This window comes from Ailuropoda melanoleuca, chromosome 16 (genome assembly GCF_002007445.2).
Source record: "Ailuropoda melanoleuca isolate Jingjing chromosome 16, ASM200744v2, whole genome shotgun sequence".
Lineage (NCBI taxonomy): Eukaryota > Metazoa > Chordata > Mammalia > Carnivora > Ursidae > Ailuropoda > Ailuropoda melanoleuca.
In genome coordinates this window covers 76,787,766-76,842,543 of record NC_048233.1, presented here as the reverse complement: position 1 = coordinate 76,842,543, position 54,778 = coordinate 76,787,766, and the positions used below count along the sequence as shown (strand labels likewise).

At 37.3% G+C, this 54,778-nt stretch overlaps 2 protein-coding genes and 2 non-coding genes across 4 annotated transcripts; 1 reads left to right on the top strand and 3 right to left on the bottom strand.

The window, feature by feature from the left end:
- The first annotated feature begins 19,900 nt into the window (after positions 1-19,900).
- LOC100479031 lies at positions 19,901-20,834 on the top strand. The gene has a single exon (XR_004621140.1). It is a non-coding gene; the product is annotated as an olfactory receptor 4C11 (transcript).
- A 9,999-nt stretch (positions 20,835-30,833) lies between these two features.
- LOC100479287 (olfactory receptor 4P4) lies at positions 30,834-31,761 on the bottom strand. The gene is given in 2 exon segments (XM_002929987.4): positions 30,834-31,277; positions 31,279-31,761. Coding segments are annotated over 2 exon segments (927 nt in total).
- Positions 31,762-42,236: 10,475 nt separating this feature from the next.
- Positions 42,237-42,361, bottom strand: LOC117796852. Its single transcript, XR_004621557.1, has one exon. It is a non-coding gene; the product is annotated as a small nucleolar RNA SNORA18 (small nucleolar RNA).
- A 2,371-nt stretch (positions 42,362-44,732) lies between these two features.
- LOC100477014 (olfactory receptor 4C16) lies at positions 44,733-45,365 on the bottom strand. The gene has a single exon (XM_002929980.2). The coding sequence runs from the start codon at positions 45,363-45,365 to the stop codon at positions 44,733-44,735; it is 633 nt and encodes a 210-aa protein (XP_002930026.2).
- Between the last annotated feature and the right edge of the window lie 9,413 nt (positions 45,366-54,778).

Here is a 54,778-nt window from a genome sequence, read left to right as displayed (position 1 = left end):
TATATATATATATATATATATATATATATATATATATATATGTCAATATATAACAGAATATTATTAATCAACAAGAATGAGAAATGAGATCTTACCATTTGCAATAACAAGGATGGAGCCAGAGAGTATTATGCTAAGTGAAACAAGTCAGTTAGAGAAAGACAAATACCATATAATTTCACTCATGTGAATGTAAAAATGAAGGTGGGGGGGAGCAGAAGGGAAGATGAACCATGAGAGACTATGGACACTGGGAAACAAACTGAGGGCTTCAGAGGGGAGGGGCGGGGGGCTAGCCTAGTGATGGGTATTAAGGAGGGCACATATGGCATGGAGCACCGGATGTTATACACAAACAATGAATCATGGAACATTACATCAAAAACTAATGATGTACTGTATGCTGACTAACATAACATAAAAAAAAAAAAAAACACAAAAAAACAACTTCACAGCCAAGGGGGAGTAGAAGAAAGAAAATTTAAAAAACAAAACAAAACAAATGAGTGTAGGGAAAAACAGAGAAGGGGGGCAAATCAAGAAACAGATTCTTAACTATAGAACAACCTGATGGTTACCAAAGGGCAGGTGGGTAGGACCACGGGTTAAATACATGATGGGGATATAGGAGTACACGTGTTGTGATGAGCACTGGATATGGTATGTGTTGAATGACTCAATTGTACAGCGGGAATTTCTATGACAATGTATGTTAACTAACAAGAACTTATATAAAAAACTAATAAATAAATAAATAAATATAATCATTGATATCAGTGTACCAAGTGTACCACATCCTTAGTAACTGTGACAAGATTCCATTTCATTTTTAATTCTGTTTTCCATTATTTACCTGGAAAACCTTTTCAATACCAATAGTTTCCTCCAGTTAAGTATTATTTTAAAATAAATACATTAAAATATCATGTTTTCAGTGTTCTCACTACTTTTTGCTTTTGGGGACATTGTGAAGCTTAGTGACTGCACCAGTGTCCCAAAGTTGGCATGTTGATGTACAAAAATTATGTACATATATTTCAGTTGTACAACTTGATTTTTTGATATACATATACTGTGAAAAGATCACCACAATCTAACACATCTATATTTTCTATAGTTATCATTGTGTGTGTGTGTATGTGTTTGTAAGAAGTTTTAATTTAGATCTGTTCTTTTTCCAAGTTTAAGTATAGGTTATGATATTGTTAAGTATAGTGACCCTGTTATATATTAGAACTCTGGAACTTAATCATGCTACGTAACTGAAACCATGCACTCTTGGGCCAACACCTCTCCATTTCCTCCAGTTCCTGAGCCCTGGTAACCACCATTCTACTTCTGTGAATTGAACTATATCATTTCCACATATAAGTGAGATCATGCAATATTTCTCTATGTCCTGCTTGTTCCACTTAACATCAAGTCCTCCAGCTCCATTCATGTTCTTACAAATGGCAGAATCTTCCTCTTTTTAAAATCTGAATAATATATACCTCACATTTTCTCTATTAATTCATCAGTTAGGGATGAAGTTGTATCCACTCCTTGGCTACTAGAAATATGATGCAGTGAAGCTGGGAATTCAGACAGCACTACGCAATCATGATTTCAGATCCTTTGGATAAATACCCAGCAGTAAGATTGATGGATGGTAATAATATTTTAAATTTTTTGAGGAACCTCTATACTCTTCACCATAATGACTGTGCCAATTTATATACCCATCAATAGTATACATGGGACCTCTTTTTTCCACAACCTCACCAACATTTCTTATCACTTGTCTTCTCAATAATAGTCATTCTAACAGAGGTGAATTGATATCTCATTATGATTTTGATTTTCATTTCCCGCATGATGAGTGATGTTGAACATCTTTTGATGTACCTATTAGCCATTTGTATGTCTTTGAAATGTCTATTCCATCCCTCTGCCTATTTGTTAATCAGAAGAGATGAAGGAAATCTCCACAGCTTCTGTTCAACTTTCCTCTGAACCTTAAATTGCTCAAGAAATAGAATCTATTATTTAAAAAGATGTTAAGAAGAAGAGAAAATTGAATAATAGACAAAAGAAATCTACTCCATTAGAACAAAAGTATATAGAGTATATATATATATATAACAAAGTGGACAGAAATACTAAACTATAATAAGATGAACTTATTCCCCAAAATTTAACCCTTATATTAAAGGCAAATACACTCACTTCAAAGGCACAAGTTGGGAGGAGAGACAGAATAATCTTCAGCTAAGAAAAGTAATGGATGAATGATACACACATCAGTATGATAAATCCCAGAACAAAGAGACCATGCACTATGAGGAAATACTGTGATTCAATTTACATGAAGTTAAAGAATAGACAACACTAAAACAGAGTGATACAAATCAGGACAATAGCTGCATCTGAGGGAATTAACTGAAAAGGGGCATGACAAATCTTTCTGGGTTAATGAAAGTATTCTAGATCTTGAATTTGTTAATGGCTGTGTGAGTATATATATTTACCCAAACTCATCAAACCATACACTTAAAAGGTTGAATTTGATTATATGTAAAATTTATCTCGGAAAAAGAATTGTATTGCCAAAACACACCTTACTGATATATCTAAGCCCCCCTCCAAAAAAAATCCCTTTCAATTCTAGTGATCATTTCCATAGAAAAAAAGCACAACAGGGACTGTCATTAAGAATTTTAATCCCATGAGTGGAAGATATACAAATATATTATTGGAAGTGAGTACATCATAGTGACTTAGAATAGCTGTCTTAGACTTCACCAAATGAAAAACTTTGTACTGAAAATTGCATCATCCCAAAGTGAAAAGCCAACCCACAGACTGGGAAAAAATACTTGCAAATTATGTATCTGATAAAAAACTTGTTCTCAGGCTCCATAAAGAAGTCCTACCACTTAATAATAAAAAGGCAATAATCCAACTAAAAAATGACAAAATATCTGAATAAAGATATTTCCACAAAAATAGACAAATGGCCAAAAGAACATGAAAAGATGTTTAACACTTTTAGGTAGTAGTAAATGCAAACCTCAGCCATAATGAGATAGCCCTTTCCACACACTAGGATGTCAAGAATAAACAAAGACAGACAGTAACCAGTTTTAGTGAGGTGGTGGAGAAATTGGAGTTCTCATAAACTGCTGGTAGTAATGTAATATCATACAAACACTTTGGAAAACAATGTGGCAGCTCCTCAAAAGATTAATCATATGATAACAATAATCCAGCAATTCTAATCTTAGGCATCTACCCAAGGGAAATTAAATATATATTCACACAAACTTGTACACCACTGTTATTAGCAGCATTATTCATAATAGCTGAAATGGTGAAACAATCTACATGTCGATCAACTGATGAATGGTTAACTTATATATTCATAAAATGGAATTTTATTCATCAACAAGAAGGAAAGAAATACCGATACTTGCCACAACATGGATGAAACTTATGCTAAGAACATTATGCTAAATGAAAGAAACAGGTTAAAAAAGAAAACATACTATATAATTCCTTTTATATGAAATGTCTGAGAAAACTAATCTATAGTGAAAGAAAGTAGATTTGGGTCCCCTGGTTAGCTCAGTCATTTCAGCCTCTGACTCTAGATTTCAGCTCAGGTCATGATCTCAAGGTCATGGGATCAAGACCCATTGGGCTCTGCAGTCAGCTTGGAGTCTTCTTAAGAGTCTCTCTTTCTCCTCCTGCCCCTCCCCACTGCTCCCAAATGAAAGCTCTCTCACTCAAAAAAAAAAAAAAAATTAGTATTTGACTAGGACTACTGGTGATGGTGCTGGATAGAAACAAGAAGTGACCTAAGTGACCTGAGTGGTTATGAAGTTTCTTTTTAGAGTGACAAAGATGTAAAATTAGATATTACTGATTTTTTTCCCAGCCTCTATACTAAAAAACATTAAATTATATACTTTACTTTTATTATTTTATATTATTATGTTTATTAGCCAGCATATAGTATATCATTAGTTTTTGATGTAGTGTTCAACAATTCATTAGTTGCATATAACACCCAGTGCTCATCACCACACATGCCCTCCTTAATACCCATCACTCAGCTACCCCCCAACCCTCCACCCCCCTCAGTTCTGTAACCCTCAGTTTGGTACCCAGTTCAGAGTCTCTCATGGTTGGTTTTTCTCTCATTTCTTCCCCTTCGGTTTTCCCTCCCTTCCCCTGTGGTCCTCCGTACTATTCCTTATGTTCCACATATGAGTGAAACCATATGATAATCGTCTTTCTCTGCTTGACTTATTTCACTTAGCATAATCCCCTGTAGCCCCATTCATGTCGATTCAAATGGTGGGTATTCCTTGTTTCTGATGGCTGAGTAATATTCCATTGTATATATGGACCACATCTTTATCCATTCATCTGTTGAAGGGCATCTTGATTCCTTCCACAGTTTGGCTATTGTGGATATTGCTGCTATAAACATTGGAGTGCGTGCCCCTTCTTTTCACTACATCTGTATCTTTGGGGTAAATCTAGTAGTGCAATTGCTGGGTCATACGGTAGCTCTATTTTTAATGTCTTGAGGAACCTCCATACTGTTTCCCAGAGTGGCTGCACCAGCTTGAATTCCCACCAACATTGTATGAGAGTTCTGCTTTCTCCACATCCTTGCCAACACTTTTTGCTTCCTGTCTTGTTAATTTTAGCCATTCTAACTGGTATAATGTGATATCTCATTGTGGTTTTGATTTGTATTTCCCTGGTAGTAAGCGAAGTGGAACATTTTTTTCGTTTGTCTGTTAGACATTTGTATGTCTTCTCTGGAGAAATATCTCTTCATGTCTTCTGCCCATTTCTTGACTGGATTATTTATTTTTGAGAAGTTCTTTATAGATCTTGAATACCAGCCCTTTATCTATAATGTCATTTACAAATATCTTTTCTCATTCTGTGGGTTGCCTCTTAGTTTTGTTGACTGTTTCCTTTGGTTTGCAGAAGGTTTTTATCTTGATGAAGTCCCAGAAGTTCATTTTTGCTTTTGTTTCCCTTGCCTTTGGAGATGTGTCTTGAAAGAAATTTTTATGGCCAGTGTTAAAGAGGTTACTGCCTATGTTCTCCTCATAGTTCTCCCATTATCCTTCTGTGGCCCTAACACCATGGATCACTTTATGTGTGATCTTAATCCTTTGCTCAATCTTGCCTGCACTGACACCCATACTCTAGGGCTCCTCGTTGTTGCCAATAGTGGTTTCATCTGTGTCTTAAACTTCCTCCTCTTTATGGTCTCCTATGTGGTCATTCTGCATTCCCTAAGGAACCACAGCTTGGAGGCAAGGCGCAAAGCCCTTTCCACCTGTGTCACCCATATCAAGTGGTCTCCCTATGCTTTGTGTCCTGTATATTTGTGTACATGAGACCCGCAGTTGCTTTATCTATTGACAAAGCAGTTGCATTGTTCTGTACTATCACAACACCTGTGTTAAATCCTTTAATACATACTTGGAGAAATGACCAGATGAAAAATGCCATTAGGAAATTGTGTAGTAAGAAAGCTATTTTAGGTGACAAATAAATGTGCCTGGACCTCCATATTGATTCAACTCAAGCAAAGAGAATCCACTGAGAATGGATACTTCAGCAGACTGAAACTCAGACACATTACAGCCCAAAAAAACTACATGAGTTTTCTAATTTATAAAGACAGAATAATCATGGAAGAAACATAAAATTTAATCAAGCCAAATTTCTTGGTATAGGTTCACTAAGAAGAGATTCTTCATTTAATGTTGTAGCTGGGGAACTGAGAAAAAGCTAAAAGTTTGTGCACTTGGTGGCTAAAGCATGAGCCAAAAGGTGGCCCACAGTAATCAGCTTAGAAATGCAAAACCTCTGTGGTTTAATGGAAAGGGAGAGATTTAAAGGCATGGGGAGATTGGAATGTTAGAATGGATTTGTCATTTAAGAGCTACATAACCACCCTTGGAGGATCCGGAAGACATACCTTTCATATGACCCTGAGAAATAAATTTGTCAGCCTAGTCCCAGTATCCTTGAAAACTTCTGTGATCACTGTTTTCTGTAGATCAGAACTTTAGTATCCCTAAACTACGAAATCTCAAAGCAGTGGGAGGTATTTGATCCCAGATAATAGTGGCCAAGTGGTAGCACTCAACAAACTTCCAGGCAATGTGGGCGTGCTTCCCATAAAGGACAGAGGATTCAAAACAGCAATCAGAATAATCAAAACAAGCAGAATTAGAATGTTGGCTAGTTTATGACAATTTCCTAGAATTCAAATAGAGATGAAGTCTATTCAAGTCTTAGTTATCTGGGTTTGTAAAAAAAAAAATCTAGGTTAAATAAAAGAAGTCTAACTTAATCATAAAAGCAGAGATTCATGGCCTCGCAATCAATTCCCAGACTCGAACCAGTTTATAGACTCCAAATTCCTTGATTTGGAAGGAACTCCTGAGGAAGGACCCTGGGACCTTGCTAAAAAAAAAAAAAAACAAAAACAAACAAAAAAACAAAAAACAAAAAACAAAAAACAAAACAAAACAAAACAAAACAAAAAACAACTTAAAATAATCTTTCCATCAGCTTTCCCCAAAAGAGGCCTATGGCCTTTTATCAGTCAAATTGTGCATTGGAGGAAAGAAAATAAGCAGACCTTTCAGGAACTCCTGGACACTGGCATTGACCTGAAATTGATTCCAGAAAACCCAAAACAACACGGTGATCCACCAGTCAGAGCAGCAGTTTACAGATGACAAGTTGTCACTGGAATCTTAGCTCAGGCCTATTTTGCATTAGGGCCAACGGGTCACAGAACTCATCCTATGGTTACTTCCCCAGTTCCAAAATGCATAATCTGAATACACATACTTTGCACCAAGCAGAATCCCCACATTGGTTCCCCAGCATGTGGACTGAGGGGTATTATGGTGAAAAGCCAAGTGGAAGCCCCTAGACCTGCTTCTACTTATGGAAAAAGTAAACCAAAAACAACACAGCATTCCTGGAGGAATTACAGAGATTGGAGCCACCATCAAGGGCTTGGAAGATGCAGAGGTGGTGATTCCCACAACATACACAGTTGCCTCACTTATTTGGCCTGTGCAGGAGTTAGATGGATTTTGAAGAATGACTGGATACTTACAAGCTTAACCAGGTGGAGACCCCACTAAATTACACCTGCTCTACCAGATGGGGTTTCCTTGCTTGAACAAATTAAAAGATCACGTGAGACTGGTATGCAGCAAGTGATTTCACAACTGCTTCTTATCTCCCTGTCAGTTAGGACCATCAGAGGCAGTTTAATTTCAGCTTACAAGGCCAGCAATATGCCTTCCCAGCCCTACCTCACGGTGTGTCAACTCTACAGCACAATGTCATAATGTAGTTCTTAGGGACCTCGACTGCCTTGCATTCTACAGGATGTCTGTACTGGTCCAACCGATTGATGACATTATGCTGGCTGGATCTAGCGATCTAGGCGTAACTACTCTAGATTTTTTGGTAAGACATTTCTGCATCAGAGGATGGAAAATAAATATCATTAATATTCAGCGGACTGAAACTCAGTGAATTTTCCAGTGGCCCGGAGTATAGACCACATCAAGATATCCCTTTTGAAGGAAAAATACAGTAGGATAAAAACAGAGAGGCAGACAAACCATAAGACACACCTAACTGTAGAGAACAGACTGAGGGTTGCTGAAAGGGAGGTAGGTAGGGTGATGGGGTAACTGGGTGATGGATGTTAAGGAGGACACTTGATGTAATGAGCACTGAATGTTATACGCAACTGATGAACCACTAAATTCTACCCCAAAATTAATAATACACTATATGTGAACTAACTTGAAATGAAATAAAACAAAACAAAAGATATCCCTTTTAAGGCAAAGGATATCTTGGTCCATCTAGTCCCTCCAGCACCAAAAAGATACACGATACCCAGCAGCCCCTTTGGGTTGGGGAAGCAATGTGTTCTTCCTTTGGGTGTTTTACTCTGGCCTATTTACCAAGTAACCCAAAAAGCTGCTAGTTTGGTGGATCTCAGGGGAAAAAAAAGAGGCTCTGCCACAGGTCCAGGCTGAGGTACAAGCTTCTATTTCACAAGGGTGTTATGATTTGACACGTCCTATGGTGCTTCATGTACCAGTGGAAGAAACGGGTGCTGCTGGAGTCTTTGGCGGTCCTCTATATATGAACTGCAGTGCAGGCCCTCAAGATTTTGGAGCAAAGTCCTACATCCTCTACAGATAACTACTCTCCTTTTGAGAAATGGCTCTTGGCTTACAATTGGGTCTTAGTAGAGACTAAACATTAAACCATGGGCCACCAATTTTTGTGAACCAGAGCTGCTCATCACGAACTTGGTGTTTTCTGACCCATAGAGCCATTAAGTTGCGTGTGCAAAGCCACACTCCATTATCAAGTAGAAATGTCATCTGTTATAGACAGTTTTGCTTTCCATGGTTTCGTTTACCTGAAGTTCAGAAGCAGATGATCCTCCTTCTGACATATTATGAGAAGGTCAGTGGTAGCCTAGTGCTACAACACAATGTCTGTGCCATTCACATCATGTCATCTCATCACGACAGCATCTTATCATCTCACATCATGACAGGAGAAGGATGAGTACAGTACACTCAGGTATTTTGAGAGAGAGAGAGAACATATTCAGATAACTTCTGTTACACTTTATTGTTGTAATTTTTCTATTTTATTATAACTGTCATTAATTTCTTACTGTGACTATTTTATAAACTAACCTTGATCATAGGTATGTATGTATAGAAGAAACATAGTATATATAGGGGTTTAGTACTATCTATAGTTTCAGACAGCAAGGAGGTCATGAAACACATCACTCTCCCCACATAAGGAGGGAATCTCTGTACAGGAGATCTGACCCAAGCAGGAACTGAACATTTAGTTAAATGAAGAAGTACCCAAATGCTCATGGTCCCCACTTTCGCTACCATGCCTTCTCTCCCCCAACCTGCACCCAAGGCCTTGTGGGGGGTTCACTATGATCAATTGACAGAAGAAGAAAAGTTTTGGGCCTGCTATACAGAAAATTCTGCAGTGATGTGTGGATACAGGTCAATGTGAATAGATGTAGCACTACAGCCCCATTCTGGAAAATCCTTGAAGTTCAGTGTTGAAGGGAAATTCCTTCAATGGGTAATACTTTATGCAATGCACCTGGTGTTCATTTTCTTGGATGAAGAAATGGCCGGGTGTACAATGTATACTAATTCATGGGTTTTGACCAATGGTTTGGCTGCACAAAGATATATTTGCCCCTTATGAATGCTCACCAAGGAGTGACCAACAGAGGAAAACTTTAATAATCAAATATATAGGATGACATATTTTGTCCATAAAGTTTGCCTTATTCCTAGACACTCCTATCTCACTTGATGGGCTCATGAGCTGCCATCATCCATGGACTTGGAGAATTTTTTGTCCACCATTAAAGTATTGCATACAGCATTGCCTCTAATCAATGATTTCACTTCACAGCAAATGAAGTGCCACAATGAGTCCATGCTCATGGAATTCACTGGTCTTACCCTGTTTCACACTATCATGAAGCAATTGGCCTGACAAAATGTTGGAATGACTTTTGCAGAATTAGTTATAGTACATGCTAAGTAGCAATACCTTCCAGGATTGGAGTAAGTCTTCAGTTCTCTGGAAGGCCATATACGCTCTGAATCAGCATCCGTTACATGTTGCTGTCCCTCCCATAGTCAGGTCCTATCATCAAAGGATGGAAATGGGAGAGGCACCACTCATATTGTCCTTCCTTAATGAACCCTAGCAAAACATTTCCTTCCTGGGTTCCCATTAACTTATGCTCTTCTTGCTTCTAAGTATTCCTTCCAAAGGTAGAAATTCTTCCAGAACATGACACAACAAGATTCTACTAAACAGGGCTATGACTGCTGCCTGACCACTTTGGGCAGCTCATGTCTTTGAATCAATAGGCAAATAAATAAGTTTTTGTGCTGGCTGGGGTGATTGATCCTGCCAACCAAGGAGAAATTGGACTACTACTCCACAATGGTGATAAGGAAGAGTGTATCTAGAATACAGGAGATCCCATAGGACCACCGTTAGTATCACCATGCTGTGTGATTAAGGTTAATGAAAAACTACAACAACCCGATCCAGGCAGAACTACTAACGTCCCAGACCGTTTAGTAATGAAACTCTGTGTCACCCCACCAGTTCAAGAACCATGACCAACATTAGTGCTTGCTGAAGCACATTGAATACAGAATGAGGAACAGAAGAAAATAATTATAAATTATTACTGTTACAAAAATGAAGACTGTAATGATTGTATTTACTCCTTATATTATGAATATGTTTGTGTGTAAATATATGTAAAACAAATATCTTTGTTTTGTTCCCTTTCTTATTACCTTATCATGTAACAGAAGATATATTGGCTTTCTGTCATAGCATGCTAGTATTTTTATTTTCCATCATAGTATTTAACTAACTGAATATCAAGGAAAAAGTAAAAATCACCCTCCAAAATTGCCTTCCCTTCTTGTAGAGGTTTTAGTGCATTTTCAGTTGTATGCAGGATAGTTGTATGATGTTAGGTGCAATTATGACCTTCTGTTGTCTTTGTTTTTCTTTAAAGATTTTATTTATTTATTTGACAGAGGGATAGAAAGCACAGTATGCAGAGAGGCAGGCAGAGGGAGAGGGAGAAGCAGGCGCCCCACTGAGCAGAGAGCCCAAGGCAGGTCTCAATCCCAGGACACTGGGATCATGACCCGAGCCAAAGTCAGACACTTAACTGACCGAGCCACACAGGCTCCCCATGATGTCTTTCCTTGGAGATTAAGTATGGTTTAAGGAGATGTGTATAGATGATAGGTGGATAAATAATGAACTTGTACTGATTAATTTTCTGTGTTAACTTGCCTAGACCACAGGGTGCTCATATATTGGTTTGACTATTGCTTTGGGTTGTGATTCTGAGATTTTTCCAGATGATGGTAATTTTTGAATTGATAGCCTGATAAAGTAGTTTGCTCTCACTAAAGTGGGGTCCTCATCCAACCCATTAAAGGCCTGAAAATTACAAAAGCCTAAGCTCCCCTCAGTAAGAGGGAAATCTCCTGCCTGAGAGCCTTTAAATTGAACTATTAGGTCTTCTTGTCTCATGGCTTGCACACGGACACATGAGCTCTTCCTGACGCTACAGCAGCCTCCTCCCGACGGACCTGAACTGAGACATCAAGTCTTACTGGTTTATAGCAGTTTCTGGTCTTTAGACTCAAAGTGGGACATAGACTGTGCAGATTTTGTGGTATGCATACAATGGAATATTTTTCAGCATTGAAAAAGAAGGAACGCTGCTGACCCATGCTACAAGACAGATAAACTTTGATGGCATATTAAAGTAAATAAGCTGTTACTTCTATTAAATTTTATATTTTATAACAGGTTTACATTTACAGGGAAACTGTGGAAATGATACAGTGTTCCAATATGCTCTGCACTCAGTTTCCCCTGTTACCATCTTCCATAGTATGGTACAACTGTCACAACTAATTCACTTCACGTGAACTTTCAGATAACTTTGATTTTAACTAATGCCATTTTTCTTCTCCAGAATCTCATCCAGTTGTCACGTCTTCTTCAGCACCTCCAGACAGTGACAGTTTCTCTGAATGTTCTTTTATTTATTTATTTCAACTTTGATTAACATACAAGATTAGATTAGTTTCATGTGGCTAAAATAATGATTCAACAATTCTAAGGATGCCTGGGGTGGCTCAATAGGTTAAGTGTCTGCCTTCAGCCCAGCTCATGGTCCCAGGGTCCTGGAATGAGCCTGGCAAGGGGCTCTCTGCTCAGCGGGGAGCCTGCTTCTCCCTCTGCCTCTGCTCCACCTACCTGCTGTGCTCTCTCTATATCTCTCCCTCTGTCTCTCTCTCTGGCAAATAAATAAATAAATAAAATCAAAAAAAATTTTATAATGCAATTCTATAGTATACTCAGTGCCCATCATGATAAGTGTACTCTTAACTTTTCTTGTCTGTTTGTTTTTTAAGTAATTTATTTATTTGAGAGAGAGAGATTGCAAGCTGGAGGAGGATAGAGGGAGAGAGAGGCAGAGAAGCAGACTCCCTGCTGAGTGTGGAGCGCCATGAAGGGCTCAATCCCAGGACCCTGAGATCATGACCTGACCCTAAAACAAGAGTCGGAGGCTTAATCAACTGAACAAAGCAGGCACCCCTGAAATTTTGTTGTTTTTGATGAACTTGACAGTTGAGCAGAACTAGACATTTTATATAAAAACCTTCATTTAGGGTTTGTCTGATTATTTTACTCAGATTAGACTGGGGTCATGTGTTATTGGGAGAAAGGTCACAGAGGCAAAGTGCCATTTGCATCACATCATGCCAGGGGGTACGTACTTTCAATGTGACTTATCAACATTGATGTTAACCTTGATCACCCGGTTGAGGTACTTTTTGCAACATTTCTCCTCTGTAAATTTACTTCCTCTGCCCCATTTCACAGTGAGACTTTTGGAAGGAACTCACTTGTGTACAGGCCACAAATAAGAGATAGAGTGTTATCCTATAACCTTTGAGAACAGAGTACCTAAAAAATCATTATGAATTCTTTTTTTACAGGAGATTTATCTATTATTCCCTATTTCTTATTTGTTTATATCATTATGAACTTGTGGAATTTTTATACCATGAGTTCTATTTTAATTCAGTGTCATTTGTTTTGTCGCTCAAATCTTTTCCAAATTTTAGCCCTGGAGGCTCTTTCCGTTGGCTCTTGTGTCCCTTTGGCATATTCTCATCACAGTTAGAGTGTATTTGTGTGTGTGTGTGTGTGTGTGTGTGTGTGTGTCTATTAACACTTCTTTACCTTCTAGAATTACAGTATGTTCCAGTTCATCTCCTACATTCCCTGCCACAGACCTAAAATCAGCCATTTCTTTAAGAAATCCTAATTCATTTTCTTTGATAATGATATCAGGAACCACGTCCTGGCCACTAGATAACTAGATAATCACAGGCTTTTTAATTATTATTCTAGTCAAAATACATGATTTATGGCCCAAATAAACCCCTTGCAAGAACTGATCACCTTTTTCCCCATAATCTAATAATACATATTAAAGATTAAGTTCTTTCTCAAATCTAGCTAATGCTTCTTCATTAAAAGTGAAGGGACACTTTAGGGAATGACCTTCCCCAGACTCCTGTATTTGCATCATCCATGTTTAAATACTCCTGCAGGGAAGGCAAAAGAGAAACATTTCTCAGTCAATGTTCTATGAGAGGGTGGGTTTCAGAAAGTGTGGGATGAATCCGGGACAAACTTTGTATCCTGGCCTGCAGACGGGAACCTGAGCTTCAGGGACATCAAAAGAGATCACACAGAATGTTAGAAACACAATTTTTTTTTAATTCTCATTTGAGTAAAGTGTGGCTAAATTACCTTGAGACGAAAACAGGACTACTGAACATCCTATCCTTTGCAAAAGCTCTTATCTAAACTGGTAAGATTTGTGTTGGGGATTAACATAACTGTATTTAATACTCCGAGAAAATTTATCTGATCAATGCCACAGTGTGCATCCAACCTAAAAGACATCTGAGGAAAGATAGAAATTTTAGGTAATTTTCTAGAAGAGCTTTGCAATCAAAACTGGGAAGACGGAATAAGAGAAATGCACAGCAGTTCCAGGTGGAGAGAGGAGCAAATTGAAATAATATCTAAGAAGCAGGCTCCCCGCTGAGTAGGGAACCTGATACGGGGCTTGATCCTAGGACCCTGGGTTCATGACCTGAGCCAAAGGCAGATGCTTATCCAGCTGAGCCCCCCAGGCACCCAAGGCATGTATATTTTGGTTAACTTTTTAAAAACTCAGCTTAGTCTCATTATTCTTTTCTATTGTCTTTTTAGGGTCTATTTATTTCTGCTCTGATCTTTGTTATTTCCTTCTTTGTACTAACTTTGGGCATAGCTGATTCTTCTTTTTCTAGTTCCTTGAGGTGTGAAGTTAGGTTGTTTATTTCTGGTTTCACAGTTCAAAGTTGTCTCTTCTGGTGTTGTATATAGGTAGATGCAGTTTCTTTAATATACTGTGGCTCGTGTGTCTGGGTGGGGGTGTGTATGTGTGTATGTTTGTTCTGGATCCCTATAGTTCTTCAGGGTAACACATTTTAGTAGGGCCATTATCAACAGCTTCTCCCTTCCTTCCTTTGTTGTCAGATTCTCTCTCCAAGCGATTCCACAGTCTTGCTCTCTCCCAAACTCAATGCCTGCTCAGTACTGCCACTTCAAGTAAGGAGTACTTTCCAAATCTTTTCTATTTGATTCTGCTATTTGCAGCCCTCAGACCCTCCTGGTCTCAGATTGGATCTCTATAGTTCCCACTTCTAGTGCTGCCCTCTACTTTTGGGAATGGAACCTTTCTGTTTTTCTCTTGGGTCTCTTTCCCCCAGGACCCTTTCACCTCTCTGGTTTTCCATGAAGTTTCTGCCAAATGTGCTGGTCTTACATGTGTATTTCCCCCATTCATTCCTACAGTGATGTTTATGTTCTTCTCTGTATTATAGTTATGCTATGGGGGGGTTGTGAGTGTTTTTATTTGCTCTCCTTTCTGTTCCAAATGGTTTAGAGGAGAACATGTGGTGAAAATGACTCTGCATGGCTGTCACTAATTGCTTACTAGCCCTCCATTGAACAGACATATCATAATTTTTATAAATTTCTATACGATCTATTGATAGACTTTTAGGAAGTTTGTAGTGCTGCTATTATAAACAGTTCTGAAAAAAATATATCCAACACTAGGGCTATTGTTGTGTAATTTGTTTTCTAAACCAATAAATTTGAAAATTAAAGAAGATGCTAAGACAACAGGGCTGTCTTGTTGAACCTGGCTGTCCTGGGCAAAATGGACTCTCTACCTTGCACAGTCCATAAATTCCTAACAATAGAAGGAAAGTATTGAATGTTATGTGCCTATACAATTTACTGCCAAATTGCCCTCCAATAAATTTCACCAATTTACAATTGCAGAAATGGTTTGTGATAGTGTCTTTTTTTTTTTAAGATTTTATTTATTTATTTGACACAGAGAGAGACAGCCAGTGAGAGAGGGAACACAAGCAGGGGGAGTGGGAGAGGAAGAAGCAGGCTCCCAGCGGAGGAGCCTGATGTGGGGCTCGATCCCAGAACGCTGGGATCACGCCCTGAGCCAAAGGCAGACGCTTAACCACTGTGCCACCCAGGCGCCCCTTTGATGGTGTCTTTAGCCCACATACTCACCAATGCTGAGTAACATACAAACTTTAGAAAATTTTAATAAATATGATAAAAAGTTTTCATTATCTAAAAGAATGTATATTTAAATGTGAGTCACATTGCTATTAGGTTTATTTGCCATTTACACTTTCCTTGCTCTGAATTATTTTATATTTTTTGAGCATTCCTATTATGTTTTTCTGTTTCTTTATTGATTTATAGGAGCTTTTTGTAGAAGAAGGAAATTAGTTTTTTATGTGTTAGGTATTGCTAAATCTTCTAGTTTGTCATTTTGTTGTTGTTGTTATTACTGAGAAAATGCTGTTATGTTTATCGAACCCCATTGCCTTTTTTCTCCTGAGCACACATTTGAACCACATTTTTTGGCCTCCTCTGATGTTAGATCGGGCCATGGAATATGGGTAGAAGTGAAATACACTACTTCCAGGCTTGGCTTTCAACCTTCTTGCCTAATTCTTCACATTCTTTTTCTCATCTATGGCCAGATACAAAAGAAACTAATGGAGGATTCTGAGGCTGTGGGTTGGTGAAGGTACCAAATAAAAGGAACTGGGTTCATGATGTCCAAGATGTTGAAAAAGCAATAACAGGCCCCAANGTAACAGGCCCCCAATGGAGTCACTAGTGCTAAGCCCCATGTCAGCAAACCAAGACTTAATACCCCTAACCTAATTCAGCTTCAACCTCTTCCAGGATGTAACCTCTAACCAGTGAGCCTGGAATTACCCATTCAGCACTAGTGAGATAATCTACCCAGTAGACCCCCCTCCCATTCCCCTTAGGAGGCTGACCTTGCCTGAAACAATGCATTCTTTGCTAATAATTTCCTTTTTCTGCCCCTTTCCACCTTTTTTTAAGATTTAATATATTNAAGATTTAATATATTTATTTCAGAGGGAGAGCGAGAGAGCATGAGTGGGCTGACGGGCAGAGGGAGACTGAGAAGCAGACTCCCTGCTGAGCAGGGAGCCTGACGTGGGGCTTGATCCCAGGACCTGGGGATCATGATTAACCAGCTGAGCCATCCAGGTGCCCCTGCCCCTTTCCACCTTCGAAAACCTTTCCTTTCCTACAGCTCAGCAGAGCTCTTTCCTATTGCTAGATGGGATGCTTCACAATTCATGAATCATTGAATAAAGCCGATTTGATCTTTAAATTTACTCAGGTGGATTTTTGTTTTTTAATAATGGTGAACAGCACATACCTTTCTACCTGCACCATATGGTGATTTGAGCAAGACATGAACACTGATGATCCACTGATGGATATTCACTTTCCCTTAGTTAATGGTATTTTTTTGTCTTGGAGATGTTTTGCATTTCATAAATCAAATTATTAGTCTCTCTTCCTTCCTGGTTTCTGCATCAGACTTGAAAAGGCTCTCTGAAAGTCCTATTGTCAGATTGTCAGTTTCCATTTCCACCAATAATATACAGTAGTGCTAACTCCCTATAGCCTTACCGGAATTAGGCCTCTTTAATTTTTTCAGTTGTTAAAAAAAAAAAAAAGAAATCTCATTCATTTGATTACCAGTGAGTCTGNGAAATCTCATTTATTTGATTACCAGTGAGTCTGGGATTCTTTATATATGTTTAAGGGTCATTGTATTTCTGCCATAAATTGCTTGTTAATATCTTCTCTCTCTCACCTGATTGATTTTACTGATCTTTTCATTGATATAAAATCTTTATATAAATTAAAGATTATACCAGTTATCTATTGTTATATAATAAACTATTCCACAATTTAGTGGAATATCTTTTCCTGAAAAATTTTTTTTTTGGTTTTTTCAATGTTTTCAGTGTTGTGTTTTTTTTTTGTTACACAGATATGTTAAATTTTTATGTAATAAAATATGTTGGTTTTTATGTTTCAAAAAAAAAAATATCTAACTGTTCCAGGAAATGCTCCAAGGAGATAATGATTTTACTTTGAATGAAGTAGGCTTCCCTTTTCAGTGGTAACTGCATATTGAACAGGACCGAATACTATTGGATTGTATCAATAGGAAATTCTCTTAATTCTTTCATTCACTTTATGAATACTTATTAAATATGTACTTTTTTCTAGATGTTAAATTCAGCAGTGACCAGAAAAAAATTACCTTCCTTATGTTGCTTCATTTGAACGTATGCCACTTTTATATCTATTATTATGTGAACTATACAAGTATCTGTCTATATTTCTATCAGGTAGATAGATAGATGATAGATAGATTGACAGATGGATCGATCAATACATAGATTGATATCTTTTTATTATACTTCACTGTTAAAAACCACAGACAAGTTTTCATTCCTGTTTGCTGAGGATTTGGATAAAGAGCATATCTGGCAAACTCCTAAGAGTGCAGGGGAACCTGTGTGATTGACAGTGTGGTTGGGGCATGATGTGGTAAAGAACCTTGAGTCCAGAACTGCCTCTACAGTTACTCACCCTTTTACCCAGACATTTAAATCTTACTCTGGCTCTGGGAATCCTGCTGTCCCTGAAGCCTATGTCAGAAGACAGCTGTTATGAACCAGTAATATGCCAAAGTGATTAATCAACCATCTACTAAGAGAAGGTTTTTATTTATTTATTTTTAAAGATTTTATTTATTTGTTTGACAGGGAGAGAGACAGCCAGAGAGAGAGGGAACGCAGGCAGGGGGAGTGGGAGAGGAAGAAGCAGGCTCCCAGCAGAGGAGCCTGATGTGGGGCTCGATCCCAGGACTCTGGGATCACACCCTGAGCCGAAGGCAGATGCTTAACACTGAGCCACCCAGGCACCCCAAGAGAAGTTTTTTAAAACTTTTATTTTTAATGCAGCGTGATTATGAGATATTTTCAACTACCAAAAGGAATATTTTAAAAGGCAGGTCATCCTCCTAACTTTGATTCCAAGAAAGCAATTTCTCCACCCTGAGGCCACAAATATGTGATTTTGGTACTAACTTAAATACAATTAGTTGATATGAGTCCACGTGTGTGTGTGTGTGATATTTTATTCTGCTGTTAATGAATATATCACCATCCTCTGCACTGAGTGCTGAACTCTATCACTTTTCAACATAATTTAGAAACCATTGCCTATATACCCACTTCCTTTTTATTGATGATTGCATAAAATACCATCCCTGATTCATTTAGTTTCCTTCCAATGGCATTGAAGTGATTTCTTACCTTTTGCCAACATGGAAAGGACTGCTGTGATTGTCTTTGTGCCTGTGAGTGAGATTACTTATAGCAAATGGAAACATTAGACCTGAGTCTAAGTGCCATTGAAATATCATCAATGCTTAAAATCACTCCCTGAGAAATTGCACCCCCTTAAACTCCTACCAAAAATGTGTGGGATCAACCATTTCCCACATCATTTTCAGCAGTTTGTTAAGATACATTTATCAATGGGGCACCTGGGTGGTTCAGTAGGTTCCGTATCTTCCTTTGGCTCAGGTCATGATCCAGGCTTAAAATAACATGAAATTTGAAAAAATATTTTGCTTTATGTCAAATGTTCTCTATTTATGTTTATTTAGTCTGAGTATCTTCTTGTGTTTTAAAAAATACACTGAAAGACCCATTAAAACAAGGCAAAGAACACTTTCAAAAGTACAAAGTTTTATAGAAAACGAATTTAAAACTACAAACAAGGGGCGCCTGGTGGCGCAGTTGTTGGGCGTCTGCCTTCGGCTCAGGGCGTGATCCTGGCGTTTCAGGATCAAGCCCCACATCAGGCTCGTCCACTGGGAGCCTGCTTTTTCCTCTCCCACTCCCCCTGCTTGTGTTCCCTCTTTCTCTGGCTGTCTCTGTCTAATAAATAAATAAATAAATCTTTTAAAAAATAAAAAAATAAAACTACAAACAAGTAGAAACTATTGAGAGTTAAAGTAACAGTAATTAAAGAGTCAAACTAACAGATTAAAATAAATTTCACGATAGGCTGAACCAACTGAATGAATGCTCACTGCGAAAATATTGTTTGTTTCTCCCTTCTCTCTCTCTCACTCTCTCTCTCTCCCAAGTTACATTAAGGGAAACACTATCGGAAGTCTCTACACCATTCCTTAAATGTTCAGAATAGTTACAAGATGATACTTTATAACTGAATTACCAGGTTCAAATAGTGTGATAGGGCATTATGTAAATCATGCATGAATTTCTCTATTTGGCAAAATTCTATCTAATTGGTCCTTGCTGTAAACTAAAGAAAGACATTCAGCTCAGAAAGATACCCTCTTTTTTTTTTTAATTTTATTTTATTATATTGTGTTAATCACCATACCCTCTTATCAAATTCCCTAAATTAATGTTTTTTATGCCTGAAGAATTGGGTACTATTTCATTATCAATATATTTCATTGTTTCCTTAAGCAATCAGGTAAAGAAACTGTGAACAAATATTATTTCCACTTTATTCGCAAGAAAACAACATGGAAGGTAAGGAATAACACACAGGTACGTGGAGCTTCCATGATCAAGCATATGGATTTGACCTCCAAATGGAATATTCATTTCATAATATTTCTTTCTTTGCAGATTAATTATTTCTAACCTGCGCTTTCTCCACTTTGCCTGAAATAATGCAGCAAAATCACAGCGTAACTGAGTTCATACTGCTAGGATTGACCCAAGATCCTATGAAAAAGAAAATGATATTTATAATCTTCTTCATTTTATATATGGGAACCATGGTGGGGAATTTGCTTATTATTGTGACCATCAAGTCCAGCCGGACACTTGGGGGGCCCCATGTACTTTTTCCTATTTTATTTGTCCCTTGCTGATTCCTGCTTCTCAACATCCACAGCCCCCAGACTAATTGTGGATTCACTCTCTGCGCAAAGAATCATAACTTACAATGAGTGCATGACTCAAGTCTTCGCACTACATTTCTTTGGCTGCATGGAGGTCTTTGTGCTCATCCTCATGGCCGTGGATCGCTATGTGGCCATCTGTAAGCCGTTACATTACCCAACCATCATGAGAAGGCAGGTCTGCACCATCCTGATTGTGCTCGCATGGATAGGGTCTTTTATCCATTCTATAGTCGAGGTTGCCCAGGCCTTGAAATTGCCTTTCTGTGGACCCAATCTGATTGATCATTACTGCTGTGATTTGCAGCCCTTACTGAAACTTGCTTGCATGGACACCTATCTGATCAACCTAGAATGGGCGACTAACAGTGGGGCAATCTGCACAAGCAGTTTTGTGATTCTGATGATCTCATACATTGTCATCTTGCATTCCCTGCGAAACCACAGTGCAGAAGGGAGGAAAAAAGCTCTCTCTACTTGCACTTCTCACATCATCGTAGTAGTCTTATTCTTTGGTCCATGCATGTTCATATATACACGCCCCCCAACCACTTTCCCCATGGACAAGATGGTGACGGTGTTTTATACTATTGGGACCCCTTTTCTCAACCCACTCATCTACACACTGAGGAATGCAGAAGTGAAAAATGCCATGAGGAAGCTATGGTGTATCAAAATTACCTTAGAAAGCAAAAGATGAAATGAGGGCTTTGGCTGATTCCTTAATCTGTACAGATATCAAATATGATAGTGTACATCCTGACTTGTCCCATGCACTCTAATATAATGCAGCTGATTTCCTTACTTTTTCTGTACTTCTGTCCTGAAACTAGTAGCTTCTCTCATAATGCCAGTCTGGTTCTTTCTTTTCCTGAGAGCTCAATTCTGACATTGAGGATTATGAAATGATCCACACATGTCAGTCTACCCTCTGGTTTGATAAGGAGAACGATATTCATACATTCATAACTGTTTAGTAAGCATCCATAAATAAAGAATAGCGTGTTCTCTAAGACTTGTAATTCTCTCTACAGCACATTTCAAATAAGGTACCCTGCTTTCTCTTGAACCCATTGACAGCAAATGAACTAACTTTGTGTGTCAAGAAATTCTTTTCATTATATCATTAGTTTATCTTGAAAAAATGTCCATGGTAGTAAACTAAAGGCCAAAAGGTTGTATATATAAATATATGTAATTTTTTTCCTTAAATAATTTTTCTTATGTTTCCTTTGACTATTCAGATAACTGTGGCATTATGTATAGGATTTGTTAAATGTAGTATTACAAAGCACTCATGATACTCAGCTAATTTCTATGATTGGGATATGGGAACTGCAACAAGAGACTTCTACAACTGTACGAGGGAAAGAGGTAAAATAATGTATGGGGTCAAGACTGAAGAAAAATTTAAATACACCATAGGAATGCCTGGGTGGCTCAGTCAGTTGTGTCAGCCTTTGGCTTAACTCAGGATCCCAGGGTCCTGGGATCGAGTACCGCATCGGGCTTTTTGCTCAGCGGGGAGTCTGCTTCTCCCTCTGCCTGCTCTGCCTGCCACTTCCCCTGCTTGTGCTCTCTCTCTCTGTGACAAATAAATAAATAAAATCTTAAAAAATAAATAAATATGCCATAGATTCAATATTTTCTGAGATTGAAGTACATAAAGTAGAATCTTGTTTGAAAGGGAAAAATGTGTATTATTTCATTTACAGTTGGGTTGTATCGATAGAATAAGAGAAAGTATCAGAGGCATTCAGAAATACTCAGGATTTTTGTCTCTAGTAATGGAGTTAGAGAGTACCTACTTTTGCATCAGGAAGCCGCTTTCTTCCTGTTTGTTCTTTCCTAGAGGAGTACTGTGTGTCCACAAGTTAGAATTGCCAGTATAATTCTGAAGGTGATACTGAGCAGAGAAGATTAGCAGCCATGCCTTCAACATGTGCATCCCACGGGTTATATCATGAAATTATGAAATTCATTGATTTCAGAGAGTACAAAAATACTTATTCAAAGGGATACATGTCCCCTAATGTTTATCAGCATGACCTACACTAGCCAAACTGTGGAAACAGCTCAAGTGTCCATTGAATGATGAATGGATAAAGATGTGGTGTACATATATCTATAATGTGCTAATACTCAGCCATCAAAGGAGTGAGATCTTGCCATTTGCAGTGAAAGGATGGAGCTAGAGTGTAATATGCTGCGCAAAAGTAGTAAGTCAGAGAAAGAAAACTACCATATGATTTCACTCACGTAGAATTTAAGAAACAAAAAAATGATTATAGGGGGGCGCCTGGGTGGCACAGCGGTTGAGCGTCTGCCTTCGGCTCAGGGCGTGATTCCGGCGTTATGGGATCGAGCCCCACATCAGGCTCTTCTGCTATGAGCCTGCTTCTTCCTCTCCCACTCCCCCTGCTTGTGTTCCCTCTCTCGCTGGCTGTCTCTATCTCTGTCAAATAAATAAATAAAAATTAAAAAAAAATGATTATAGGGACAAAATGGGGGGGGCACACCAAGAAAGAGACCCTTAACCATAGAGAACACACTAATGGTTACCAGAGGGGAGGGGAGTAGGAGGATGGGTTAATTAGGTGATGAGGATGTAAGAGTGATGAGCACTGGCTATGGTATGTAAGTGCTGAATCACTAAATTATACACCTAGAACTCCTAGTACACTGTACGTGAAGTAACTGGAATTTAAACAGAAACTTTAAAAAAATAAATGATTTCAGTGTATTCAATTGTACCACATCCTTAGTACCTGTGACAAGATTGCATTTCATTTTTCATGCTGTTCCGTTATTTACCTAGAAAACCTTTTCAATACCAATAGTTTCTTCCTGTCAAAGATTATTTTAAAATAAATTCATTAAAATATCATGTTTTCAGTGTTCTTACTACTTTTTGCTTTTGAGGATATTATGATGATAGTGAATGCACTAGTGTCCCAAAGTTGGCCTGTTGACATACAAAAATTAGATAGATGATGATAGATAGATATCGATATATATTTCAGTTGTGTAAATTGATTTTTTGACATACATATAATGTGAAAATTTCACCACAATCTAACTAATTAGCACATTACTATTGTGTGTGTGTTTGTGTGTGTGCGTGTGTGTGTGTGTGCTTGCAAGAAGACTTCATTTAAGATCTATCCTTTTTGCAATTTCAAGTATACATTATGGTGTTGCTAGCTATAGTGGCCATGCTATATATTAGATCTCTAGAACTTATTCATTCTACGTAACAGACACCTTGCAGTCATGGACAAACAGCTCCCTATTTCCCTCAATCCCTGGCCCCTGGTAACCACCTTCTACTCTCTGCTTCTGTGAATTGAACTATACCATTTCCATATATAAGTGAAATCGTGCAATATTTCTCTTTGTGTCTTGCTTGTTCCACTTAACATCAAGTCCTCCAGCTCCATCCATGTTATTGCAAATGGCAGGATTTTCCTCTTTTTAAAGTCTGAATAGTATATGTCTCACGTTTCCTGTATTGATTCATCAGTCAGGGATGAGGTTGTATCCACACCTTGGTTACTGTGAATACTGATGCGATGAACCTAGGAATGAGATAGCCCTTCACAATCATGATTTCCTATCCTTTGGATATATGCCCAACAGTAGGATTGATGAATGGTACTTCTACTTTTCATTTTTTGAGGAACCTCTATACTCTTCTCCATAATAACTGTACCAATTTACACACCCATCAACAATATACATGGGATCACTTTATTCCACATCCTCACCAACATTTCTTATCTCCTGTCTTCTCAATAATAGTCATTCTAACAGACGTGAAGTGATATCTCTCTATGATTTTGGTTTGTATTTCCCTGATGATGAGTGCTGTTGAGTACCCTTTAATGTACCTGTTGGCCATTTGTGTGTCTTTGGAAAATGTCTGTTCAGTCCCTCTGCTTATTTTGTAATCAGAGGAGATGATGGAAATCTCCATAGCTTCTGCTCCAGTTTCCTGTGAACCTGAATCTGCTCTAGAAAATAGAGTCTATTGGGGCACTGGGTGGCACAGCGGTTGAGCCTCTGCCTTCGGCTCAGGGTGTGATCCCGGCATTATGGGATCGAGCTCCACATCAGGCTCCTCTGCTATGAGCCTGCTTCTTCCTCTCCCACTCCCCCTGCTTGTGTTCCCTCTCTCGCTGGCTGTCTCTATCTCTGTCAAATAAAGAAATAAAATCTTAAAAAAAAAAAGAAAATAGAGTCTATTATTTAAAAAGATGTTAAGAAGAAGAGAAAATTGAATAATAGACAAGACCGTCTACCATTTTAGCTCAAGAGAATATAGAAAAGAAGTAAAATAAGTTACAAGGAGGCCAAAAAATAAACTATAATAAGAAAAATTTATTCCCAAAAATTGAACAATCACATTAAAAGCAAATACACTGCACTTGAAAAGCCCAAGTTGGCAGGAGAGACAGAATAATCTTCAGCAAAGAAAAGTAACAGACTAATGATACACACATCAATATGATAAATCCCGGAACAAAGAGACCATGCACTATGCGTAAATGCTGTGACTCAATTTGGATGAAGTTATACAATAGACAACACTAAAGCAGAGTGATAGAAATCAGGACAATAATTTCATCTGATGGAATTAACCGAAGAGGAGCATGACAGAACTTTCGGGATTAATGAACGTATTCTAGATCTTGAATTTGTTAATGGCTATGTGAGCATATACATTTATCAAAACTCATCAAACCATATACTTAAAAGGTCTGCCGTTCATTGTATGTAAAATTTATCTTGGAAAATAATTGTATTACTGAGGAAACACCTTCCCAATATCTCTAACCCCCCCAAAAAAATGCCTATTAAAGTTAGTGATCATTTCCAGAGAAAAAAAGCAGAACAGTGACTGTCATTAAGAATTTCAATCCCATGAGTGGGAGATGTACGATATTTTATTTGCAATGAGTATATCATAGTGACTTTGAATAGCTGTCTTAGACTTCACCAAAATGAAAATCTTTTGTACTGAAAATTATGTCATCAACAAAGTGAAAAGCCAACCCACAGGTTGGGAGAAAATACTTGCAAATCATGTATCTGAAAAAGGAACTTGACTTCAGAGCCTATAAAGAATGCCTACCACTTAATAATAAAAAGACAATAGCCCAACTTAAAATATGACAAAATATCTGAATAAACATATATCCACAAAAATACACAAATGCTCAAAAGAACAGTAAAAGATGTTCGACACCTTTAGATAATAGGAAATGCAAACCTCACCCATAATGAGATATTGCTTTACACCAACTAGGACGTCTAGAATCAAAAAAGACACGCAATAACAAGTTTTAGTGAGGAGGTGGAGAAATAGGAGTTCTCATAAATTTCTGGGGGTAATGTAGAATGGTGCAACGACTTCTTAAAAATCTTTTATTTATTTGTCAGAGAGAGAGCACAAGTAGGGGAAGCAGCAGGCAGAGGGAGAAGCAGGCTCCCCACCGAGCAAGGAGCCTGATGTGGTACTCGATTCCAGGACCCTGGGATCACGACCTGAACTGAAGGCAGATGCTCAACTTACTGAGGTACCCAGGTGTCCCTGGTGCAATGAATTTGGAAAACAATGTGGCAGCTCCTCAAATGGTTAAACATATAATACCAATGACCCAGCAATTCTAATCTTAAGCTCTACCCAAGGGAATGTAAACACATACTCTCACAAAAACTTGTACACCAATGTTCATAGCATCATTATTCATAATAGTTGAAATGGGGGAACAAGCTACATGTCAATAAACTGATGAATGGGTAACATATATTCATAAAATGGAATTTTATTCATCAACATAAAGAAATACTGATACTTGCCACAATGTGGATGAAACATGCAAGAACATTATGCTAAATGAAAGCTACAAGTTACAAAATATAACATGCTGTATAATTCCTTTTCTACTGTGAAAGAAACTAGATTATGGGGTGCCTGGATGGCTCAGTTGGTTAAGCATGCAACTCTTGATTTCTGCTCTGGTCATTATCTCAGGGACATGGTATCAGGCCCTGTGTGTGGCTCTGTGCTCAGCATGGAGTTGGCTTGAGATTCCTTCTTGCCCTCTATACCCTTCCCTCCATTCTACACAACCCCATCCCATCCCTTCCCTCCTGGCTCTATGCATATACACACTCTCTCTCAAAAAAAACAAAACAAAAAAAAAAAAAACAAAAAAAAAAAAACGGAGATTAACATTTGCCTATGACTGCTAGTGAGGATGATGAAGAGATATAAGTGACTGCAAATGGGTATGGAAATTCTTTTTAAGGTGGCAAAATGTTTAAAATTAGATAGTCTTGATTGTTTCACAATGTTCCATACTAAAAATCATTACATTGTATACTTTAAATAAATGAATTTTTTAGTACGTGTATTATATACACAATAAAGCTCTTAAAAACAGATAAATGTTAAATCTTGTGATGATTTGTACAGAATAAAAGTCCATAGAACAACTATAGTTGAAAATTGATTTCCCATGAATAAAAGATTTGTAAATATGTATTAAAATCAGTGCATAACAGTGACTTTGGATCTCTATTTTGATTAAAATACAACATAGTGTCTATAGTTAATAACACTATAATCCTTATTTGAAAATTAATGTTATATGCTAATTATATGTCAGTAAAAAAAAAAACAAAAACAAAAACAAAAAAACAGTGGACTCTATCTCTCCATGCTTTTATCTGGGCTAAACTTGTGACACATCTCACATGTAACCTTTAACCACATGAACAGAAGGTGGTAAAAGTGATGTTGTATAATCCCTAAAGGTTGGCTTGAGAGGCCTTGAAGCTTTTGTTTTTGAGAAATCACCACTGCCCTGAAACAACTGTGGTGGGGTACGGCCCAGTCTACACTCCTGAATAATGAACAAGAGCAAATAAATATTATCCATTTGTGACTTTCCTCCACAATACTTTTTCTTGTATTTCTTTGCACTTAAATCTTGACTACCAAGAGATGTTAGTTCTACTGAAGTTCTGACATCCCTGAGAAGGTAAAAGCTGACAGGATTTATTATTCTCAAAGACCAAGAAGCAGGATATCTGAAATATATTCATATTTCTACCAATGACTATACATTTATTCCTGTTCACAAAAGGTCGTCAGGGTCAATCCCAATCAGAGGAGCTCAGAGAGTCTACTCTTGGTTCCCTGGAAAGAGATCATTTCTTTCATTAGAACCTAGACTTTCCCCAGTTTCATTAAGGGTGAGTCTGGTTTATACCTTTTATTTCATGGACATATGATCACAGGACTGGGGGCCAAGCTCTGGAGTTTTATAGTTTTTGTAGTTTTACAACCTTTCTGTTACAAGATGACAGGTAGGACTTTGATTAGAGCCCTCACTGATGAAAACAAATGGCAACCTTCTCATTTTCCAGATGGATAAACTAGTTTCTTTCACAGTGGAAAACAATAAAAATGTGTCTCCCTCTGTCTTCCAACCAGTGGTTATACTTCTGTCCCTGGGAGAAGCAGGGACATTTTTAAACGTGTTCTCTTGCACTGCTCACTTTAATATGTGAATAGTTTTCATGTTCCTCCATATGTCATCCCCTTTTTCATTCAAACATATCCAGGAGAAAAACATTTGTCACATGTCAGAGTCTCTAGAATTTTGCCATGTTTATAACAACTCAGTGGGAAAGCCTCATTTGACAGTGTTTCAATATATCCATAGCTTTCATAATGACCATTTTTTTGAGGTATAATGCACCTTCATCACTTTATTCAAATCTTCAAAATAGCCTTTATTTTACATTTTAGTATTAAAAAATTGACCAGCGAAGAGCCCCAGAGTATAGAGAGAGAGAGACAATGCCGAACTTTCATAACTGTCAATGGTAATGTCAAACATCACTTGTCCAGGACATAAACTTTCAATTTCAGCAAAGACTAAGATACCATTTCTGTTTTATGCCTGAGGAAAAGAGAGCGGCCTGAAGTATACCGGATCCTTCCCTGGATCAGCTGAAATCCACCTTTCGCAAAGACAAACGAGCAAAAATGAAATGCTTTTTTGTATAAGCTACAAATATTGCAGTGGCTTGTTACACAGCATAATTGAGCTGACTGATCCAAGAACAGCATGGCCAAACTCTAAAAGTGGATACTGAGGCATACTCATGATTTAATAAAACCTCCAGTATGTTAGTGTAAGGTACCTTGAAAGGAGCCTTGCTCCCTTGCTGAGCAAGAGAGAATGGGCATGAGCGATGGCACATAACCTTGCTTATATACATAAAGGACAAATTCCAAATACCTAAGGATGCAGTCAACCTCCATGTTCACTATTTCATCCATAGATAACACACAGGAAAAGAAGGACATATTTATTATTCTTGGTAGGTTCCTTTGCACCCCTCCTTAGTTGATAAATTGGAAGAAGAATGTTCACAAAAATACGTAAGAGCCAGGTTCACATGAACTTCTTTCTGAAAGGCCTGACTTCTTTGGGGAAACGCTAAACAGCAAATTTTTTACAATAAGCAAATTAAATTCATTTCCAGAGAATGTAGCCTATATATGCATCAATAACAGGCTTATTAAAAATTAACAGCAGAATTAGGCACCAGCCCATACAACTGTAGACATTTCTGTTCGCCTTCAGCTTTCTGAATTGGAGAATCCCACCAGGACATAATCTCCAGCACATCAACATCAAAACAAAATCCTGACTTTCTCTGCTACTGTCTTTCTTACCTACTTTTCAATGCACTTCATTTTTTTTCTGCCTCCCCTTACTTTCTAAGTTCCCTAATTTTCAGGCAGTACACATGTCAGGGTCTTTTGGGGAGAGAAAAACTATGGCTGAAATCATCAACAAACATGGCTAATTTCTGTAAATGAACTCCTCACTGCAAAGCCCAGATTGCTGCAGACCAGTAAATACAGAGAACAAACCAGTGGGAAGGTGGGGTGGGGGGGTGAGATTGGGCGCAATGGGTGAAGGGAAGTGGAAGATACAGGCTTCCATTTACATTTACAGAATGAATAAGTCATGGGAATAAAAGACATAGCGTAGTGAATATCGTCTACAGTATTATGATAGCAGTGCCTGGGGACAGATGGTAGCTACGCTTGTGGTGAGCACAGCAAAATGCAGAGATCTGTGGAATCACTGCCTGAAACTAATGCAACATTGTGTATAGACCGAGTATACTCCAAATCAAAACAAAACAAAACAAAACCCAGATTTCTGTTGCACAAAGGACAATAATACTTCAAGTAAATACAATGCAATATCTTTGTGGGGACTGTGGTGAAGAGGATGGAGCACCAGAAAATAAGTCTGTGCCTCTCATATTTGAAAACTTGGTGATTCCATCCTCTGGAACTCAGTTCCTCATGTCATGCTAGTGGATGACCCTGGATGATGTCACAGGCCCCTTCCAATTCACAAAGTTTGAGTATTCTTGTATAAACTAAGGAAACACCTCAATGCACCAAAGTTGTCCTTGGTCTATGCCCCAGTTTTCAGTTGGATACATATGCTTCTCAGTCTAACCTTCCTTGTTTCTCACTAGTATAAGCATCTGCCTGAGTAGAACTGAGACAGTTTCAGGCAGCATGAATGGTGGGGGAAAAAAATGTCACAATATGCTGTTTGCATAAAGAGCAGTGAGGCTTAATAAAATGCACCCCCTGAATTTATGTCCATCTATTCAGCTATATGGTACTTTTTTTTTTTTTCTTGTAAGATGTGATTTATTTATTTTAGAGAGAGAAAGAGAAAGAGAGAACAGGAGCATGGAGGGGGGAAAGGGAGAGGAAGAGGGACAAGTAGACTCCCACTAAGTGGGGAGTAGGTCACAGGCTCAATACCAGGACCTTGAGATCAGGACCTGAGCCAAAGACAGATGCTTAATCCATTAACCAATGAGCCACCCAGGCACCCTTAGCTATGTGGCTCCTTAAAGACAGGATCCTTTACAGAATGAGAGATTTTCCACATTGCACATTTACAAAAAGCATCAATTTGTATGCTCATGAGGGATTTTTAACAAGGTTATAAATATGCCATGGAATTACATTTAAAGGATTGAGAAGTGATGTTTGTTATCTAATTTGAAACTTATAATTTCTGGAATACACCATCAACAGGGTACTAAGAATGAATTATAATAACATCCATAAGGAACTGTGAATAGTGTAATTACATTGCATTACATTATTTTAGAAGCATTGTGTATGTAAAAGGAGTTAAAATATACAACAACACTTGTAAATTTTTAGGCATTGCTTCCTTATTTTATTGCACCTCTGTGAGAGGTGTCTTAATCAAGAATCTGTTTCCTAGAGCAGGGCAGAACAGTCAAACCATGCAATCTTTACAGTGTGTCCTGATAAAAGTGCTGTAATGTCCACTATGTCTAAGATCATGAAGGACGGAATGTTCCAGAATACCAAACATAAGTTCCACAATGTCAAAGCTGGATAGGACCTGGAGGTCATGTGATTTGTTCCCCTTCTACAGAGCCAGAAAACTAAAGTAACAGAAAGAGGGTAGCTGAGGGGACTTCTCTCTTCGAGTTTCACAACTTTTGATGACAGCACACCACCTCTCTGTACTTGCTGTACTTGTTGACATTAGGATTCTGTGGATAGAAGGAGATCCAACCAAGGGTTTGAACTCCAGAGACTTCATTTCCCTTCAAACCGTGTGTCCCGGCACCACATTTTCCTCAAGGCATTCTTCATGTCTGTGTTTCTCAACGTGTAGATGAGAGGGTTGAACATGGGGGCAATCATGGTGTAAAATAGGGCAAAAACTTTGTCATTATTGATGGAATCAGCCGTGGGGACATACGTGAAGATGAGTGGCAGGAAGAACATGAACACGACAGTGATGTGTGAGCCGCAGGTGGAGAGGGCTTTGCGGCAGCCCTGGGATGACCGGGTCCTCAGGGTGGACAGGATGATGATGTAAGAAATCACCAAGGCAACAAAGGTCAAAATGGACAGCACTCCGGTGGTGGTAATAATCGCAATAACCAACAAGCTAGTGTCCATGCAGGCCAGCTTCAGCAAGGGGAAAATATCACAGAAATAGTGATCTATCTGATTGGGGCCACAGAAGGGAAGTTCCAATGATAATCAATACCTGAAGGATTGAATGGATAAATGCTCCCAGAATCGAGGCCATCAGAAGGACATAGCACACCTGTCTGCTCATGATGAACATATAGTGAAGGGGTCTGCAGATGGCTGCGTAACGGTCATAGGCCATGGACACCAAGATGAAGATCTCAGTGGCACCAAAGAAGTGGGCAAAGAACATCTGGGCTATGCAGCTGTTGTAGGAGATGGTCTTCTGCTGGGCCAGTAGGTCTGTGATCAGTTTGGGGGCCACCGTGGAAGTGAAGCAGACATCCATGAAAGACAGGTAGCTCAGGAAAAAGTACCTGGGCTGTTCACGGAGGCAGCTGCCCCTTATGGTGAGGAGGATGAGAAGGTTTCCGAAGAGAATCGCAATGTAGCAAAGTGAGAACACCACAAAGCAGGCAACCTTTTCATCCTCATCACTGAAGAGTCCCAGGAGGATAAACTCTGTGATGTTTTCATGTCCCATTCCTTTTGTGGATTTGATCATGTAGCAGAGAAAGTTAATGGGCTGGAAACACTCAACTTTTAAAACTATTGTTTTATTTTAAAAGTCATTCATTTACTCAATAATACATATTGATTGTTAATTATGATACAATCACCATAATTAGTTCTAAGGGTACAGACAGCAGTGTACAAAATACATACATTCTCTACCCACAAGTAGATACAGTTCATAAAGGCAGACATATAATAACAATAATAGCACAAATAATTAATTGAAAATATCACAAATCCCAAAGTTTCACACTTACTATGAACAACAGGATGACTAATTTAGAAGATGAAATGTTCTTTTTTAGGTCAATTTTGAGATGCAATTTCAGTAGTACACCTTACGAGTGATTTTTGAATCTCTGGTATGTACAAACAGCACTGAGGTTATCCATTCTTCAAGGGCAGTGTTATCATTCACAGTCCTTCCCAGTGACTAAATCTGTGCTGAATCCTGAAAGTTCAGTAATGTCTTTAGACATCAGTGAGCTCATAACTTTAAATAGTACCTCTCTAGGTGACAATTTCAGAAAGTGTTTTTAGCACCTTTCCATGAACATTGAGCAATGATCAGATCTTAGGGAAAATGGGTTGCTCTACTGTATGCAATTGTAGTACATTTGTGGCTTCCTGTAATTGAACGCATTTCCCAGTTCACGTTCCAGCCTACCAGGAGTTTGCTGGCACTTCCCAGTAGGACAGCATCCTTGGAGGGGCAAATTGCACCAGAGATTCTTTTTCACTAGATCTGTTTTACCACCTGGTATTTCTTTGAATTGAGCCACTTTCTTTCCCTAACAGGCTCACTACAGGCTCATGGGTCCCAGTCCTGAAATATTTTAATTAAAAAGGACATATTGCTTTGGTGCAAAATATTAAACTATATCTCTTACTTCATTTTGGCAAAAAAATGCATCACAAAACTGCTAAACTCAGTGCCCAGTTGTACAAACATTAACTGGACACACTGATAACATGTGTCAGCCTATTTTGAAGGATTATAACAGCAACTGAACAATGCTTTTTACTTTTACTCTTATAATGTGAGTTCCTATGAGATTATTGTAGAAAAATGCACATTGGGCATACAAAGAGATTTTTTAATAGGATTGTAGGGAGTTTTTGGGTTGAATTCCATCCATGAATCCCAAATTAACATCTTGTGGCCTAATTTCTTGCAAAAATCTCTGAAAATAGCACTGTCACACAAGCAAAATCATAGTAATGATTCTCTGTTATTGTGTGATTTGTTTAAAATAAATGGTTCAAGATTATTTTATCTACGAGTTATCTATTTGTCCTTAAAAATAGAATCCCGGGGCGCCTGGGTGGCAGAGCAGTTAAGCGTCTGCCTTAGGCTCAGGGCGTGATCCCGGCGTTGTGGGATCAAGCCCCACATCAGGCTCTTCCATGTGAGCCTGCTTCTTCCTCTCTCACTCCCCCTGGTTGTGTTCCCTCTCTCGCTGGCTGTCTCTATCTCTGTCGAATAAATAAATAAAATCTTTAAAAAAAAATAAAAATAAAAATAGAATTCCCTCATGGAATATAGAATCATATTAAAAGATATGAAAAGATTGTATCAAGTTAAAAGATTATACCATGTTTATGGTTAAGGAGGATCAATAGATAAGAAAGATGTTAATTATTCCCAAATTAATCAATACATTCAATAATTAAAACAAAAATTCTGACAAACTTGTTCATGGAAAGCTGATTTCAAAATTCAGAAAGAATTAAAATGCAGAGTAGTTAAGCTAACTTTTTCAAAGGAGGAACAAAGAGAATAGATGTATCTTCCAGAATTCAAGTATGGTATCAAGCTATGGTAATTAAAAAGTTGTAGGTAGGGGTGTCTCGGTGGCTCAGTAGGTTAAGCGTCCGACTCTTGGTTTTGGCTCATGTCATGATCTCAGGATTGCGAGATCAAGCCCAGTGTTGGGCTCCAAGCTCAGCCCAGACTCGTCTTGAGATTCTCTCTCCCTCTCCCTCAGCCCCTCTTGATTTTGCTCTCACTCTTTCTCTCTCTCTCAAAAATAAATCTTTATAAACAAAGTCGTAGGTAAAGACAGATTGCTGGATTTGAAGACAGTCAAAAAATACATACACATATATTGGAATTTATTCCATATTTAAGTTGAAATTTCATTATTGATATGAACTCCAGTTAATTCAAATTGATGTGAATTTTATTTAATAACTTATGTTAAGACTTTGAATCTCTCGCTGAAAACAATATACCTTACAAGGCCCCCAAAATTATAATCCGGATGGGAGAAGGATAGAAATGTATTGAACAAAAGCAAAAAAAAAAAAAAAAAGAGAGAGTTTTGAGACATAATTAGAATGGGTTTCTATCTTACGTAGGAACATTTTTTAAACAAAGTACAAAAACCAAATTCATAAAAAAATATAAAATCTCTTTTAAAACTTCCTATATGACAAAATTTCATATAAACCAAATGTTTTTAGAAGTAGCAAATGGGAGTAAATATTTATAAATCCTATGAATCAATCGCATAAATGTAAATAGTCCAATTTTCTAAAAAAAGTGAAATATTTGACAAGGCAATACGCAGAAAGGAAATCACAACTGTCAAAAACTGTACATCGAAATATTCAAGCTCATTAGAATCAGGGAAATGCAGATTCAACAAGAATGAGATACTATATTTGCACCTATCAACTTCATAAAAATAAAATTTAAAAGGCTGTCCATTAAAATTTTGATGAGTGACCCAGCAAAACTACCCTAGAAAGCATACAAAAGGATATTCTGCATAAGCTCATTCAAATTTGGAAATTAGAAGTGATCTAAAGCTTGACAATAGAATGGAAATAAGGTGTGGTATGTTCTCATTATGGAAAACTAGACAATTTTAAATGTTCAAGCCCTAGGAGACATCTACCATGATAGAAATCACTAAGACATACTTTGTGTGAATAACATAAGTTCATAATAATAATCGCAGTATGATAATGTGCATGTTAAAAAAAATCACAGCCACAGAATACCATGTAGTTTCTGTGAGAACTTCTTTGTTTATAAATTAATATAAAAAAGTGTGGAAGAAAGATTTACTTCTCAGAAATAAAGGAGGTGATGGCCAAAGGGAATTTTGGTGTAATACAATGTTTTAATTTCTTTATTAAAGTGATTATATTTCATTATTACTTTTGTAATTAAAGTTAATTTTAAAACTCATCATTTTATAGTATTGGTTTCAGAAGAAGACAATACATAAGAAATGAAATGAAGCAGAATAAAGAGTGAACTTTTCCTGGACTTCAGTAAACTTAAATAGCTGTTTATCACTAATTAGTAAAGCAGTGATAATAGTACCCATCACACAAGCTTCTTGTGGGAATCGAATTAAAATATTCATATAAAATATTTAGCTACAGATGTGTGCATATATTACATTCTTAGAATTAACTAACTATGAACTCTAATTATTAGTTTAAAAATGACTAATATTCTATAAATGCTTCAGAGTTCAGAGGACAAAGGGAGCTCTGGGAATAAATGTTCTCAATGAGTTTAACGTGCCATTGAGTACAGGTTTCTACAGAAGTTATAAAAGTATTTTGACAACTAACCACTACTAAAAATCCCAAACCAATGACCACGACTTGGGGTAGGTCACAGGATTTCCCATTTCACAGACGGAAGAACTGAAATCCAAGTAAAAATTTATTCATGAAGACCTTCAATACCCTGCAAAAGATACTCTCTCTCTAATTATTTAGAATAAGTGAGTCAAACGCTTCAAGAAAATAATTATTTTATCCTTCTATCTTACTTAGGACATTTTCTAGTTCCCTGCAGGTTTTTTAAATTTTATTATAAATCTGATCTATCTTTGTTAAAGAAATAGTCATCAATTATACAATTTGAGCTTCTCTAACTGTGGTCACTGAAATTGTATTCCATACTGGCTCTATTCATGTCAAATATCAGGGGTTCTTGCTCAGTATGACAGACCTACAGCACAGTGAGGCAAGAAATGGAGGGTCTTGTCCTGATCTGCCACTCCCTGATTATGGGATTTAGGAAGTTCCTCAAATTCTTTGGGTATCTATTTTGTCTTAAGAAAGTAAGGAATTGTGGTTTTCATGGATCCTTCCAGCTGCAAAGAACTATTTTTTTAATCAAGTGATTTACTAACTCACTGCCAGTTTATCAAAATTATCAATTAATTTTCCATCATTTTCTTACTATCTTTATTCTCTTTATTGCTTATCTTATTCAATTGTTTATTTTTGTCCAAATTTTTATTGTTTTTTTATCATTGCTTTTCCATCCAAAGAAGAGTACACAGCATTCCACAATTTCTCTTAGCCTCCTGACCTGGCAGCTAAGCAGTCCCAAGTTTGAAACCAGGATTTCAAAACACCATTCCCATTTTTCACTTTTTATTACAACAGACCTTTTAAAGATGTTTTGTAAACTATTAAAATGCCAAATTGTTACATGAGTTAGAAGCCTAAAAAGTTATAAAAGAAATCATTACCAAGAAGATTTCTTTCTAGAATATTATTCATGCAAAAAAAGGGTTACCTTAGAAAACAAGTGAATGAGGGCAGATGATTCTACAGGTACTCGAAGAGATGACAAAGGTTCAGGCATGCAAAAATAGAAAAGGTGAGAATAAAGAAAAGATGGAAAAGGAAAAGATATGTATATATAAGAACTCACATATTGTATCAGCCAATTCCAATTAATATGTAGAGAGGTACCCCTGTCTTCTTGAACTCATGGCAACAGATGAAAAAAAGATCTTCAAAATCAAAAGGTAGGTAGATCTCTTAGGACAAAAAAAGTAATGAAAAAAGTCTCATACTTTGTAGGTAGTTTTCAAATTCTATTTAAATGTAATGAATTCTACCCCTGAAACTATTACACTATATGTTAACTAACTGGGATATAAATAAAAACTTGAAACTACAAAAAATAATAAAATAATAAAATAATATATTTTAAAAACTAACTATGAATACTCAGAACAGGAATGAGAAGTATATCATACAATTGGAAGGAAAATCTCAACTGCATCTGGGCCTTTCTCTCTTGTCTTTTTCCCCCTTTGGTGCAAGAAGGAGCTTCAAGGTCTACTTCCCTAAATGCACCGGGCTGGGGACTCTTGGAGAAGCTGCCGGGGAGCAGGCAGGGAGAGTATTTAAAGGCACTGGATGCACGTGGGTGCAGTGTCAATGGCAATCCCAATGGGAATTCTTGAACAAAGCTGGTAAAAATAAACTCTGGTAATTTTAATTTGCTATTGCTTTGGTTTTTCAGATGTGCTTTTTAAAATAGATTTTTTTTTTTTAAGATTGCTTCAAATACATGATGTTAAACATCAAATGTAGGCTGTATGGCCAGTGATCAAAAGTTTTTAAAGTGGTTTTATTCCTTTCTACACAAGGAATAAACTCAAATGCATCCATTATATTCATTAAGGGTCCTCCACTGCTTCTATTATCGAGAATAATTATTTATTAATATTGAATGTATTCAACTTTTTCTTAAAATAATTAAGGTCAAACTTAAATGTCCCCATTCCCACAAACCTTATCCTCATTATAACCCCTTTCTGAAACCGAATTCCAAGCCCCAAGTCATCCCGTTACACTCCCAATACCTAATTTCACCAGATCATTTGACTCCATTTTCATAGGTAGTTGAAGGTTTTCACATTTTGTTTGGGGGGCTTTGTGTGTATTCTTTAAATATTGGGTGTTCTTCTCTCATCTCCTCAATAGACTATTAACTCAATGAAAATAGGGTCTATTCTTCCTCAAACTGTATTTAATAATTTAAATTTTGATGATGGCAAGTGTAATAGCAGTAACTGAAAACTCATTACAATGTGCTAGTAATTATGCTAAGGATGTTAAAAGGAGTTTTAAAATTTAATGCACTTAATGAACCTATGAGATGACATTATTAATATTCCCCGGAGGCACAAAGAGATCATCGACAAGACTAGGCAGCTAGTAACTGGTATAATAGAGTTTGGTCTTGCTAAGATACTTTACTGACCCTACAATCACTGTGACCAGCAGTTCCACACTTTACACACAGTAAGCACTTAATAAGTGTATCTGAATTTTTATTAAAATAATAAAATAATGTACATATTTAAAAATTACACTGAGATTTTAAATTGTGTACTTAGGATACATACTTTCACTTTCCATCTGATACAGTCCACTGTTAGTAGAACCTCAATTACACCAACAAAATAAATAAGATAATTTTTATACTTTTGAATTGATGATGGCAAAGTAACATAAAATTTAAAGGATTTATTTTTCATGTTTTATTGAAATACACTTATAATTCTGTTTCACTGCCTAGCCAATTAAATTTTTGTGCTTTTGATGTCAGAAACACTGCAAGGAGGACTGATTATTTCCCTGTGTGCGCATGCGTGTGTGTGCATGTGAAAGGACACAGGACGATGGCTGAAGGACACACCATGGCCACAGCGTCAAACCTAATTAGATCTGCGTCTTCAGTATTGAAAAGAAGAGGCAATTTTATGTGCGATGCATTTGCCAGATGTCCAGGACGATCAGAAGGGTTGAAGCCAGAGGGTTTGAGTTTGAATTCCAGGTGTACCTTTCGTGGGCTATGTGACTTTGGGTTAGACACTTAACTCACTGGAATTTAGATTCTTCCCCTATAGTACAATTATTTCATCGTACATCAGTAATACATAGTCACTATTATTATTGTAATTAGTAATATTGCTATTATTCACTATTATTATTAGAAATTTTCTGACACAATTTACAAAGAAACTTGGCAATATCTCCAGGACAAAGCATTCAGATCACAATCTTTAGACTGAAGTCATTGATACTCAAGGACAAAGTAAGACAACAGCTCACAGCACAAAACTCTGTGACACTGAAATATAAGTTCCACACTTCGGACTGTCATCCATGGCATTGACGTGTTCATGCACGTAGACAACTTGTTACAGCTGAACTGATTGTGTGAGAGACTTGCTGAAGATCATATATTAAGTTGGATTCAGGGATTAAGTTAATATAAAATGTTACTTATATTTCCTCCAAGACTCGATTCTGGCCTAAGGGAATGTCCTATTTTCCACCCACATGCATAACATGTGGAAGAGGATGCAAAAGGGGCATAGTTAATAGAGATAGAACTGTCCTCATTTTAGAAATGCTTAGTTGTGCATTCTCCAGTTCTTGGGTTAAAGCTATGATTTTTCAAAACTCCTTTTACACTGTGGTAGACATAGTTCCAAAATGTCCCTCAGGATTTCCTGCCCTAGCCCCGGGGACTGGAGATATGATAATATAGCACATGTTAAATGTTAAATGTAGAATTACATGTCTAAAGATTTTCAACAAAGTAATGAAGGTTACTGGTATGTTGACTTTGATTTATATGTTTCAATTCTATCTAAACCCACAAGCTCTTTAAAAAAAGAGAATGTTTACTGACTGGTAACAGAAGAGTAAGTAGGAGAGATTCAAGGTACAACTAGAATAAAATGCCACCATCCCTGGCTTTGAAGACAGAGGGGCCACATGCAAAGCCCTCTGAGAGCTGAGAGCCGACTCTCCCCCCCGCCAACTTCCAGCTAGGAAATTTCTGGAGACAAGAGACCCTGTCCTGAAGCTCCATTTTCCTTTCTAATGAATGAACTCTTGACCTGGCTAGAGCACTAATCATTTTTACAAGCAATTGCTGATAAAATCCAACAAAACAACTGTTGTTAGGACCATAAAACTCTTGATAACTTTATGAGGACAGAAAAGTTAACTACTGCCTACCAGGAATAGTGTTGTTTGAGGGCATCAGTAGAATAATCAATTAGGTAGTGATTAAAGGCAGGGTGCCTGGGTGGCTCTGTGGGTTAGGTGTCAGACTCTTGATTTCAGTTTGGGTCATGATCTCAGGGTTGTGAGATCCAGCCCTATGTTGGGTGTGGAGCCTGTTTGGGACTCTCTCTTTCCCTCTTTCTCTGATCCTCCCTAACCCCCTGCACTCTCTCTCTCAAAGGAAAAAAAAAAAAAAACAGAGAGAGAGAGAGAAAGAAAGATAGTAAAAAAGAAAAAGATAGTAATCAAAACCAGCTCCATCTGTCAGTACCAAATGAAGTGTTTTGTTTTATTTGTTTTTCTCTCTTCTTCTTTATCTAAATCATGTGATTACTCCTTTCTTTTTCTCAAAAACCTCTTGCTTACCCCACTTGAGCAGGACACTTTTCCTGGTTCCACCAAAATCTGTGCTCCCCAAATTGCAATTCTGAGACCCCAAATAGTGGCCTGTGTTCTTTTTCCATTTCTCCTCCTTTTCTCAGTTGATTCAATGAGGGGACTTTGAAAAAACAAGGTCTATTACTCACAAATCACAGAGGGTACATCACAGGCCTGGGGCCACAGTTTGGTTACAAGTACACAGTAACAGGGAGAGACAGAAAGAGCTCACCAATCAAAGGTTCTATCTTTATTGGGGTTAAGAGAAGGGTACCCAGGATTTGGGGGTTCACTCTTGATGAATTTAAAATACAAAATACAGGAAGAAAAACACAGAGTCACGCAAAGTCAGTTAGGGGTCACCCAGGGCTTTCCAAAAGCGGGACTTTACTGGTGGGGCAGCCTGGCCCCTAGCCTGATTGTGTAGTTGGCATTGTATTCATTACACAGGAGATGTCTTTGAAATTGATGACCCAGCCAGCAAAGCTTAATGTTGGTACTTTAAATTATAATTAAAAAAAGCCAGGACTCATAGGTTGTCTCACTTGGTAAAGTGTCTTCCTTTGGCTCAGGTCATGTGGGATCAGTCCTGTAGCAGGATCCTTGCTCAGTAGGGAACCTGCTTCTCCCTCTGCCTGCCACTCCTCTGCTTGTGCTCTCTCTTTCTCTCTCTCAAATAAATAAAATCTTAAAAAAAAAAAAGTCAATTGTCAGGTGATGTAGGAAAGAAATTAGGATTCGAAGCTGTTGGCCAAGAAAGAATTCTTGAGACATCTTTTGTGCAAAAAGATGATTTTATTAAAGCACAAGGACAGTAACTGTGGGCAGAAATAGCTGTGCTGGGGTCATGAGGGTGATCCATTATATACTTTCAAGTTGGGAGGGGGTTAGGGATAGCACACATCTCTAAGGAATTTTGGAAGCAAGATTTTCAGTATCTTGAGGGGGCTAGCTATTGTTGGGAAAATGTCATTTATTACTGTCTAATACAACCTTAGTCATGAGACCCTTCAGATGTATATTGGTGGACCATATGATTAGGGGGTTTAGAGATAAAGGAAGTTTCCAAAGGAATTTTTATATGTTAAGGTAGACTTACAGGATTCTGGGGGGTGAGGGGGGTTCTGATTAGGATTGCCTTTTGTCCTAGCAAAGTATTAACATGGAGGCAGTTGAGTCCCTAGACGAATGTCATTCTGCCTGTTTCAAGGACTTGTCAATGGGCTGTAGGTAGTAAGAAAATTTAATAATTCTTCTGCCTTTGCTTCTCACATCATCAGGCACTTGTGCTATGCCTAAATAGGTCACATTCTGAAGTACTGGGGATTAAGACTGCAACATATTCTTTTCTTGGGGGACATAATTCAACACCTAACATCAAATTTCAAGCCATAGGTAAGTGCTTCATGTCAAAAGATTCTATGTTTAGACATACACATTTTTTTAACTATAAAGGTGTTTTTTTTTTAATTATTATGTGCAACAGTAGGCATAATTATTTCGGGTCAGTAATTTTTATTTAAGGAATCTATAATTATTGTTTTTCACTCTCAACCAAGGTTGCCTTAGTTCCTTCCAATTTTGAATCAAAATATATCTTCAAGATAGCCCTTTTATAAAGAACATCTACTTTTTAAAAAATTGAAATATCTTGTGTAAATTTATGGTGTACAACATGCTGATTTGCTACATTAATATATTTTAGGATGATTACTATTAAAAAAAAATAAGAACTTGCAAGCTGGATTGAGAACAGTGTAGTATCAGTAAATAGATGTTATACCATCCTGCAATGCACCTGGAGAAGTGTTTAAGAGCCCCTGTAATAAAGATGTTTCTAACAATGCTAAAAAGCATGAAAATAAAAATAACGCATACATACATACACACACATATACATATATACACTATGTTCAATCCTCAGTTTTCATATCAAGCTGTGATTCTTTTACTTGGGCTTATTTATCCAAATATTTTATGTGAATACAGACACACTGATGACTTTCCGATGGGATACTTTTCTACCTAGAAAGCTTGGGATCTAATCTCTTCAAGCAATTTACTTTAGGGTCCTCTGAATGTGAACAGAGTTTAAAGCATATTCACTCCTATACTAGCACTCCCAAGAATAATACAGACTTTGAGGATATGCTGATACCTAAGATTAAAAAAAAAAAAGGATTATCGGGTCTTTCATACTTTTGGCAGCTCTCTCTTACACTTCTTTCCACAGACCTAACAAATAGTTCTGTGAGTAAAACAAACAACATATTCGATGAAGCATCTCCAATGATGTGGGTCTGCAGAACAAGCCAATCAGGATAGACCTCAACTCCAAACTTCTATTTTGCCACACTGTGAAACACCCGCATCATTAAGTGCTCCCCTAAGTCACACTTGTACATAGTGACCATAGAATCCTTCAGTTCTCTCATGTATGACACATCGTCCTAGAGCAAGACTGGACTCTCTTGCTTGGCCTTCCCTGTGACTTGAACCTGGTTAGATGTTTGGAAGCAATGAAGGGTTTGAGAGGAATCTCAGGAGGAAACCAAATACCACTGTCTGACAACTTGCTCAAATGAGGTAATCACAAGTGTCTAGGCAAGGGAAGACTGTTGCTGCCCTCTTTCAAGGGAGAGGGAGCTACTTATGACAACCAAAAGGATGCAAGATCATCTCTGAGGTCATAGCTCTCCCTCTTCACCACACAAATGTGTCTACTTTAGATGTCAGAGTCCTACTCTTTCCCTATCAAAACAATGATATCAAAAAAAAAAAAAAACCTGGTGAGGTTGCACATTCCATCACCTTTGCAGTTCCACTGCCTTTATCACAAAATACTGAACCGCAATTAGATCATGATCTCTGTTGGCAAGAGACATGGTAACAGCAGCCATGGGAACTCCATATCAGAAGCATGTCCAGAAGACATTTTGAATACAGTCTCGGGACAGTACCTAATTTAGATCCAATGTGCTCCCCTTTTCATATATGCCTTGTCTTGAAATAGAAGAGGACTTCAACTAAAACTCTGCCAACTAAGATCTACTAAAGTGTGACCCTTGCAAAAAGAAAATCAGCAGCTATGATCAATGATAAACTGCTTGAGATGGATAAATTCTGAATCTGAAAAAAAAATTGATGTACATATGTCACTAGTGTTCACTGTGGAAGTCATGGGATTCCACTCCCACACAGAGAAAGAGATGATTTTTTTCAAGCTAAGAAGTTCTTTTTTTCCTCTCTCTCTCTTTTTTTAAATTTATTTTTATTTTTTTATTTTTAATGATTTTTTTTTATTATATTATGTTGGTCACCATACAGTACATCCCCGGGTTCCCATGCAAAGTTCGATGCTTCATTAGTTGTGCATAACACCCAGTGCACCGTGCAATACGTGCCCTCCTTACTACCCATCACCAGTCTATCCCATTCCCCCACCACCTTCCTCTCTGAAGTCTTCAGTTTGTTTCTCATAGTCCATAGTCTCTCATGCTTCATTCCCCCTTCTGATTACCCCCCCTTTCTTTATCCCTTTCTTCCCCTACCGATCATCCTAGTTCTTATGTTCCACAGATGAGAGAAATCATATGATAATTGTCTTTCTCTGCTTGACTTATTTCACTTAGCATTATCTCCTTCAGTGCCGTCCATGTTGCAGCAAATGTTGAGAATTCTTTTTTTTTTAATTTTATTTTAATTAGGCTCCACACCCAACAATGGGTTTAAATTCAGGGCCTGAGATCAAGAGTCACATGCTCTACTGACTGAGTCAGCCAGGAGCCCCTCAAGCTAAGAAGTTCTAATATTCTGGGTACAATAAAGTTAATACAAACTTAGTAATTTTAATATAATTTAGTAATTTATAAATGAAAATATGTTCAAAATTAAAAAAATACTTATCTTAAATTTTCTATATGGATAAAAATAAACATAAGAAAACAGGTTGAAATCAGAAAGATTCTTAGTGATCATGTAACTCAATACTGCAATGTTGATGGATGGTGCCAAAAAGGTGCTATCCCTCTCCACTGCATAATACAGTTTTTATCCAAATATCTCAGTCTCTTCTAAATTACCATCTTTTCTAGATTATATTAAAACTCACTAAGATAATTCATATCTGTGATGTAACTATTTCTGTTTCAAAGCCTGAAAGTACTTCTCTGAGTTTTGACGTTCCTTATCACTTATCACATTCAAATTTCCTGTTTCAACCCTTGGCTGCTTGTATGGTTAGCTTGTACCCCTCGTGAATATATCTACTAATTTGGGTCTTCTATGTTACAATCATAATAACCCCTACTATTATTATAACTTGTATGACCCAAGAAAAACTTAATGGTTCCCCCAAATTAGAAGTGATCATTTTAGAAGCAAAAAGTAGTTTTTAACAAAAGAATAATATGAGCACAACCCCAACTATCAGAACATTCCTAAGGTAAAAAGATTCCTTTGGAAAGGTGAATATTCACACACTATGTTCTGCCACTGTTCTAGAAGGATCTAAATAAATTTGAGAAGAATTTGAAGGATAACACCAAGAAATAGAAAGGAGGTTACCTAACTTAGGAATTGTCATCTGAGATCAACTTCCTTCTCCATAATTTCCTCATGGCAGTTTTCACCTCTGCATTCCTCAGTGTGTAAATCAGAGGATTGATCAAAGGTGTTCCAAGTGTATAAAACACAGCTATCATCTTATCCATGGGGAAGGTGGTTGCAGGGCGTTGTGTATATAAATATGCAAGGACCAAAGAACAAGATGACCACAGTGATGTGGGAGATGCAGGTGGAGAGGGCTTTTCTCCTCCCTTCAGCACTGTGGTTTCTCAGAGAATACAAGATGATAACATAGGAGCATATCAGCATGACAAAACTCACTGTACAAATGGCCCCACTATTGGACACCAACAGTAGATTGATCACATAGGTGTCTGCACAGGCAAGTTTCAACAAGGGCTGCAAGTCACAAAAATAGTGATCAATCACATTGGGACCACAGAAGGGTAAACTCAAGGCAAGAAAAATCTGAGCTAAAGAGTGCACACAGGACCCCACCCAGGCCACAGCCACGAGCACAGCACAGACCCGTCGACTCATGATGGTTGTGTAGTGCAGGGGCTTACAGATGGCCACATAGCGGTCAGCAGCCATGAGGATAAGGATGAAGATCCCCAGGCACCCAAAGAAATGGAACGAAAAGACTTGTATCATGCACTCACTGAAAGAGATAGTGGTCTTCTTCAAAAGGGCATCCACAATCATTCTAGGGGCTATGGAAGTACAGAAGCAGGTGTCCGATAAGGATAGGTGGAAAAGGAAGAAGTACATTGGGCTCCCGAGTGTCNAAAAGGAAGAAGTACATTGGACTCCCGAGTGTCTGGCTGGTCTTGATTGTAGTAATAATCAGAAAGTTAGCCAGCAATGTGGCCAAATAAAAAAGCAAGAAAGTGACAAACACTATTTTCTTCCTAACAGGATCCTGGGTCAAGCCAAGCAGAATGAACTCAGTTACATTATTATTTAGCTGCATGATTTCATGAATGAGGAGAAGCCTGAGTGTGAAATTGTTGATCTGCAAAAAATAAAGGAATTAATTCATGGTGTGATGTGTGATTTTATGGAATATTTTAAGAAAAACAAATATTCCTCATCCTAAACATTTTAGGGGTTTCCTACAAGTCATTTCCACATTTTGTTCCACCATTTGTAATGACCACTTCATAGGGTCATTATGAGTCTTAACAACCTTGAGAAGTTTCTATCTTCCTGGAGCACTCTTCAAATAAAATCTTTAGCATTTAAATGATTCTGATTAATTTTGCCAATTCAATGAATACAAAGTTAAAAGATATAGCTCCATTTTATCGTTAATGTCATTATATTTTCAGGTTTAATAAATCTTTGGGCCCATTTTTCATGGTGTATCACTTGGCATTTCATGGTGTATCACTTGGCATTTTGATATAAATATAAAATCAAACCTCATTTTTACTCTCTAAAGAATATCTACTTTGTGCATATATTTACCACCATATATTTGTTTTACATATTTATAGAGAATTTTTGTATATTTTTATATTATACATATATAAAAGATACATATATTTTTATAAATATATAATATGCCCTCCTTCACTAAACATTTGCTCCCTGATATTACAGCTCGAAAGGAGAAACAGGAAATACTTATAGCTTCTAAATAATATGCTATGACCTTGAAACAGATTTATGATATTTATTATTTGACATACACTAATGCAGAAAAGGGAATGAATGCTCCTTGGTAGTTGATAAGGAGGCCTTTAGTAATTACTTTGTGATAAAAGAAATTCTCACTTCTGTTCTCTTCGACATCCTTTATAGCTTTTCTTAGAACATTACATATCATGTTTAAATTCAATTGCATGAGTGCTTTCTTAAGCTTCTCTTTGGAATAAGAATCTTTGAAAACCATTTATTCTCAGGATTTTATTCTCCATAGTTTCAACCCCAATGCCTTGTACTATGTAGGCACTTCGTATTTTTTTAATTAAATTTTCTCAAGTACCTCTTCAAATATAATCTTTATCTGATGGTTTTAGTAATACTCTGGTTACAAAACACATGCACATCATTAATCCCCTGTAGCCCTCTACTACTATGTGTGGCAGACGGTCAAACATTCTCCCAATTTATAAATCCAGGAAGTAAGCTGACATCAATTTTAAACAATGTAGTAAACATGGAGTAGAAGGTGGTGTATTCTGAAGAACATCACACACCCGTGTAAGAATATGGGACTTTGACACCCATAAAAATAATCATCTTAAACATTAGTGTTTTTGCATGAATCTTTAACCCATAAAGAATGCAAGGAGTGCCCTGACAGTTTTCATATCTTCCTGCAACTTTAGCATGTTTTGGTCCATGTCTTTGTCCATTTTTTCCAAAGACATGTTAACACCTTTCATCTGGTTCTCCAAGGAATATGACATAAAAATGAGTTGCAATGATCTGGAGACAGATAACACTAGTAAAATAGCATGTCTTCTAATAAGTATTGTACTTACCTCGACTTTTTCAACAAGTTTAGCTAACTTTGGAATGGCTATATTTGTCAGCACAGTAATGAACAAACTATGTGTTGGATTTGGAGGTAACAAAGAAGAGCTGAAAGAAAAGCACGCAGGAAAAAAAAAAAACGTGGAGAATAGATGAGTGTCCAGTGGAACATTCTATCCTATAAATCTGTTTTACTGCAGTGGCCACAGGGAAAACCACTGTTTTCCTAAAGGGTTTCTTCAACTACCCAACCCTCCCTGATTTGGTTACACTAGACTTTTATCTTTGGGAGAATCCCTACACTCATTTCTATGCAAAATCCACCACTGTCTGTGGCGGTTAACAGCCTGTCCCTAGATTCTTTATCCCCAAATTGAAGAAGGATTAAAAAAGAAATATTCATATATATATATATATATATATATATATATATATATATAAGTGCATTACCTTTCATTTACATTGTCGTGTTGCCTCCACATTGCCATGTTTCCTCCAAACGTTCCATGAGAAGTAGTTATTCAGCTCTCAGACTAAATCTCAGATATGTCAACAGCAAATCAAATCCATACAATATTATTTTGGAAACATGTAAAGAATAATAATTCCATATTCTGATGCACAACTTTCTATTTATTTTTTTAGATTATTTATTTTAGAGAGACAGAAAGCAGGAGGGGGAGGGGCAGAGGGAGAGAAAGAGAGAATCTCAAACAAACGCCCCACTGAGTGTACATCTGAATGTGGCACTCAATCCCAGGACCCCAAGATCATGACCAGAGCTAAAATCAAGAGTCAGCTGCTCAACAGGTGGAGGCACCCAGGCACCCCACAACTTTCTATTTAAAACTGTCATCTGGAGATGGGAAAGCTGGCATTCTCCAGAAGCTGTCAAGGTCAGTTCTTCATTTGAACTTTTCTCTAATTTCTCACCGGACATAAGCTCTTCTAACTTTTAATATCCATACTGAGGACTTATGCTCCTCAGCTACCTTACGTGAAGAGCATTTGTGAACATTTCTACATTCTGCTTCCTCAAGAAACTATAAAAAACCTTACAGCATGAAATTTATCCTTCCATCCCCATACAAGAATGGAAAGCCATATAAAGACTTTCAAATACCTGGTACTCATAAAATATTTGCTGAGTTCAAAAGATGATTTTCTACCAAAGCTTACATTTCATTTTATTTCTTTTCTATATTAACAGTAAATTTTTGCAAAAAATTATTGTTTTTTCTGTTCCCTTCTCAGAGGAAGTGGGAGCAATAGTTACAAGACATATGGAAATATTTATTTTAAAATATGTTGGATTATTCTATAACAACGCCTTTCTGAGTACAAAAACGACACCTTTCTGAGTACAAAGGTGTAAGCAATCTGTCACTTACCTGTTACAACACCATAAATTAGTGCCAAGTATTTCCATCCCTTTTTGAAAGCAGCCTTTCCATAGAACACTGAAAAAAAAAATGCCCATTCTGCATCCCAGAAGGAATATTTTAAGGTATAATGATATAAAATATTAACACCCTAGAGAATATTATTCCCTAAAGCCTTCCCTTCTTAATTAGTCAGAAACATCCCAGATGTTGTAATATGTTTAACTTTTGGTTCAACAATTTACCGCAAAATAGAATAAGATAACCCTCCTCAGACTCAGGTTTGGTGGTTTTAGGTGCTTATTGGTATTAGTTAGCTGGGCTGACCAAAGATACAGGGGAAAAAGGGAAAATAAAAATGAATGGTGCTTGGGGACAGGAAGAAGAAAAAACAGTGTCCTTGGCAAAAGAGGATGTGGGTCTTCAAGAAACTACTCTGACCCCACCCAGTGCCCTTAGTTAATCTTCTGTGCTTTAGGAGAAAAACTTCTCTAGCTCTTGTAATTTTTTTGCAAGTACAATCCTGGGAAGGCAATAGAGTGTTCTAAAACCAGAGGTTTGTTCTGTGTGCTATAGCCAAGCCCCCCCGTCCCCCAAAGAACCACAGATTTACAGCAAGTGATCTGAGGATTCTTATGTATACAGAATAGATATCTCATAGTTTTTCAAATTCATTTCCATTTGTTTTGTTAACTAATACTAGTAAAAAGTCACTTGTTAAGGAATTCATTTTATTGAAATAATTTTATTGCACCAATATTTATAAAATCCTTTAATAAACTATTTCTTTATCACTTTATATGTGGTATCTATTCATTCACATAACTATTCCATGAAGTAGGTATTAAAATGGCATTTCATATGAAAAAAAACTCTAAAACTCATGAAAGTTAAGCAGCTTGTCAGCTTTCACATTTAGTAAGTTCAGTGTGGAGATCTATATTAATGATTCTCTTTTTTCATAGTTTTTCCTCATTCCACACATTTTCCTGACACCAGCCTAAATTGAAAACCAGAAAGTAGTAGAAAGTGATGATGAAGGAAATTTCTAATGGCTAGCAAAGGTATCTCAGGTTGAGGAGTTTAGAATTAATAGTAAATCAATGAGAATAGCTTGAAACACAGGTAGGTAGCCATAGTATATATGAGTGGAAATGTTCAGTGGGCACTTGGATTTTTTTCTAAGTATGAATTTCAAGATAAGACTGTAGAACTAGATTTTGATATTGATAAACTACTTGCAAATGATAGTTAAAATCAAGAAATTGGGTGAGATCCCTCCACACCCCTTCCTCCTAGATAGTGTGGAGAAGTGAGCCATCAACAAATTGTAGGGTCACGTCAAAATCTAAAGGGACACCTGAAGATTCTTAAGAAGCATGTTCAAAGAATCATGAGCAAAATCACAAGAGGACAGTGATTTGGAACCCAAAGGAGTAGAGTTTCAGGAAGGAGTGAATTTTCTGCATAAGATGGCTGCCTGAGCATTAGTACCTAAAACACAGATGCATATAAATTCTGATTGAAATGATCAGTTCCGGGAAAATTAAAAATAGGAAAATTTTGCATGTGGACCAGCAACCAAGAATTCTGATTTTATTCCTCAAAATCTTCACAAGTTCCACAAACTTCAAATACTCATTGACTGTGGGAATTACTACTATCTTATTCTCCACCATATCTACTAGTAAGCATTTATAAAAAGCATTTCATATTATGCATTAAGTTATCTATTGGTTGCTAAGTGAATGAATGAATTAAACAAGCAAACCAAACTGAAAAAACGTTTGAATGGGGGCGCCGGGTTGGCTCAGTCAGTTAAGGGTCAGCCTTTGGCTCAGGTCATGATCCCAGAGTAATGGGATTGAGTTCAGCATCAGGCTCCCAGCTCAGTAGGGACCCTGCCTGTCTCTCTCTCTCTCTCTGTCTTTCATGAATAACTAAATAAAATCTTTTTTTAAAAAAAAGGTTTGTGATAATTTATAATTACTCCTGAAAAATTACACACATGATGGTAGATGAAATAAGCTGGAGAGATCCTTTCTGAACTACTCTAAAACTACTAATTTACAAAGACAGCAGATTGAAGAGAGGTCAGGTCTTGGGAGACAACTAATAATCGTCTAGGAGTCCCTCCAGTGATGTGCCTCAGTAGCACTTAGTGTCAATGGCACTGAGACATTGAATCCCACTAAACATCAAATAGGACCTTGAAAATGTCAGGTTGTCTTCATAATACAGTGTGATAGTTTTCATGTTTTGATGAAACATACCTAACACTTCAGCAGGTACACCTTGCCTGCCTCCGAAGATGTTAAAGATGAGCTATAAAAACCATCTTAGTGAACGCTGATTGATTTTGCTGAAAGGAGTTTGTCTTCCTTCTTTGAAGGAACATTGATTTTTCCTCTGAGGACACACAAATTCTCCACTTGTAGTATGAGTTATAAGTAGAGTTATGCCCCAAGGGTGAGAACATGACTCCTGCGTGGTCAGTCAGAAAGCATTTCCCCCAGTTGTAATGATTAGGTCAGGGATTTATTAGCAAACGAATGAAAAGCAAACTCAAAATATTTGCTTGGACTCTTGAATAAAGTCTTTTTTTTTTCCTAATAAAGTCTCTGGAGTAGAGTATCTGGGACTCTTGCCTATGATCTTGCCATAAGTGGAGAGAGACTTATCTAAAATGGAGCCAACCCAAAAGGAAGCAGAGCCAGTAGACAAGCAGAAGAAACCCATTTATCAAAAAAATTTTAACTATAGAATTTGCACATTTCCAACTATTTTATCATCTTTTTTTTATTCATTTTACATTACTGTTCTTTGCATTCATTTAAATAATATAATGAATATATGTATGCTTAACTCTATCCCAAGTGCTAAAATATTACCAATAATTAAATCCATTTAGCCCCTTCCTTATCTGGTCCCCTGCTTCATCCTAAAGGTAACCAATGCCCTGATTTTTGAGTATATCATTACCTTGCTTCCTAAAACTAAAATATCTTAATTAAATATATATACACATATATACACATATATACATGTACACACATGTATACACGTGTGTATATATACATATGTATATATATGTGTGTGTGTATATATATATATTTAGTTCAGTTTTTCCTAGATTTGAAATTTAAAGAACATAGCAAAGGGATAAAGAAAGGGGGGTAATCAGAAGGGGGAATGAAACATGAGAGACTATGGACTCTGAGAAGCAAACTGAGGGCTTCAGAGGGGAGGGGGTGGGGGAATGGGATAGACCGGTGATGGGTAGTAAGGAGGGCTCGTGTTGCATGGTGCACTGGGTGTTATACACAACTAATGAATCATCGAAATTTACATAAAAAACCAGGGATGTACTGTATGGTGACTAACATAATATAATAAAAAATGTTATTATAATTAAAAAAATAAACAAAAAAAATAAAAAACATAGCAGACTATATGCAGACTTCTAGGAATCACTTTTATTTTTTCATTCAACATTATGTATGCTACCAAGTTTTATATTGTTTTTTAAATGCAATTGTAGATTTATTTTTGCTGTCATAACATACTCTACTGTATGATTATTTCAAAATATATTTACCCATTATCCTGTCAATGAATATTTGATTACTATGAGCAATAACTATGAACATTTTAAAATATGTCTCCTACAAAGGTAATTGGTAGGTTGCAGTATGTGGCAATATTTAGCTTTACGAGGTAGTATCATAAATTTCCACAAGGGGTCCAGGAAATGCAATCAAATATGTGCCAAAATAGGAGAGACTAGAATATTTATAAACAGATCAAATACCTCCACTTGATGAGGGGAGAATTAAGTTTAAAAAAATGTTCTATCTTGCTGCTGTTGTTTTACTTAAAAATACAGATAAATTTGCAGTCCACAAAACAATCTGGGTCTGTATTTTTCACTGTTAATTTAAAAAAGGCAATTTTTAGCAATATAATGAGACAGATGGTAGCTATATATGTGGCGAACACAGCATAATGTATAAAATTGTCAAATCACTAAGTTGTACGCCTGAAATGAACACTGTGTGTCAATTACACTCAAATTTAAAAATTGCCAATTCTTAGCCACTTTATCTGTGTCATATTTAGAATAAAATTTTTGAGCACTAAAACAGACTGATGTCCTGTGAATGGAAAAGAGTTTCTATGAAACAGAAGAACTTTCCCTATTTACTAGATAATATTAGAATATGTGATCTAGAAAGTTAGATTTGAGGTATATGATTCCACTTTTATTAACAAGAAGCATACATGTACAAATATTTCCATCTACTCCTACATATCTATATTAATTACAGATGACTTGTAGAGGTTAGGCGACACGTGGTAATGAATTAGAGAACTGCATGGTATCATAAAGTTCTTTGTTCCCTAGAATATGGCCTGGGCTCAAAAGCCTAGTCAAGAATAAGGTCTTCTGTTTGGAAAATGGTAATGAAATGCATAGTTTTTACTCTCTTATTGATAGGTTACAAACCCCTATAAATAGATGAACTTCCAGCTCCTTGAGTCCTAAGAGGACCTGGTACCTTCTAACAGACTGCCTGCAGAACCTTTTAAGGAACTTCTTAGAGGTGAAGAACAAAAAAAGATAGCCTAATTAAAATAGATTTACCTTCATCCTATTTCATAATTTAAACACCCAATTTGAAGAGGTAGTGAAAGGAGATGAACAGGAGAAGCACAGAGGATTCTTAGGGCAGTAAAAAACAATCTGTATGACACTATAATGATGGATATATGTCATTATACATTTGTCCAAACCCACAGAATATACAAGAGCAAGAATGAACCTTAAGGTGAACTAGAGACCATGGGTGATTGTGACGTATCAACGTAAATTCAACTGTAACAAACATATGGTTCTGGTGGGGGATGTTGATAATGAGGAGGCTGTGCACATGTGGGGGCAGGAAATTTATGGGAAATTTCTATGCCTTCCTCTCAATTTTCCTATGAACCTCAAAGTGTTCTAATAAAATGATTTACTTGCTGATGTATAGACTTTTATACACATACACGAGGTTTTTCTCTGAGCTACAATTTATTGGGGTCATGATTTATCCTGAGGCTAAGACAATGATGTATTCTTTAGGTCAGCCTTACTTACAGATGCCTTGGAACTCCAGCCCCTGCCTTTGGCTCATGACACAGGGAAGGAAAAAGTGGATTCCCTGAGGCCCACAGCACACTGTGGTCAATAACTCCTTCCCACATGGTCTCTTGGTCTCCGAGGCTGATGCAATCCTTTAATTATCAGAATGTGTGGTGCCAAAACGACTTGCACACTAACAGGCCCTTTGTTTATCAACTCCCCCGTGACAACTTCTTTCAGCAACGATGGTTTCTTGGCAAGAAGCTTCAGTGCCAAATCCTACTACTGTGCTACTGGAAAGGGTTGCTACGAACAGCCTTAAAATCCTCCAACACAATGAAAGATTTTCTGAAGACATTACATCAGCCACCTTAAATGGAATCTTTGTATCTCTGTCTCCAGTGCTCTGCCCAGTCATGGACTGCAACTGAAGACTCCTGTCTCTCTCCCTCCCCATGAGCTCAGGCCAACTCCCTGCATTTACATGGCACATCTTCCTGAGATCACTTCTGCTTCCTGTCACTCAGAGCATGGGCACAGCGCCATCTACACATTCAAGACTTGTGTGATCCATTGAAGTGTCCACTGTTTACACACATGGCACGTAAGTGTACCTTGATGATGTGCAAACCACTGTTCCTCAAATTTGCAGAAGACTTTTAAATAGGGATGCTCTGAAGCTCAGCTTCAGTCTTGGTATTCGGCCAAAATAATTTATCAGTTTAGACTTCAGCATTTGAAAGGCTGAAGAGACCGGGGCCTGCATCAGTGTCATTTCTGGTTGTCTCTGCCCTTTAGGCATAGGACTGCATTGGACTGGGTCCAATCTGCCTAATGGTACAATTACAGATTAGTCATGGCATTCAGATTCACTGTCGATATATGAATTATTTACTTTCAAATATTAATGACCATTCTAAGTGTGACTTGGAGAAAATACCTCCTTTTTTGTTTTTATTTTTTTCACTTTGGTTTTCTTTTGGATTTGAAATATTTTGGATATGATTTGGACCATCATTCTTTTTTTTTAATGTTTTTTATTATATTATCTTAGTCACCATACAGTACATCCCTGGTTGGACCATCATTCTTATAATACCGATAATTAGAATACTCTTTCCCCGGGCGCCTGGGTGGCACAGCGGTTAAGCGTCTGCCTTCGGCTCAGGGCGTGATCCCGGCGTTATGGGATT

Coding starts and splice junctions, on each gene's coding strand:
- LOC100477014 (XM_002929980.2), bottom strand. CDS start 45,365: ATGTACTTCTTCCTTTTCCACCTATCCTTATCGGACACCTGCTTCTGT.